Genomic DNA, 71470 nt, shown 5'->3' with positions numbered 1-71470 from the left:
GGTTAGGTTTAGGGTTAGTTTTAGGGTTAGAGTTATGTGCTATGGTTTGTGTTAGAGGTTAGTGTTAGGTTTACTGGTCACGGTTAGGGTTACGTTTAGGGGGTAGCATTAGGGTTAGGTTTAGGGTTAAGGGATAGGATTAGGGTTAAGTGTTGGGCTTAGGGTTAGGGTTTAGTGTTAGGTTTATCATTAAAGATTGGGGTTAGGTTCAGGGTTAAATGCTTGGTTTCGGGTAATGGTTAGGGTCAGGGTTAAGGTTCACGGACAGGGTTATTGTTAAGGGTTACGGGTAGCTTTAGGGTTCAGGGTTAGTGTTAGCATTAGGGCTTAAGGTTAGGATTAAGCGGTAGGTTAGATTTAGGGTTAGATCTAGGCGTTAGGGTAAGGGCTAGCGTTAGGGTTAAGAGATAGGGTTAGGTTTAATGCTTAGGATTAGGGATAGGGAATGGGGTTAATGTAAGTGTTAGGGGTTAGGTTTAAGGATCCAAGGTTAGGGTTATTTTTAGCTGTAGTGTTAGGGTTAGGGATAAGGGATCCCATTAGCATTAAGGGTCTTCCTTACTGTAGGGTTAAGGGTTAGGCTTAGAGTTAAAGGTTAAGGTTAGGGTCAGTGTTAAGATTTAGGGTGAGGGTTAACGGTTAGGGTAAAGGTTAAGCGTTAGGGTTAGGGATTAGTGATTAGGGTTTTTGGTTAGTGTTCGGGTTAGCGGTTAGGAGTTAGTGTTTTATGAAGGGGTATGGTTAGAATTATGATTGGGGTTAGAGTTAGGGTGAGGTATAGGGGTTAGGTTTAGGGGTTAGTTTTAGGGTAAAAGGATAGGATTAGGGTTACGGGTTGGGCTTATGTTTAGCGTTAAAGTTTACTGCTAGGGTTAGGGATAGGGTTCAGGGTTAGCTTTAGGGGTTCTGGTTAGGGTTAGGTTTTAGGTTAGTGTCAGGGTTAGGTCTAGTCGTGAGGGTAAGGTTTAGGGTTAGCTTTAAGAGCTAGGGTTAGGTTTAATGGTTAGGATTAGGATTAGGGTTAAGGGTTAGGGTAAGGCTTAGGGGTTAGGGTGAAGGGTTAGGGTCAAGGGTTAGGGTTTTTGTTAGACATAGTGTTGGGGTTAGAAATAAGAGTTACTGTCAGTGTTAGGGTTGTAGGTAGGGTTACGGTTAGGGTTAGCGGTTTAGAATTAGGGCTAGGGATTACGTGTCACAGTGATGACTAGGAGATAGGGTTAGAATTATGGGATAGGGGTTGTTCTCAGGAAATGGGTTATGCATTAACGTTAGGATAAGAGGTTAAAGTTGGTCGCACGGTGAGGTTTACGTGTTAAGGGGAGAAATAGGAACAGGGTTGGGTGTTATGTTCAGGGTTAGGGTTATCTGTTAAAGGTATTGTTTATGCTTAGCGCACGGGCCCTGTCTGCATTAGGCGGGCGGGGGGAGTTTAGGGGGCTGGGATTGTACCCGGGAACCCACTCTATCATACTCTGGGTATGGGCCCGTGGGTTTCATGCAGGACACAGTGGTAGAGCCTCCTTTCACGCATGGCATGGGAGGATTGCAGGCTTTCTAAACTCTAAGGAAGCAAGAAGTCTGAGAATTAGATTTAGGGTTAGGATTCTGGTTAGGGTTAAGGATGAAGTTTAGTGTTAGGGTGAGGGCTTAGGGTTAGGGATTAGGGTTAGGGTTAAAGGTTACTCTTAGGTTTAACGGTTACACTTTGGTTTAGGGTTGAGGTTTACGGTTAGGGTTAAGATGAGGGGTTAGGGTTTGGTACAGGGTTAGGGTTAAGAGTTAGGTTTAGGGTTGAAGATTAGGATTAGGGTTAGGATTAAAGGTTAGCGTGAGAGTTAACGCTTAGGGTTAAGGTTAAGAGTTAGGGTTTAGGGTTAGGGTTAGGGTTAGGGTTAGTTTTAGGGTTAGAGTTATGTGCTATGGTTTGTGTTAGAGGTTAGGGTTAGGTTTACTGGTCACGGTTAGGGTTACGTTTAGGGGGTAGCATTAGGGTTAGGATTAGGGTTAAGGGATAGGATTCGTGTTAAGTGTTGGGCTTAGGGTTAGGGTTTAGTGTTAGGTTTATCATTAAGGATTGGGGTTAGGGTCAGGTTTAAATGCTTGGGTGCGGGTAATGGTTAGGGTCAGGGTTAAGGTTCACGGATAGGGTTAGTGTTAAGGGTTACGGGTAGGATTGGGGTTCAAGGTTAGTGTTAGCATTAGGGCTTAAGGTTAGGATTAAGCGGTAGGTTAGATTTAGGATTAGATCTAGGCGTTAGGGTAAGGGCTAGCATTAGGGTTAAGAGATAGGGTTAGGTTTAATGCTTAGGATTAGGGTTAGGGTTTGGGGTTAAAGTAAGTGTTAGGGGTTAGGTTTAAGGATCCAAGGTTAGGGTTATTTTTAGCTGTAGTGTTAGGGTTAGGGATAAGGGATCCCATTAGCATTAAGGGTCTTCCTTACTGTAGGGTTAAGGGTTAGGCTTAGAGTTAAAGGTTAAGGTTAGGGTCAGTGTTAAGATTTAGGGTGAGGGTTAACGGTTAGGGTAAAGGTTAAGCGTTAGGGTTAGGGATTAGTGATTAGGGTTTTTGGTTAGTGTTAGGGTTAGCGGTTAGGAGTTAGTGTTTTATGAAGGGGTATGGTTAGAATTAGGATTGGGGTTAGAGTTAGGGTGAGGTATAGGGGTTAGGTTTAGGGGTTAGTTTTAGGGTAAAAGGATAGGATTAGGGTTACGGGTTGGGCTTAGGTTTAGGGTTAAAGTTTACTGCTAGGGTTAGGGATAGGTTTCAGGGTTAGCTTTAGGGGTTCTGGTAAGGGTTAGGTGTTACGTTAGTTTCAGGGTTAGGTCTAGTCGTGAGGGTAAGGTTTAGGGTTAGCTTTAAGAGCTAGGGTTAGGTTTAATGGTTAGGATTAGGATTAGGGTTAAGGGTTAGGTAAGGCTTAGGGGTTAGGGTGAAGGGTTAGGGTCAAGGGTTAGGGTTTTTGTGAGGCATAGCGTTGGGGTTAGAAGTAAGGGTTACTGTCAGTGTTAGGGTTGTAGGTAGGGTTCCGGTTAGGGTTAGCGGTTTAGAATTAGGGTTAGGGATTAGGTGTCACAGTGATGACTAGTAGATAGGGTTAGAATTATGGGATGGGGTTGTTCTCAGGAAATGGGTTATGCATTAACGTTAGGATAAGAGGTTAAAGTTAGGCGCACGGTGAGGTTTACGTGTTAAGGGGAGAAATAGGAACAGGGTTGGGTGTTATGTTCAGGGTTAGGGTTATCTGTTAAAGGTATTGTTTATGCTTAGCGCATGGGCCCTGTCTGCATTAGGCGGGCGGGGGGAGTTTAGGGGGCTGGGATTGTACCCGGGAACCCACTCTATCATACTCTGGGTATGGGCCCGTGGGTTTCATGCAGGACACAGTGGTAGAGCCTCCTTTCATGCATGGCATGGGAGGATTGCAGGCTTTCTAAACTCTAAGAAAGCAAGAAGGCTGAGAATTAGATTTAGGGTTAGGATTATGGTTAGGGTTAAGGATGAAGTTTAGTGTTAGGGTGAGGGCTTAGGGTTAGGGATTAGGGTTAGGGTTAAAGGTTACTCTTAGGTTTAACGGCTACACTTTGGTTTAGGGTTTAGGTTTACTGTTAGGGTTAAGATGAGGGGTTAGGGTTTGGTACAGGGTTAGGGTTAAGTGTTAGGTTTAGGGTTGAAGATTAGGATTAGGGTTAGGATTAAAGGTTAGCGTGAGAATTAACGCTTAGGGTTAAGGTTAAGAGTTAGGGTTTAGGGTTAGGTTTAGGGTTAGGGTTAGTTTTAGGGTTAGAGTTATGTGCTATGGTTTGTGTTAGAGGTTAGGGTTAGGTTTACTGGTCACGGTTAGGGTTAGGTTTAGGGGTTAGCATTAGGGTTAGAGTTAGGGTTAAGGGATAGGATTAGGGATAAGTGTTGGGCTTAGGGTTAGGGTTTAGTGTTAGGGTTAGCATTAAGGATTAGGGTTAGGGTCAGGGTTAAATGCTTGGGTGAGCGTAATGGTTAGGTTCAGGGTTAAAGTTCACGTACGGGGTTATTGTTAAGGGTTACGGGTAGCTTTAGGGTTCAGGGTTAGTGTTAGCATTAGTGCTTAAGGATAGGATTAAGCGGTAGGTTAGATTTAGGGTTAGATCTAGCCGTTAGGGTAAGGGCTAGCGTTAGGGTTAAGAGATAGGGTTAGGTTTAATGCTTAGGATTAGGGTTAGGGAATGGGGTTAAAGTAAGTGTTAGGGGTTAGGTTTAAGGATCCAAGGTTAGGGTTATTTTTAGCTGTAGTGTTAGGGTTAGGGATAAGGGATCCCATTAGCATTAAGGGTCTTCCTTACTGTAGGGTTAAGGGTTAGGCTTAGAGTTAAAGGTTAAGGTTAGGATCAGTGTTAAGATTTAGGGTGAGAGTTAACGGTTAGGGTAAAGGATAAGCGTTAGGTTTAGGGATTAGTGATTAGGGTTTTTCGTTATTGTTAGGGTTAGCGGTTAGGAGTTAGTGTTTTATGAAGGGGTATGGTTAGAATTAGGATTGGGGTTAGAGTTAGGGTGAGGTATAGGGGTTAGGTTTAGGGGTTAGATTTAGGGTAAAAGGATAGGATTAGGGTTACGGGTTGGGCTTATGTTTAGGGTTAAAGTTTACTGCTGGGGTTAGGGATAGGGCTCAGGGTTAGCTTTAGGGGTTCTTGTTAGGGTTAGGTGTTAGGTTAGTGTCAGGGTTAGGTCTAGTCGTGAGGGTAAGGTTTAGGGTTAGCTTTAAGAGCTAGGGTTACGTTTAATGGTTAGGATTAGGATTAGGGTTAAGGGTTAGGGTAAGGCTTAGGGGTTAGGGTGAAGGGTTAGGGTCAAGGGTTAGGGTTTTTGTTAGGCATAGTGTTGGGGTTAGAAATAAGGGTTACTGTCAGTGTTAGGGTTGTAGGTAGGGTTACGGTTAGGGTTAGCGGTTTAGAATTAGGGTTAGGGATTACGTGTCACAGTGATGACTACGAGATAGGGTTAGAATTAAGGGATAGCGGTTGTTCTCAGGAAATGGGTTATGAATTAACGTTAGGATAAGAGGTTAAAGTTAGGCGCACGGTGAGCTTTACGTGTTAAGGGGAGAAATAGGAACAGGGTTGGGTGTTATGTTCAGGGTTAGGGTTATCTGTTAAAGGTATTGTTTATGCTTAGCGCACGGGCCCTGTCTGCATTAGGCGGGCGGGGGGAGTTTAGGGGGCTGGGATTGTACCCAGGAACCCACTCTATCATACTCTGGGTATGGGCCCGTGGGTTTCATGCAGGACACAGTGGTAGAGCCTCCTTTCTCGCATGGCATGGGAGGATTGCAGGCTTTCTAAACTCTAAGGAAGCAAGAAGTCTGAGAATTAGATTTAGGGTTAGGATTCTGGTTAGGGTTAAGGATGAAGTTTAGTCTTAGGGTGAGGGCTTAGGGTTAGGGATTAGGGTTAGGGTTAAAGGTTACTCTTAGGTTTAACGGTTACACTTTGGTTTAGGGTTGAGGTTTAGGGTTAGGGTTAAGATGAGGGGTTAGGGTTTGGTACAGGGTTAGGGTTAAGAGTTAGGTTTAGGGTTGAAGATTAGGATTAGGGTTAGGATTAAAGGTTAGCGTGAGAGTTAACGCTTAGGGTTAAGGTTAAGAGTTAGGGTTTAGGGTTAGGGTTAGGGTTAGGGTTAGTTTTAGCGTTAGAGTTATGTGCTATGGTTTGTGTTAGAGGTTAGGGTTAGGTTTACTGGTCACGGTTAGGGTTACGTTTAGGGGGTAGCATTAGGGTTAGGGTTAGGTTTAAGGGATAGGATTAGAGATAAGTGTTGGGCTTAGGGTTAGGGTTTAGTGTTAGGGTTAGCATTAAGGATTAGGGTTAGGGTCAGGGTTAAATGTTTGGGTGCGGTTAATGGTTAGGTTCAGGGTTTAGGTTCACGGATAGGGTTAGTGTTAAGGGTTACGGGTAGGTTTAGGGTTCAGGGTTAGTGTTAACATTAGGGCTTAAGGTTAGGATTAGGCGGTAGGTTAGATTTAGGGTTAGATCTAGGCGTTAGGGTAAGGGCTAGCGTTAGGGTTAAGAGATAGGTTTAGGTTTAATGCTTAGGATTAGGGTTAGGGTTTGGGGTTAAAGTAAGTGTTAGGGGTTAGGTTTAAGGATCCAAAGTTAGGGTTATTTTTAGCTGTAGTGTTAGGGTTAGGGATAAGGGTACCCATTAGCATTAAGGGTCTTCCTTACTGTAGGGTTAAGGGTTAGGCTTAGAGTTAAAGTTTAAGGTTAGGGTCAGTGTTAAGATTTAGGGTGAGGGTTAATGGTTAGGGTAAAGGTTAAGCGTTAGGGTTAGGGATTAGTGATTAAGGATTTGGTTAGTGTTAGGGTTAGCGGTTAGGAGTTAGCGTTTTATGAATGGGTATGTTTAGAATTAGGATTGGGGTTAGAGTTAGGGTGAGGTATAGGGGTTAGGTTTAGGGGTTAGATTTAGGGTAAAAGGATAGGAGTAGGGTTACGGGTTGGGCTTAGGTTTAGGGTTAAAGTTTACTGCTAGGGTTAGGGATAGGGTTCAGGGTTAGCTTTAGGGGTTCTGGTTAGGGTTAGGTGTTAGGTTAGTGTCAGGGTTAGGTCTAGTCTTGAGGGTAAAGTTTAGGGTTAGCTTTAAGAGCTAGGGTTAGGTTTAATGTTTAGGATTAGGATTAGGGTTAAGGGTTAGGGTAAGGCTTAGGGGTTAGGGTGAAGTGTTAGGGTCAAGGGTTAGGGTTTTTGTGAGGCATAGCGTTGCGGTTAGAAGTAAGGGTTACTGTCAGTGTTAGGGTTGTAGGTAGGGTTGCGGTTACGGTTAGCGGTTTAGAATTAGGGTTAGGGATTAGGTGTCACAGTGATGACTAGGAGATAGGGTTAGAATTATGGGATGGGGGTTGTTCTCAGGAAATGGTTTATGCATTAACGTTAGGATAAGAGGTTAAAGTTAGGCGCACGGTGAGGTTTACGTGTTAAGGGGAGAAATAGGAACAGGGTTGGGTGTTATGTTCAGGGTTAGGATTATCTGTTAAAGGTATTGTTTATGCTTAGCGCACGGGCCCTGTCTGCATTAGGCGGGCGGGGGGAGTTTAGGGGGCTGGGATTGTACCCGGGAACCCACTCTATCATACTCTGGGTATGGGCCCGTGGGTTTCATGCAGGACACAGTGGTAGAGCCTCCTTTCACGCATGGCATGGGAGGATTGTAGGCTTTCTAAACTCTAAAAAAACAAGAAGTCTGAGAATTAGATTTAGGGTTAGGATTTTGGTTAGGGTTAAGGATGAAGCTTAGAGTTAGGGTGAGGGCTTAGGGTTAGGGATTAGGGTTAGAGTTAAAGGTTACTCTTAGGTTTAACGGTTACACTTTGGTTTAGGGTTGAGGTTTACGATTAGGGTTAAGATGAGGGTTTAGGGTTTGGTACAGACTTAGGGTTAAGTGTTAGGTTTAGGGTTGAAGATTAGGATTAGGGTTAGGATTAAAGGTTAGCGTGAGAGTTAACGCTTAGGGTTAAGGTTAAGAGTTAGGGTTTAGGGTTAGGGTTAGGGTTAGGGTTAGTTTTAGGGTTAGAGTTATGTGCTATGGTTTGTGTTAGAGGTTAGGGTTAGGTTTACTGGACACGGTTAGGGTTACGTTTAGGGGGTAGCATTAGGGTTAGGTTTAGGGTTAAGGGATAGGATTAGGGTTAATTGTTGGCCTTAGGGTTAGGGTTTAGTGTTAAGGTTATCATTAGGGATTAGGATTAGGGTCAGGTTTAAATGCTTGGGTGCGGGTAATGGTTAGGGTCAGGGTTTAGGTTCACGGATAGGGTTAGTGTTAAGGGTTACGGGTAGGTTTAGGGTTCAGAGTTAGTGTTAGCATTAGGGCTTAAGGTTAGGATTAGGCGGTAGGTTAGATTTAGGGTTAGATCTAGGCGTTAGGGTAAGGGCTAGCGTTAGGGTTAAGAGATAGTGTTAGGTTTAATGCTTAGGATTAGGGTTAGGGTTTGGGGTTAAAGTAAGTGTTAGGGGTTAGGTTTAAGGATCCAAGGTTAGGGTTATTTTTAGCTGTAGTGTTAGGGTTAGGGATAAGGGATCCCATTAGCATTAAGGGTCTTCCTTCCTGTAGGGTTAAGGGTTAGGCTTAGAGTTAAAGGTTAAGGTTAGGGTCAGTGTTAAGATTTAGGGTGAGGGTTAACGGTTAGGGTAAAGGTTAAGCGTTAGGGTTAGGGATTAGTGATTAGGGTTTTGGTTAGTGTTAGGGTTAGCGGTTAGGTGTTAGTGTTTTAAGAAGGGGTATGGTTAGAATTAGGATTGGGGTTAGAGTTAGGGTGAGGTATAGGGGTTAGGTTTAGGGGTTAGTTTTAGGGTAAAAGGATAGGATTAGGGTTACGGGTTGGGCTTAGGTTTAGGGTTAAAGTTTACTGCTAGGGTTAGGGATAGGGTTCAGGGTAACTTTAGGGGTTCTGGTTAGGGTTAGGTGTTAGGTTAGTGTCAGGGTTAGGTCTAGTCGTGAGGGTAAGGTTTAGGGTTAGCTTTAAGAGCTAGGGTTAGGTTTAATGGTTAGGATTAGGATTAGGGTTAAGGGTTAGGGTAAGGCTTAGGGGTTAGGGTGAAGGGTTAGGGTCAAGGGTTAGGGTTTTTGTTAGACATAGTGTTGGGGTTAGAAATAAGAGTTACTGTCAGTGTTAGGGTTGTAGGTAGGGTTACGGTTAGGGTTAGCGGTTTAGAATTAGGGCTAGGGATTACGTGTCACAGTGATGACTAGGAGATAGGGTTAGAATTATGGGATAGGGGTTGTTCTCAGGAAATGGGTTATGCATTAACGTTAGGATAAGAGGTTAAAGTTGGTCGCACGGTGAGGTTTACGTGTTAAGGGGAGAAATAGGAACAGGGTTGGGTGTTATGTTCAGGGTTAGGGTTATCTGTTAAAGGTATTGTTTATGCTTAGCGCACGGGCCCTGTCTGCATTAGGCGGGCGGGGGGAGTTTAGGGGGCTGGGATTGTACCCGGGAACCCACTCTATCATACTCTGGGTATGGGCCCGTGGGTTTCATGCAGGACACAGTGGTAGAGCCTCCTTTCACGCATGGCATGGGAGGATTGCAGGCTTTCTAAACTCTAAGGAAGCAAGAAGTCTGAGAATTAGATTTAGGGTTAGGATTCTGGTTAGGGTTAAGGATGAAGTTTAGTGTTAGGGTGAGGGCTTAGGGTTAGGGATTAGGGTTAGGGTTAAAGGTTACTCTTAGGTTTAACGGTTACACTTTGGTTTAGGGTTGAGGTTTACGGTTAGGGTTAAGATGAGGGGTTAGGGTTTGGTACAGGGTTAGGGTTAAGAGTTAGGTTTAGGGTTGAAGATTAGGATTAGGGTTAGGATTAAAGGTTAGCGTGAGAGTTAACGCTTAGGGTTAAGGTTAAGAGTTAGGGTTTAGGGTTAGGGTTAGGGTTAGGGTTAGTTTTAGGGTTAGAGTTATGTGCTATGGTTTGTGTTAGAGGTTAGGGTTAGGTTTACTGGTCACGGTTAGGGTTACGTTTAGGGGGTAGCATTAGGGTTAGGATTAGGGTTAAGGGATAGGATTCGTGTTAAGTGTTGGGCTTAGGGTTAGGGTTTAGTGTTAGGTTTATCATTAAGGATTGGGGTTAGGGTCAGGTTTAAATGCTTGGGTGCGGGTAATGGTTAGGGTCAGGGTTAAGGTTCACGGATAGGGTTAGTGTTAAGGGTTACGGGTAGGATTGGGGTTCAAGGTTAGTGTTAGCATTAGGGCTTAAGGTTAGGATTAAGCGGTAGGTTAGATTTAGGATTAGATCTAGGCGTTAGGGTAAGGGCTAGCATTAGGGTTAAGAGATAGGGTTAGGTTTAATGCTTAGGATTAGGGTTAGGGTTTGGGGTTAAAGTAAGTGTTAGGGGTTAGGTTTAAGGATCCAAGGTTAGGGTTATTTTTAGCTGTAGTGTTAGGGTTAGGGATAAGGGATCCCATTAGCATTAAGGGTCTTCCTTACTGTAGGGTTAAGGGTTAGGCTTAGAGTTAAAGGTTAAGGTTAGGGTCAGTGTTAAGATTTAGGGTGAGGGTTAACGGTTAGGGTAAAGGTTAAGCGTTAGGGTTAGGGATTAGTGATTAGGGTTTTTGGTTAGTGTTAGGGTTAGCGGTTAGGAGTTAGTGTTTTATGAAGGGGTATGGTTAGAATTAGGATTGGGGTTAGAGTTAGGGTGAGGTATAGGGGTTAGGTTTAGGGGTTAGTTTTAGGGTAAAAGGATAGGATTAGGGTTACGGGTTGGGCTTAGGTTTAGGGTTAAAGTTTACTGCTAGGGTTAGGGATAGGTTTCAGGGTTAGCTTTAGGGGTTCTGGTAAGGGTTAGGTGTTACGTTAGTTTCAGGGTTAGGTCTAGTCGTGAGGGTAAGGTTTAGGGTTAGCTTTAAGAGCTAGGGTTAGGTTTAATGGTTAGGATTAGGATTAGGGTTAAGGGTTAGGTAAGGCTTAGGGGTTAGGGTGAAGGGTTAGGGTCAAGGGTTAGGGTTTTTGTGAGGCATAGCGTTGGGGTTAGAAGTAAGGGTTACTGTCAGTGTTAGGGTTGTAGGTAGGGTTCCGGTTAGGGTTAGCGGTTTAGAATTAGGGTTAGGGATTAGGTGTCACAGTGATGACTAGTAGATAGGGTTAGAATTATGGGATGGGGTTGTTCTCAGGAAATGGGTTATGCATTAACGTTAGGATAAGAGGTTAAAGTTAGGCGCACGGTGAGGTTTACGTGTTAAGGGGAGAAATAGGAACAGGGTTGGGTGTTATGTTCAGGGTTAGGGTTATCTGTTAAAGGTATTGTTTATGCTTAGCGCATGGGCCCTGTCTGCATTAGGCGGGCGGGGGGAGTTTAGGGGGCTGGGATTGTACCCGGGAACCCACTCTATCATACTCTGGGTATGGGCCCGTGGGTTTCATGCAGGACACAGTGGTAGAGCCTCCTTTCATGCATGGCATGGGAGGATTGCAGGCTTTCTAAACTCTAAGAAAGCAAGAAGGCTGAGAATTAGATTTAGGGTTAGGATTATGGTTAGGGTTAAGGATGAAGTTTAGTGTTAGGGTGAGGGCTTAGGGTTAGGGATTAGGGTTAGGGTTAAAGGTTACTCTTAGGTTTAACGGCTACACTTTGGTTTAGGGTTTAGGTTTACTGTTAGGGTTAAGATGAGGGGTTAGGGTTTGGTACAGGGTTAGGGTTAAGTGTTAGGTTTAGGGTTGAAGATTAGGATTAGGGTTAGGATTAAAGGTTAGCGTGAGAATTAACGCTTAGGGTTAAGGTTAAGAGTTAGGGTTTAGGGTTAGGTTTAGGGTTAGGGTTAGTTTTAGGGTTAGAGTTATGTGCTATGGTTTGTGTTAGAGGTTAGGGTTAGGTTTACTGGTCACGGTTAGGGTTAGGTTTAGGGGTTAGCATTAGGGTTAGAGTTAGGGTTAAGGGATAGGATTAGGGATAAGTGTTGGGCTTAGGGTTAGGGTTTAGTGTTAGGGTTAGCATTAAGGATTAGGGTTAGGGTCAGGGTTAAATGCTTGGGTGAGCGTAATGGTTAGGTTCAGGGTTAAAGTTCACGTACGGGGTTATTGTTAAGGGTTACGGGTAGCTTTAGGGTTCAGGGTTAGTGTTAGCATTAGTGCTTAAGGATAGGATTAAGCGGTAGGTTAGATTTAGGGTTAGATCTAGCCGTTAGGGTAAGGGCTAGCGTTAGGGTTAAGAGATAGGGTTAGGTTTAATGCTTAGGATTAGGGTTAGGGAATGGGGTTAAAGTAAGTGTTAGGGGTTAGGTTTAAGGATCCAAGGTTAGGGTTATTTTTAGCTGTAGTGTTAGGGTTAGGGATAAGGGATCCCATTAGCATTAAGGGTCTTCCTTACTGTAGGGTTAAGGGTTAGGCTTAGAGTTAAAGGTTAAGGTTAGGATCAGTGTTAAGATTTAGGGTGAGAGTTAACGGTTAGGGTAAAGGATAAGCGTTAGGTTTAGGGATTAGTGATTAGGGTTTTTCGTTATTGTTAGGGTTAGCGGTTAGGAGTTAGTGTTTTATGAAGGGGTATGGTTAGAATTAGGATTGGGGTTAGAGTTAGGGTGAGGTATAGGGGTTAGGTTTAGGGGTTAGATTTAGGGTAAAAGGATAGGATTAGGGTTACGGGTTGGGCTTATGTTTAGGGTTAAAGTTTACTGCTGGGGTTAGGGATAGGGCTCAGGGTTAGCTTTAGGGGTTCTTGTTAGGGTTAGGTGTTAGGTTAGTGTCAGGGTTAGGTCTAGTCGTGAGGGTAAGGTTTAGGGTTAGCTTTAAGAGCTAGGGTTACGTTTAATGGTTAGGATTAGGATTAGGGTTAAGGGTTAGGGTAAGGCTTAGGGGTTAGGGTGAAGGGTTAGGGTCAAGGGTTAGGGTTTTTGTTAGGCATAGTGTTGGGGTTAGAAATAAGGGTTACTGTCAGTGTTAGGGTTGTAGGTAGGGTTACGGTTAGGGTTAGCGGTTTAGAATTAGGGTTAGGGATTACGTGTCACAGTGATGACTACGAGATAGGGTTAGAATTAAGGGATAGCGGTTGTTCTCAGGAAATGGGTTATGAATTAACGTTAGGATAAGAGGTTAAAGTTAGGCGCACGGTGAGCTTTACGTGTTAAGGGGAGAAATAGGAACAGGGTTGGGTGTTATGTTCAGGGTTAGGGTTATCTGTTAAAGGTATTGTTTATGCTTAGCGCACGGGCCCTGTCTGCATTAGGCGGGCGGGGGGAGTTTAGGGGGCTGGGATTGTACCCAGGAACCCACTCTATCATACTCTGGGTATGGGCCCGTGGGTTTCATGCAGGACACAGTGGTAGAGCCTCCTTTCTCGCATGGCATGGGAGGATTGCAGGCTTTCTAAACTCTAAGGAAGCAAGAAGTCTGAGAATTAGATTTAGGGTTAGGATTCTGGTTAGGGTTAAGGATGAAGTTTAGTCTTAGGGTGAGGGCTTAGGGTTAGGGATTAGGGTTAGGGTTAAAGGTTACTCTTAGGTTTAACGGTTACACTTTGGTTTAGGGTTGAGGTTTAGGGTTAGGGTTAAGATGAGGGGTTAGGGTTTGGTACAGGGTTAGGGTTAAGAGTTAGGTTTAGGGTTGAAGATTAGGATTAGGGTTAGGATTAAAGGTTAGCGTGAGAGTTAACGCTTAGGGTTAAGGTTAAGAGTTAGGGTTTAGGGTTAGGGTTAGGGTTAGGGTTAGTTTTAGCGTTAGAGTTATGTGCTATGGTTTGTGTTAGAGGTTAGGGTTAGGTTTACTGGTCACGGTTAGGGTTACGTTTAGGGGGTAGCATTAGGGTTAGGGTTAGGTTTAAGGGATAGGATTAGAGATAAGTGTTGGGCTTAGGGTTAGGGTTTAGTGTTAGGGTTAGCATTAAGGATTAGGGTTAGGGTCAGGGTTAAATGTTTGGGTGCGGTTAATGGTTAGGTTCAGGGTTTAGGTTCACGGATAGGGTTAGTGTTAAGGGTTACGGGTAGGTTTAGGGTTCAGGGTTAGTGTTAACATTAGGGCTTAAGGTTAGGATTAGGCGGTAGGTTAGATTTAGGGTTAGATCTAGGCGTTAGGGTAAGGGCTAGCGTTAGGGTTAAGAGATAGGTTTAGGTTTAATGCTTAGGATTAGGGTTAGGGTTTGGGGTTAAAGTAAGTGTTAGGGGTTAGGTTTAAGGATCCAAAGTTAGGGTTATTTTTAGCTGTAGTGTTAGGGTTAGGGATAAGGGTACCCATTAGCATTAAGGGTCTTCCTTACTGTAGGGTTAAGGGTTAGGCTTAGAGTTAAAGTTTAAGGTTAGGGTCAGTGTTAAGATTTAGGGTGAGGGTTAATGGTTAGGGTAAAGGTTAAGCGTTAGGGTTAGGGATTAGTGATTAAGGATTTGGTTAGTGTTAGGGTTAGCGGTTAGGAGTTAGCGTTTTATGAATGGGTATGTTTAGAATTAGGATTGGGGTTAGAGTTAGGGTGAGGTATAGGGGTTAGGTTTAGGGGTTAGATTTAGGGTAAAAGGATAGGAGTAGGGTTACGGGTTGGGCTTAGGTTTAGGGTTAAAGTTTACTGCTAGGGTTAGGGATAGGGTTCAGGGTTAGCTTTAGGGGTTCTGGTTAGGGTTAGGTGTTAGGTTAGTGTCAGGGTTAGGTCTAGTCTTGAGGGTAAAGTTTAGGGTTAGCTTTAAGAGCTAGGGTTAGGTTTAATGTTTAGGATTAGGATTAGGGTTAAGGGTTAGGGTAAGGCTTAGGGGTTAGGGTGAAGTGTTAGGGTCAAGGGTTAGGGTTTTTGTGAGGCATAGCGTTGCGGTTAGAAGTAAGGGTTACTGTCAGTGTTAGGGTTGTAGGTAGGGTTGCGGTTACGGTTAGCGGTTTAGAATTAGGGTTAGGGATTAGGTGTCACAGTGATGACTAGGAGATAGGGTTAGAATTATGGGATGGGGGTTGTTCTCAGGAAATGGTTTATGCATTAACGTTAGGATAAGAGGTTAAAGTTAGGCGCACGGTGAGGTTTACGTGTTAAGGGGAGAAATAGGAACAGGGTTGGGTGTTATGTTCAGGGTTAGGATTATCTGTTAAAGGTATTGTTTATGCTTAGCGCACGGGCCCTGTCTGCATTAGGCGGGCGGGGGGAGTTTAGGGGGCTGGGATTGTACCCGGGAACCCACTCTATCATACTCTGGGTATGGGCCCGTGGGTTTCATGCAGGACACAGTGGTAGAGCCTCCTTTCACGCATGGCATGGGAGGATTGTAGGCTTTCTAAACTCTAAAAAAACAAGAAGTCTGAGAATTAGATTTAGGGTTAGGATTTTGGTTAGGGTTAAGGATGAAGCTTAGAGTTAGGGTGAGGGCTTAGGGTTAGGGATTAGGGTTAGAGTTAAAGGTTACTCTTAGGTTTAACGGTTACACTTTGGTTTAGGGTTGAGGTTTACGATTAGGGTTAAGATGAGGGTTTAGGGTTTGGTACAGACTTAGGGTTAAGTGTTAGGTTTAGGGTTGAAGATTAGGATTAGGGTTAGGATTAAAGGTTAGCGTGAGAGTTAACGCTTAGGGTTAAGGTTAAGAGTTAGGGTTTAGGGTTAGGGTTAGGGTTAGGGTTAGTTTTAGGGTTAGAGTTATGTGCTATGGTTTGTGTTAGAGGTTAGGGTTAGGTTTACTGGACACGGTTAGGGTTACGTTTAGGGGGTAGCATTAGGGTTAGGTTTAGGGTTAAGGGATAGGATTAGGGTTAATTGTTGGCCTTAGGGTTAGGGTTTAGTGTTAAGGTTATCATTAGGGATTAGGATTAGGGTCAGGTTTAAATGCTTGGGTGCGGGTAATGGTTAGGGTCAGGGTTTAGGTTCACGGATAGGGTTAGTGTTAAGGGTTACGGGTAGGTTTAGGGTTCAGAGTTAGTGTTAGCATTAGGGCTTAAGGTTAGGATTAGGCGGTAGGTTAGATTTAGGGTTAGATCTAGGCGTTAGGGTAAGGGCTAGCGTTAGGGTTAAGAGATAGTGTTAGGTTTAATGCTTAGGATTAGGGTTAGGGTTTGGGGTTAAAGTAAGTGTTAGGGGTTAGGTTTAAGGATCCAAGGTTAGGGTTATTTTTAGCTGTAGTGTTAGGGTTAGGGATAAGGGATCCCATTAGCATTAAGGGTCTTCCTTCCTGTAGGGTTAAGGGTTAGGCTTAGAGTTAAAGGTTAAGGTTAGGGTCAGTGTTAAGATTTAGGGTGAGGGTTAACGGTTAGGGTAAAGGTTAAGCGTTAGGGTTAGGGATTAGTGATTAGGGTTTTGGTTAGTGTTAGGGTTAGCGGTTAGGTGTTAGTGTTTTAAGAAGGGGTATGGTTAGAATTAGGATTGGGGTTAGAGTTAGGGTGAGGTATAGGGGTTAGGTTTAGGGGTTAGTTTTAGGGTAAAAGGATAGGATTAGGGTTACGGGTTGGGCTTAGGTTTAGGGTTAAAGTTTACTGCTAGGGTTAGGGATAGGGTTCAGGGTAACTTTAGGGGTTCTGGTTAGGGTTAGGTGTTAGGTTAGTGTCAGGGTTAGGTCTAGTCGTGAGGGTAAGGTTTAGGGTTAGCTTTAAGAGCTAGGGTTAGGTTTAATGGTTAGGATTAGGATTAGGGTTAAGGGTTAGGGTAAGGCTTAGGGGTTAGGGTGAAGGGTTAGGGTGAAGGGTTAGGGTTTTTGTGAGGCATAGCGTTGGGGTTAGAAGTAAGGGTTCCTGTCAGTGTTAGGGTTGTAGGTAGGGTTACGGTTAGGGTTAGCGGTTTAGAATTAGGGTTAGGGATTAGGTGTCACAGTGATGACTAGGAGATAGAGTTAGAATTATGGGATAGGGGTTGTTCTCAGGAAATGGGTTATGCATTAACGTTAGGATAAGAGGTTCAAGTTAGGCGCACGGTGAGGTTTACGTGTTAAGGGGAGAAATAGGAACAGGGTTGGGTGTTATGTTCAGGGTTAGGGTTATCTGTTAAAGGTATTGTTTATGCTTAGCGCATGGGCCCTGTCTGCATTAGGTGGACGGGGGGAGTTTAGGGGGCTGGGATTGTATCCGGGAACCCACTCTATCATACTCTGGGTATGGGCCCGTGGCTTTCATGCAGGACACAGTGGTAGAGCCTCCTTTCTGGCATGGCATGGGAGGATTGCAGGCTTTCAAAACTCTAATATAACAAGAAGTCTGAGAATTAGATTTAGGGTTAGGATTATGGTTAGGGTTAAGGATGAAGTTTAGAGTTAGGGTGAGGGCTTAGGGTTAGGGATTAGGGTTAGAGTTAAAGGTTACTCTTAGGTTTAACGGTTATACTTTGGTTTAGGGTTGAGGTTTACGATTAGGGTTAAGATGAGGGTTTAGGGTTTGGTACAGGGTTAGGGTTAAGTGTTAGGTTTAGGGTTGAAGATTAGGATTAGGGTTAGGATTAAAGGTTAGCGTGAGAGTTAACGCTTAGGGTTAAGGTTAAGAGTTAGGGTTTAGGGTTAGGGTTAGGGTTAGGGTTAGTTTTAGGGTTAGAGTTATGTGCTATGGTTTGTGTTAGAGGTTAGGGTTAGGTTTACTGGTCACGGTTAGGGTTACGTTTAGGGGGTAGCATTAGGGTTAGGGTTAGGGTTAAGGGATAGGATTAGGGATAAGTGTTGGGCTTAGGGTTAGGGTTTAGTGTTAGGGTTAGCATTAAGGATTAGGGTTAGGGTCAGGGTTAAATGCTTGGGTGCGGGTAATGGTTAGGGTCAGGGTTAAGGTTCACGGATAGGGTTAGTGTTAAGGGTTACGGGTAGGTTTAGGGTTCAGGGTTAGTGTTAGCATTAGGGCTTAAGGTTAGGATTAGGCTGTAGGTTAGATTTAGGGTTAGATCTAGGCGTTAGGGTAAGGGCTAGCGTTAGGGTTAAGAGATAGGGTTAGGTTTAATGCTTAGGATTAGGGTTAGGGTTTGGGGTTAAAGTAAGTGTTAGGGGTTAGGTTTAAGGATCCAAGGTTAGGGTTAATTTTAGCTGTAGTGTTAGGGTTAGGGATAAGGGATCCCATTAGCATTTAGGGTCTTCCTTACTGTAGGGTTAAAGGTTAGGCTTAGAGTTAAAGGTTAAGGTTAGGGTCAGTGTTAAGATTTAGGGTGAGGGTTAACGGTTAGGGTAAAGGTTAAGCGTTAGGGTTAGGGATTAGTGATTAGGGTTTTTGGTTAGTGTTAGGGTTAGCGGTTAGGAGTTAGTGTTTTATGAAGGGGTATGGTTAGAATTAGGATTGGGGTTAGAGTTAGGGTGAGGTATAGGGGTTAGGTTTAGGGGTTAGTTTTAGGGTAAAAGGATAGGATTAGGGTTACGGGTTGGGCTTAGGTTTAGGGTTAAAGTTTACTGCTAGGGTTAGGGATAGGATTCAGGATTAGCTTTAGGGGTTCTGGTTAGGGTTAGGTGATAGTTTAGTGTCAGGGTTAGGTCTAGTCGTGAGGGTAAGGTTTAGGGTTAGCTTTAAGAGCTAGGGTAAGGTTTAATGGTTAGGATTAGGATTAGGGTTAAGGGTTAGGGTAAGGCTTAGGGGTTAGGGTGAAGGGTTAGGGCCAAGGGTTAGGGTTTTTGTTAGGTATAGCGTTGGGGTTAGAAGGAAGGGTTACTGTCAGTGTTAGGGTTGTAGGTAGGGTTACGGTTAGGGTTAGCGGTTTAGAATTAGGGTTAGGGATTAGGTGTCACAGTGATGACTAGGAGATAGGGTTAGAATTATGGGATAGGGGTTGTTCTCAGGAAATGGATTATGCATTAACGTTAGGATAAGAGGTTAAAGTTAGGCGCACGGTGAGGTTTACGTGTTAAGGGGAGAAATAGGAACAGGGTTGGGTGTTATGTTCAGGGTTAGGGTTATCTGTTAAAGGTATTGTTTATGCTTAGCACACGGGCCCTGTCTGCATTAGGCGGGCGGGGGGAGTTTAGGGGGCTGGGATTGTACCCGGGAAACCACTCTATCATACTCTGGGTATTGGCCCGTGGGTTTCATGCAGGACACAGTGGTAGAGCCTCCTTTCACGCATGGTATGGGAGGATTGCAGGCTTTCTAAACTCTAAGAAAGCAAGAAGTCTGAGAATTAGATTTAGGGTTAGGATTCTGGTTAGGGTTAAGGATGAAGTTTAGTGTTAGGGTGAGGGCTTAGGGTTAGGGATTAGGGTTAGGGTTAAAGGTTACTCTTAGGTTTAACGGTTACACTTTGGTTTAGGGTTGAGGTTTACGGTTAGGGTTAAGATGAGTGGTTAGGGTGTGGTACAGGGTTAGGGTTAAGTGTTAGGTTTAGGGTTGAAGATTAGGATTAGGGTTAGGATTAAAGGTTAGCGTGAGAATTAACGCTTAGGGTTAAGGTTAAGAGTTAGGGTTTAGGGTTAGGGTTAGGGTTAGTTTTAGGGTTAGAGTTAAGTGCTATGGTTTGTGTTAGAGGTTAGGGTTAGGTTTACTGGTCACGGTTAGGGTTACGTTTAGGGGGTAGCATTAGTTTTAGGGTTAGGGTTAAGGGATAGGGTTAGGGGTAAGTGTTGGGCTTAGGGTTAGGATTTAGTGTTAAGGTTAGCATTAAGGATTAGGGTTAGGGTCAGGGTTAAATGCTTGGGTGCGGGTAATGGTTAGGGTCAGGGTTTAGGTTCACGGATAGGGTTAGTGTTAAGGGTTACAGGTAGGTTTAGGGTTCAGGGTTAGTGTTAGCATTAGGGCTTAAGGTTAGGATTAGGCGGTAGGTTAGATTTAGGGTTAGATCTAGGCGTTAGGGTAAGGGCTAGCGTTAGGGTTAAGAGATAGGGTTAGGTTTAATGCTTAGGATTAGGGTTAGGGTTTGGGGTTAAAGTAAGTGTTAGGGGTTAGGTTTAAGGATCAAAGGTTAGGGTTATTTTTAGCTGTAGTGTTAGGGTTAGGGAAAAGGGATCCCATTAGCATTAAGGGTCTTCCTTACTGTAGGGTTAAGGGTTAGGCTTAGAGTTAAAGATTAAGGTTAGGGTCAGTTTTAAGAGTTAGGGTGAGGGTTAACAGTTAGGGTAAAGGTTAAGCGTTAGGGTTAGGGATTAGCGATTAGGATTTTTGGTTAGTGTTAGGGTTAGAGGTTAGGAGTTCGTGTTTTATGAAGGGGTATGGTTAGAATTAGGATTGGGGTTAGAGTTAGGGTTAGGTATAGGGGTTAGTTTTAGGGTAAAAGGATAGGATTAGGGTTATGGGTTGGGCTTAGGTTTAGGGTTAAAGTTTACTGCTAGGGTTAAGGATAGGGTTCAGGGTTAGCTTTAGGGGTTCTGGTTAGGGTTAGGTGTTAGGTTAGTGTCAGGGTTAGGTCTAGTCGTGAGGGTAAGGTTTAGGGTTAGCTTTAAGAGCTAGGGTTAGGTTTAATGGTTAGGATTAGGATTAGGGTTAAGAGTTAGGGTAAGGCTTAGGGGTTTGGGTGAAGGGTTAGGGTTTTTGTTAGGCATAGCGTTGTGGTTAGAAGTAAGGGTTACTGTCAGTGTTAGGGTTGTAGGTAGGGTTCCGGGTAGGGTTAGCGGTTTAGAATTAGGGTTAGGGATTAGGTGTCACAGTGATGACTAGGAGATAGGGTTAGAATTATGGGATAGGGGTTGTTCTCAGGGAATGGGTTATGCATTAATGTTAGGATAAGAGGTTAAAGTTAGGCTCACGGTGAGGTTTACGTGTTAAGGGGAGAAATAGGAACAGGGTTGGGTGTTATGTTCAGGGTTAGGGTTATCTGTTAGAGGTATTGTTTATGCTTAGCGCACGGGCCCTGTCTGCATTGGGCGGGCGGGGGGAGTTTAGGGGGCTGGGATTGTACCCGGGAACCCACTCTATCATACTCTGGGTATGGGCCTGTGGGTTTCATGCAGGACACAGTGGTAGAGCCTCCTTTCACGCATGGCATGGGAGGATTGCAGGCTTTCTAAACTCTAAGAAAGCAAGAAGTCTGAGAATTAGATTTAGGGTTAGGATTCTGGTTAGGGTTAAGGATGAAGTTTAGTGTTAGGGTGAGGGCTTAAGGTTAGGGATTAGGGTTAGGGTTAAAGGTTACTCTTAGGTTTAACGGTTACAGTTCGGTTTAGGGTTGAGGTTTACGGTTAGGGTTAAGATGAGGGGTTAGGGTTTGGTAGACGTTTAGGGTTAAGTGTTAGGTTTAGGGTTGAAGATTAGGATTAGGGTTAGGATTAAATGTTAGCGTGAGAGTTAACGCTTAGGGTTAAGGTTAAGAGTTAGGGTTTACGGTTAGGCTTAGGGTTAGATTTAGGGTTAGAGTTATGTGCTATGGTTTGTGTTAGGGGTGAGGGTTAGGTTTACTGTTCACGGTTAGGGTTGGGTTTAGGGGTTAGCATTAGGGTTAGGGATTAGGTTTAGGGTAAGGGTCTAGAGTTAATGTTGGGCTTTAGGCTCGGGGCTTAGGTTCAGGGTCAGGGGTTAGCGTTGGTGGTAGGGCTTAGCATTAGCGGTCAGTTTAAGGGCACAGGACCTGGTTAATCTACGGTGAGAGGGGTGCGGTCGGAGTCACCACGAAAGCACAACATCATTCCCTGGGCCTTCGGACAGGACCTCCATGCAGGACTCAGGCGGAGCCTCATCTCACACATGGCATGGCTGTATTGTAGGCTTGCTTCACTCTGGGAATGGAAGTAGTGTGAGAATTAGGGTTGGGGTTGGGGTTAGGGTTTTTCGTGTTAGGGGTTAGGTTTCGAGTCAGGGTTAGGTGCTAGGGATTAGTGGTTAGGGTTAGAGTTAGTGTTAGGGGTAAGGTGTTAAGTCTGGGTTAGGGGGCCAGGGTAAGGTTTAGGGTTGGAGTTAGCGTTAGTGTTAGCGGTTAGGGTTAAGGGATAGGGTTAGGATTCAGGGTGAGGGTTAGAGGGTTAACAGTTGGGGTTAGGCTTAGGGGTTAGGGATAGTGTTAGAGTTAAGGGTTAGGAGCTTGGTTCAGGTTTAAGGTTAGCATTAGGGGTTGGGGTTAGTGTTAACTGTAGGTCAGTGTTGGGGTTAGATCTCTAGGCATTAGGGTAAAGGTTAGGGTTAGGGTTAAGAGTTAGGGTTCTGTTTAATGGTTAGGATTGGGAATAGGTTAAGGGTTAGGGTTAAGGTTAGGGGTTATGACGAAGGATCAACGGTTAGGGTTACTTTTAGGCGTAGGGTTAGGGTAAGGGGTTAGGGTTAGTGTTAGTGTTGTTGGTCGGGTTAAGGTTAGGGTTGGCGCTTCAGAATTAGGGATTAGGTGTTACGGTTATAGCTAGGAGGTAGGGTTATAATGACGGTATAGGGCTTGTTCTCAGGGTGTCATGCATTAACGTTAAGATATGGGGTTAAAGTTAGGGTTATGGTGAGGTTTACCTGTTAAGGTGAGCAGTAGGATGAGGGTTAGGTGTTATGTTGTGGGTTAGGCTTATGGGTGAGGGGTAGGGTTTATGCTTAGGGCACGGGCCCTGTATGCCCTAGGAGGCAAAGTTAGGTGCCTGTGATGGTCGCTGGGAACCCACTCTACGGCACGCAGTGTATGGGCCTCTGGGTTTCATGCAGGACACTGTGGCAGAGCCTCCTTTCACACATGGCGTGGGAGGATTGCAGGCTTTCTAAACTCTAAGAAAGCAAGAAGTCTGAGAATTAGATTTAGGGTTAGGGTTATGGTTAGGGTTAAGGATGAAGTTTAGTGTTAGGGTGAGGGCTTAGGCTTAGGGATTACGGTTAGGGTTAAAGGTTACTCTTAGATTTAACGGTTACACTTTGGTTTAGGGTTGAGGTTTAAGGTTTGGGTTAAGATGAGGGGTTAGGGTTTGGTACAGGTTTAGGGTTAAGTGTTAGGTTTAGGGTTGAAGATTAGGATTAGGGTTAGGATTAAAGGTTAGCGTGAGAGTTAACGCTTAGGGTTAAGGTTAAGAGTTAGCGTTTAGGGTTAGGGTTAGGGTTAGGGTTAGTTTTAGGGTTAGAGTTATGTGCTATGGTTTGTGTTAGAGGTTAGGGTTAGGTTTACTGTTCACGGTTAGGGTTACGTTTAGGGGTTAGCATTAGGGTTAGGGTTAGGTTTAGGGTTAAGGGATAGGATTAGGGTTAAGTGTTGGGCTTAGGGTTAGGGTTTAGTGTTAGTGTTATCATTAAGTTTTAGGGTTAGGGTCAGGGTTAAATGCTTGGGTGCGGGTAATGGTTAGGGTCGGGGTTAAAGTTCACGGATAGGGTTAGTGTTAAGGGTTACGGGTAGGTTTAGGGTTCAGGGTTAGCGTTAGCATTAGGGCTTAAGGTTAGGATTAGCGGGAGGTTAGATTTAGGGTTAGAACTAGACGTTAGGGTAAGGGCTAGGGTTAGGGTTAAGAGATAGGGTTAGGTTTAATGCTTAGGATTAGGGTTAGGGTTTGGGGTTAAAGTAAGTGTTAGGGGTTAGGTTTAAGGATCAAAGGTTAGGGTTATTTTTAGCTGTAGTGTTAGGGTTAGGGAAAAGGGATCCCATTAGCATTAAGGGTCTTCCTTACTGTAGGGTTAAGGGTTAGGCTTAGAGTTAAAGGTTAAGGTTAGGGTCAGTGTTAAGAATTAGGGTGAAGGTTAACGGTTAGGGTAAAGGTTAAGCGTTAGGGTTAGGGATTAGCGATTAGGATTTTTGGTTAATGTTAGGGCTAGAGGTTAGGAGTTCGTGTTTTATGAAGGGGTATGGTTAGAATTAGGATTGGGGTTAGAGTTAGGGTTAGGTATAGGGGTTAGTTTTAGGGTAAAAGGATAGGATTAGGGTTATGGGTTGGGCTTAGGTTTAGGGTTAAAGTTTACTGCTAGGGTTAGGGATAGGGTTCAGGGTTAGCTTTAGGGGTTCTGGTTAGGGTTAGGTGTTAGGTTAGTGTCAGGGTTAGGTCTAGTCGTGAGGGTAAGGTTTAGGGTTAGCTTTAAGAGCTAGGGTTAGGTTTAATGGTTAGGATTAGGATTAGGGTTAAGGGTTAGCGTAAGGCTTAGGGCTTTGGGTGAAGGGTTAGGGTTTTTGTTAGGCATAGCGTTGTGGTTAGAAGTAAGGGTTACTGTCAGTGTTAGGGTTGTAGGTAGGGTTCCGGTTAGGGTTAGCGGTTTAGAATTAGGGTTAGGGATTAGGTGTTCCAGTGATGACTAGGAGATAGGGTTAGAATTATGGGATAGGGGTTGTTCTCAGGAAATGGGTTATGCATTAACGTTAGGATAAGAGGTTAAAGTTAGGCGCACGGTGAGGTTTACGTGTTAAGGGGAGAAATAGGAACAGGGTTGGGTGTTATGTTCAGGGTTAGGATTATCTGTTAGAGGTATTGTTTATGCTTAGCGCACGGGCCCTGTCTGCATTGGGCGGGTGGGGGGAGTTTAGGGGGCTGGGATTGTACCCGGGAACCCACTCTATCATACTCTGGGTATGGGCCCGTGGGTTTCATGCAGGACACAGTGGTAGAGCCTCCTTTCACGCATGGCATGGGAGGATTGCAGGCTTTCTAAACTCTAAGAAAGCAAGAAGTCTGAGAATTAGATTTAGGGTTAGGATTCTGGTTAGGGTTAAGGATGAAGTTTAGTGTTAGGGTGAGGGCTTAAGGTTAGGGATTAGGGTTAGGGTTAAAGGTTACTCTTAGGTTTAACGGTTACAGTTCGGTTTAGGGTTGAGGTTTATGGTTAGGGTTAAGATGAGGGGTTAGGGTTTGGTAGACGTTTAGGGTTAAGTGTTAGGTTTAGGGTTGAAGATTAGGATTAGGGTTAGGATTAAAGGTTAGCGTGAGAGTTAACGCTTAGGGTTAAGGTTAAGAGTTAGGGTTTACGGTTACGCTTAGGGTTAGATTTAGGGTTAGAGTTATGTGCTATGGTTTGTGTTAGGGGTTAGGGTTAGGTTTACTGTTCACGGTTAGGGTTGGGTTTAGGGGTTAGCATTAGGGTTAGGGATTAGGTTTAGGGTAAGGGTCTAGAATTAATGTTGGGCTTTAGGCTCGGGGCTTACGTTCAGGGTCAGGGGTTAGCATTGGTGATAGGGCTTAGCTTTAGCGGTCAGTTTAAGGGCACAGGACCTGGTTAATCTACGGTGAGAGGGGTGCGGTCGGAGTCACCACGAAAGCACAACATCATTCCCTGGGCCTTGGGAGAGGACCTCCATGCAGGACTCAGGCGGAGCCTCATCTCACACATGGCATGGCTGTATTGTAGGCTTGCTTCACTCTGGGAATGGAAGTAGTGTGAGAATTAGGGTTGGGGTTGGGGTTAGGGTTTTTCGTGTTAGGGGTTAGGTTTCGAGTCAGGGTTAGGTGCTAGGGATTAGTGGTTAGGGTTAGAGTTAGTGTTAGGGGTAAGGTGTTAAGTCTGGGTTAGGGGGCCAGGGTAAGGTTTAGGGTTGGAGTTAGCGTTAGTGTTAGCGGTTAGGGTTAAGGGATAGGGTTAGGATTCAGGGTGAGGGTTAGAGGGTTAACAGTTGGGGTTAGGCTTAGGGGTTAGGGATAGTGTTAGGGTTAAGGGTTAGGAGCTTGGTTCAGGTTTAAGGTTAGCATTAGGGGTTGGGGTTAGTGTTAACTGTAGGTCAGTGTTGGGGTTAGATCTCTAGGCATTAGGGTAAAGGTTAGGGTTAGGGTTAAGAGTTAGGGTTCTGTTTAATGGTTAGGATTGGGAATAGGTTAAGGGTTAGGGTTAAGGTTAGGGGTTATGACGAAGGATCAACGGTTAGGGTTACTTTTAGGCGTAGGGTTAGGGTAAGGGGTTAGGGTTAGTGTTAGTGTTGTTGGTCGGGTTAAGGTTAGGGTTGGCGCTTCAGAATTAGGGATTAGGTGTTACGGTTATAGCTAGGAGGTAGGGTTATAATGACGGTATAGGGCTTGTTCTCAGGGTGTCATGCATTAACGTTAAGATATGGGGTTAAAGTTAGGGTTATGGTGAGGTTTACCTGTTAAGGTGAGCAGTAGGGTCAGGGTTAGGTGTTAGATTGTGGGTTAGGCTTATGGGTGAGGGGTAGGGTTTATGCTTAGGGCAAGGGCCCTGTATGCCCTAGGAGGCAAAGTTAGGTGTCTGTGATGGTCGCTGGGAACCCACTCTACGGCACGCAGTGTATGGGCCTCTGGGTTTCATGCAGGACACTGTGGCAGAGCCTCCTTTCACACATGGCGTGGGAGGATTGCAGGCTTTCTAAACTCTAAGAAAGCAAGAAGTCTGAGAATTAGATTTAGGGTTAGGGTTATGGTTAGGGTTAAGGATGAAGTTTAGTGTTAGGGTGAGGGCTTAGGCTTAGGGATTACGGTTAGGGTTAAAGGTTACTCTTAGATTTAACGGTTACACTTTGGTTTAGGGTTGAGGTTTAAGGTTAGGGTTAAGATGAGGGGTTAGGGTTTGGTAGACGTTTAGGGTTAAGTGTTAGGTTTAGGGTTGAAGATTAGGATTAGGGTTAGGATTAAAGGTTAGCGTGAGAGTTAACGCTTAGGGTTAAGGTTAAGTGTTAGGGTTTAGGTTTAGGGTTAGGGTTAGAGTTAGTTTTAGGGTTAGAGTTATGTGCTATGGTTTGTGTTAGAGGTTAGGGTTAGGTTTACTGGTCACGGTTAGGGTTACTTTTAGGGGTTAGCATTAGGGTTAGGGTTAGGGTTAGGGTTAAGGGATAGGATTAAGGTTAAGTGTTGGGCTTAGGGTTAGGGTTTAGTGTTAGTGTTATCATTAAGGATTAGGGTTAGGGTCAGGGTTAAATGCTTGGGTGCGGGTAATGGTTAGGGTCAGGGTTAAGGTTTACGGATAGGGTTAGTGTTAAGGGTTACGGGTAGGTTTAGGGTTCAGGGTTAGCGTTAGCATTAGGACTTAAGGTTAGGATTAGGTGGGAGGTTAGATTTAGGGTTAGAACTAGGCGTTAGGGTAAGGGCTAGGGTTAGGGTTAAGAGATAGGGTTAGGTTTAATGCTTAGGATTAGGGTTAGGGTTTGGGGTTAAAGTAAGTGTTAGGGGTTAGGTTTAAGGATCAAAGGTTAGGGTTATTTTTAGCTGTAGTGTTAGGGTTAGGGATAAGGGATCCCATTAGCATTAAGGGTCTTCCTTACTGTAGGGTTAAGGGTTAGGCTTAGAGTTAAAGGTTAAGGTTAGGTTCAGTGTTAAGAATTAGGGTGAGGGTTAACGGTTAGGGTAAAGGTTAAGCGTTAGGGTTAGGGATTAGCGATTAGGGTTTTTGGTTAGTGTTAGGGTTAGAGGTTAGGAGTTCGTGTTTTATGAAGGGGTATGGTTAGAATTAGGATTGGGGTTAGAGTTAGGGTTAGGTATAGGGGTTATGTTTAGGGGTTAGTTTTAGGGTAAAAGGATAGGATTAGGGTTATGGGTTGGGCTTAGGTTTAGGGTTAAAGTTTACTGCTAGGGTTAGGGATAGGGTTCAGGGTTAGCTTTAGGGGTTCTGGTTAGGGTTAGGTGTTAGGTTAGTGTCAGGGTTAGGTCTAGTCGTGAGGGTAAGGTTTAGGGTTAGCTTTAAGAGCTAGGGTTAGGTTTAATGGTTAGGATTAGGATTAGGGTTAAGGGTTAGCGTAAGGCTTAGGGGTTTGGGTGAAGGGTTAGGGTTTTTGTTAGGCATAGCGTTGGTGTTAGAAGTAAGGGTTACTGTCAGTGTTAGGGTTGTAGGTAGGGTTCCAGTTAGGGTTAGCGGTTTAGAATTAGGGTTAGGGATTAGGTGTTCCAGTGATGACTAGGAGATAGGGTTAGAATTATGGGATAGGGCTTGTTCTCAGGGAATGGGTTATGCATTAACGTTAGGATAAGAGGCTAAAGTTAGGCTGACGGTGAGGTTTACGTGTTAAGGGGAGAAATAGGAACAGGGTTTGGTGTTATGTTCAGGGTTAGGGTTATCTGTTAAAGGTATTGTTTATGCTTAGCGCACGGGCTGTGTCTGCATTGGGCGGGCGGGGGGATTTTAGGGGGCTGGGATTGTACCCGGGAACCCACTCTATCATACTCTGGGTATGGGCCCGTGGGTTTCATGCAGGACACAGTGGTAGAGCCTCATTTCACGCATGGCATGGGAGGATTGCAGGCTTTCTAAACTCTAAGAAAACAAGAAGTCTGAGAATTAGATTTAGGGTTAGGATTCTGGTTAGGGTTAAGGATGAAGTTTAGTGTTAGGGTGAGGGCTTAAGGTTAGGGATTAGGGTTAGGGTTAAAGGTTACTCTTAGGTTTAACGGTTACAGTTCGGTTTAGGGTTGAGGTTTACGGTTAGGGTTAAGATGAGGGGTTAGGGTTTGGTAGACGTTTAGGGTTAAGTGTTAGGTTTGGGTTGAAGATTAGGATTAGGGTTAGGATTAAAGGTTAGCGTGAGATTTAACGCTTAGGGTTAAGGTTAAGAGTTAGGTTTTACGGTTAGGCTTAGGGTTAGATTTAGGGTTAGAGTTATGTGCTATGGTTTGTGTTAGGGGTTAGGGTTAGGTTTACTGTTCACGGTTAGGGTTGGGTTTAGGGGTTAGCATTAGGGTTAGGGATTAGGTTTAGGGTAAGGGTCTAGAGTTAATGTTGGGCTTTAGGCTCGGGTCTTAGGTTCAGGGTCAAGGGTTAGCGTTGGAGGTAGGGCTTAGCTTTAGCGGTCAGTTTAAGGGCACAGGACCTGGTTAATCTACGGTGAGAGGGGTGCGGTCGGAGTCACCATGAAAGCACAACATCATTCCCTGGGCCTTCGGACAGGACCTCCATGCAGGACTCAGGCGGAGCCTCATCTCACACATGGCATGGCTGTATTGTAGGCTTGCTTCACTCTGGGAATGGAAGTAGTGTGAGAATTAGGGTTGGGGTTGGGGTTAGGGTTTTTCGTGTTAGGGGTTAGGTTTCGAGTCAGGGTTAGGTGCTAGGGATTAGTGGTTAGGGTTAGAGTTAGTGTTAGGGGTAAGGTGTTAAGTCTGGGTTAGGGGGCCAGGGTAAGGTTTAGGGTTGGAGTTAGCGTTAGTGTTAGGGGTTAGGGTTAAGGGATAGGGTTAGGATTCAGGGTGAGGGTTAGAGGGTTAACAGTTGGGGTTAGGCTTAGGGGTTAGGGATAGTGTTAGGGTTAAGGGTTAGGAGCTTGGTTCAGGTTTAAGGTTAGCATTAGGGGTTGAGGTTAGTGTTAACTGTAGGTCAGTGTTGGGGTTAGATCTCTAGGCATTAGGTTAAAGGTTAGGGTTAGGGTTAAGAGTTAGGGTTCTGTTTAATGGTTAGGATTGGGAATAGGGTTAAGGGTTAGGGTTAAGGTTAGGGGTTATGACGAAGGATCAACGGTTAGGGTTACTTTTAGGCGTAGGGTTAGGGTAAGGGGTTAGGGTTAATGTTAGGGTTAGGGTTAGGGTTAGGGTTAAGGATGAAGTTTAGTGTTAGGGTGAGGGCTTAGGGTTAGGGATTAGGGTTAGGGTTAAAGGTTACTCTTAGATTTAACGGTTACACTTTGGTTTAGGGTTGAGGTTTAAGGTTAGGGTTAAGATGAGGGGTTAGGGTTTGGTACAGGGTTAGGTTTAAGTGTTAGGTTTAGGGTTGAAGATTAGGATTAGGGTTAGGATTAAAGGTTAGCGTTAGAGTTAACGCTTAGGGTTAAGGTTAAGGGTTAGGGTTTAGGGTTAGGGTTAGGGTTAGTTTTAGGGTTAGAGTTATGTGCTATGGTTTGTGTTAGAGGTTAGGGTTAGGTTTACTGGTCACGGTTAGGGTTACGTTTAGGGGTTAGCATTAGGGTTAGGGTTAGAGTTAGGTTTAAGGGATAGGATTAGGGTTAAGTGATGGGCTTAGGGTTAGGGTTTAGTGTTAGGGTTAGCATTAAGGATTAGGGTTAGGGTCAGGGTTAAATGCTTGGGTGCGGGTAATGGTTAGGGTCAGGGTTATGGTTCACGGATAGGGTTAGTGTTAAGGGTTACGGGTAGGTTTAGGGTTCAGGGTTAGTGTTAGCATTAGGGCTTAAGGTTAGGATTAGGCGGTAGGTTAGATTTAGGGATAGATCTAGGCGTTAGGGTAAGGGCTAGCGTTAGGGTTAAGAGATAGGGTTAGGTTTATTCCTTAGGAGTAGGGTTAGGGTTTGGGGTTAAAGTAAGTGTTAGGGGTTAGGTTTAAGGATCAAAGGTTAGGGTTATTTTTAGCTGTAGTGTTAGGGTTAGGGATAAGGGATCCCATTAGCATTAAGGGTCTTCCTTACTGTAGGGTTAAGGGTTAGGCTTAGAGTTAAAGGTTAAGGTTAGGGTCAGTGTTAAGATTTAGGGTGAGGGTTAACGGTCATGGAAAAGGTTAAGCGTTAGGGTTAGGGATTAGTGATTAAGGTTTTTGGTTAGTGTTAGTGTTAGCGGTTAAGAGTTAGTGTTTTATGAAGGGGTATGTTTAGAATTAGGATTGGGGTTAGAGTTAGGGTGAGGTATAGGGGTTAGGTTTAGGGGTTAGTTTTAGGGTAAAAGGATAGGATTAGGGTTACGGGTAGGGCTTAGGTTTCGGGTTAAAGTTTACTGCTAGGATTAGGGATAGGGTTCAAGGTTAGCTTTAGGGGTTCTGGTTAGGGTTAGGTGTTATGTTAGTGTCAGGGTTAGGTCTAGTTGTGAGGGTAAGGTTTAGGGTGAGCTTTAAGACCTAGGATTAGGTTTAATGGTTAGGATTAGGATTAGGGTTAAGGGTTAGGGTAAGGCTTAGGGGTTAGGGTGAAGGGTTAGGGTCAAGGGTTAGGGTTTTTGTTAGGCATAGCGTTGGGGTTAGAAATAAGGTTTACTGTCAGAGTTAGGGTTGTAGGTAGGGTTCCGGTTAGGGTTAGCGGTTTAGAATTAGGGTTAGGGATTAGATGTTCCAGTGATGACAAGGAGATAGGGTTAGAATTATGGGATAGGGGTTGTTCTCAGGGAATGGGTTATGCATTAACGTTAGGATAAGAGGTTAAAGTTAGGCGCACGGTGAGGTTTACGTGGTAAGGGGAGAAATAGGAACAGGGTTGGGTGTTATCTTCAGGGTTAGGGTTATCTGTTAAAGGTATTGTTTATGCTTAGCGCACGGGCCCTGTCTTCATTAGGCGGGCGGGGGGAGTTTAGGGGGCAGGGATTGTACCCGGGAACCCACTCTATCATACTCTGGGTATGGGCCCGTGGGTTTCATGCAGGACACAGTGGTAGAGCCTCCTTTCACGCATGGCATGGGAGGATTGCAGGCTTTCTAAACTCTAAGAAAGCAAGAAGTCTGAGAATTAGATTTAGGGTTAGGATTATGGTTAGGGTTAAGGATGAAGTTTAGTGTTAGGGTGAGGGCTTAGGGTTAGGGTTAAAGGTTACTCTTATGTTTAACGGTTACACTTTGGTTTAGGGTTGAGGTTTACGGTTAGGGTTAAGATGAGGGGTTAGGGTTTGGTACAGGGTTAGGGTTAAGTGTTAGGTTTAGGGTTGAAGATTAGGATTAGGGTTAGGATTAAAGGTTAGCGTGAGAGTTAACGCTTAGTGTTAGGGTTAAGAGTTAGGGTTTAGGGTTAGGGTTAGGGTTAGGGTTAGTTTTAGGGTTAGAGTTATGTGCTATGGTTTGTGTTAGAGGTTAGGGTTAGGTTTACTGGTCACGGTTAGTGTTACGTTTAGGGGGTAGCATTAGGGTTAGGGTTAGGGTTAAGGGATAGGATTAGGGTTAAGTGTTGGGCTTAGGGTTAGGGTTTAGTGTTAGGTTTATCATTAAGGATTAGGGTTAGAATCAGGGTTAAATGCTTGGGTGCGGGTAACGGTTAGGGTCAGGGTTAAGGTTCACGGATAGGGTTAGTGTTAAGGGTTACGGGTAGGTTTAGGGTTCAGGGTTAGTGTTAGCATTAGGGCTTAAGGTTAGGATTAGGCGGTAGGTTAGATTTAGGGTTAGATCTAGGCGTTAGGGTAAGGGTAAGCGTTAGGGTTAAGAGATAGGGTTAGGTTTAATGCTTAGGATTAGGGTTAGGTTTAGGGGTTAAAGTAAGTGTTAGGGGTTAGGTTTAAGGATCAAAGGTTAGGGTTATTTTTAGCTGTAGTGTTAGGGTTAGGGATAAGGAATCCCATTAGCATTAAGGGTCTTCCTTACTGTAGGGTTAAGGGTTAGGCTTAGAGTTAAAGGTTAAGGTTAGGGTCAGTGTTAAGATTTAGGGTGAGGGTTAATGGTTAGGGTAAAGGTTAAGCGTTCGGGTTAGGGATTAGTGATTAGGGTTTTTGGTTATTGTTAGGGGTAGCGGTTAGGAGTTCGTGTTTTATGAAGGGGTATGGTTAGAATTAGGATTGGGGTTAGAGTTAGGGTGAGGTATACGGGTTAGGTTTAGGGGATAGTTTTAGGGTAAAAGGATAGGATTAGGGTTGCGGGTTGGGCTTAGGTTTAGGGTTAAAATTTACTGCTTGGGTTAGGGATAGGGTTCAGGGTTAGCTTTAGGGGTTCTGGTTAGGGTTATGCGTTAGGTTAGTGTCAGGGTTAGGTCTAGTCGTGAGGGTAAGGTTTAGGGTTAGCTTTAAGAGCTAGGGTTAGGTTTAATGGTTAGGATTAGGATTAGGGTTAAGGGTTAGGGTAAGGCTTAGGGGTTAGGATGAAGGCTTAGGGTCAAGGGTTAGGGTTTTTGTTAGGCATAGCGTTGGGGTTAGAAGTAAGGTTTACTGTCAGTGTTAGGGTTGTAGGTAGGGTTACGGTTAGGGTTAGCGGTTTAGAATTAGGGTTAGGGATTAGGTGTTACAGTGATGACTAGGAGATAGGGTTAGAATTATGGGATAGGGGTTGTTCTCAGGAAATGGGTTATGCATTAACGTTAGGATAAGAGGTTAAAGTTAGGCGCACGGTGAGGTTTACGTGGTAAGGGGAGAAATAGGAACAGGGTTGGGTGTTATGTTCAGGGTTAGGGTTATCTGTTAAAGGTATTGTTTATGCTTAGCGCACGGGCCCTGTCTGCATTAGGCGGGCGGGGGGAGTTTAGGGGGCTGGGATTGTACCCGCGAACCCACTCTATCATACTCTGGGTATGGGCCCGTGGGTTTCATGCAGGACACAGTGGTAGAGCCTCCTCTCACGCATGGCATGGAGGATTGCAGGCTTTCTAAACTCTAGGAAAGCAAGAAGTCTGAGAATTAGATTTAGGTTTAGGATTCTGGTTAGGGTTAAGGATGAAGTTTAGTGTTAGGGTGAGGGCTTAGGGTTAGTGATTAGGGTTATGGTTAAAGGTTACTCTTAGGTTTAACGGCTACACTTTGGTTTAGGGTTGAGGTTTACGGTTAGGGTTAAGATGAGGGGTTAGGGTTTGGTACAGGGTTAGGGTTAAGTGTTAGGTTTAGGGTTGAAGATTAGGATTAGGGTTAGGATTAAAGGTTAGCGTGAGAGTTAACGCTTAGGGTTAAGGTTAAGAGTTAGGGTTGAGGGTTAGGGTTAGGGTTAGGGTTAGTTTTAGGGTTAGAGTTATGTGTTATGGTTTGTGTTACAGGTTAGGGTTAGGTTTACTGTTCACGGTTAGGGTTACGTTTAGGGGTTAGCATTAGGGTTAGGGTTAGAGTTAGGGTTAAGGGATAGGAATAGGGTTAAGTGATGGGCTTAGGGTTAGGGTTTAGTGTTAGGGTTAGCATTAAGGATTAGGGTTAGGGTCAGGGTTAAATGCTTGGGTGTGGGTAATGGTTAGGGTCAGGGTTATGGTTCACGGATAGGGTTAGTGTTAAGGGTTACGGGTAGGTTTAGGGTTCAGGGTTAGTGTTAGCATTAGGGCTTAAGGTTAGGATTAGGCGGTAGGTTAGATTTAGGGATAGATCTAGGCGTTAGGGTAAGGGCTAGCGTTAGGGTTAAGAGATAGGGTTAGGTTTATTCCTTAGGAGTAGGGTTAGGGTTTGGGGTTAAAGTAAGTGTTAGGGGTTAGGTTTAAGGATCAAAGGTTAGGGTTATTTTTAGCTGTAGTGTTAGGGTTAGGGATAAGGGATCCCATTAGCATTAAGGGTCTTCCTTACTGTAGGGTTAAGGGTTAGGCTTAGAGTTAAAGTTTAAGGTTAGGGTCAGTGTTAAGATTTAGGGTGAGGGTTAACGGTCATGGAAAAGGTTAAGCGTTAGGGTTAGGGATTAGTGATTAAGGTTTTTGGTTAGTGTTAGTGTTAGCGGTTAAGAGTTAGTGTTTTATGAAGGGGTATGTTTAGAATTAGGATTGGGGTTAGAGTTAGGGTGAGGTATAGGGGTTAGGTTTAGGGGTTAGTTTTAGGGTAAAAGGATAGGATTAGGGTTACGGGTAGGGCTTAGGTTTCGGGTTAAAGTTTACTGCTAGGATTAGGGATAGGGTTCAAGGTTAGCTTTAGGGGTTCTGGTTAGGGTTAGGTGTTATGTTAGTGTCAGGGTTAGGTCTAGTTGTGAGGGTAAGGTTTAGGGTGAGCTTTAAGACCTAGGATTAGGTTTAATGGTTAGGATTAGGATTAGGGTTAAGGGTTAGGGTAAGGCTTAGGGGTTAGGGTGAAGGGTTAGGGTCAAGGGTTAGGGTTTTTGTTAGGCATAGCGTTGGGGTTAGAAATAAGGTTTACTGTCAGAGTTAGGGTTGTAGGTAGGGTTCCGGTTAGGGTTAGCGGTTTAGAATTAGGGTTAGGGATTAGATGTTCCAGTGATGACAAGGAGATAGGGTTAGAATTATGGGATAGGGGTTGTTCTCAGGGAATGGGTTATGCATTAACGTTAGGATAAGAGGTTAAAGTTAGGCGCACGGTGAGGTTTACGTGTTAAGGGGAGAAATAGGAACAGGGTTGGGTGTTATCTTCAGGGTTAGGGTTATCTGTTAAAGGTATTGTTTATGCTTAGCGCACGGGCCCTGTCTTCATTAGGCGGGCGGGGGGAGTTTAGGGGGCAGGGATTGTACCCGGGAACCCACTCTATCATACTCTGGGTATGGGCCCGTGGGTTTCATGCAGGACACAGTGGTAGAGCCTCCTTTCACGCATGGCATGGGAGGATTGCAGGCTTTCTAAACTCTAAGAAAGCAAGAAGTCTGAGAATTAGATTTAGGGTTAGGATTCTGGTTAGGGTTAAGGATGAAGTTTAGTGTTAGGGTGAGGGCTTAGGGTTAGGGATTAGGGTTATGGTTAAAGGTTACTCTTAGGTTTAACGGCTACACTTTGGTTTAGGGTTGAGGTTTACGGTTAGGGTTAAGATGAGGGGTTAGGGTTTGGTACAGGGTTAGGGTTAAGTGTTAGGTTTAGGGTTGAAGATTAGGATTAGGGTTAGGATTAAAGGTTAGCGTGAGAGTTAACGCTTAGGGTTAAGGTTAAGAGTTAGGGTTGAGGGTTAGGGTTAGGGTTAGGGTTAGTTTTAGGGTTAGAGTTATGTGTTATGGTTTGTGTTACAGGTTAGGGTTAGGTTTACTGGTCACGGTTAGGGTTACGTTTAGGGAGTAGCATTAGGGTTAGGGTTAGGGTTAAGGGATAGGATTAGGGTTAAGTGTTGGGATTAGGGTTAGGGTTTAGTGTTAGGGTGAGCATTAAGAATTAGGGTTAGGGTCAGGTTTAAATGCTTGGGTGCGGGTAATGATTAGGGTCAGGGTTAAGGTTCACGGATAGGGTTAGCGTTAAGGTTTACGGGTAGGTTTAGGGTTCAGGGTTAGTGTTAGCATTAGGGCTTAAGGTTAGGATTAGGCGGTAGGTTAGATTTAGGGTTAGATCTAGGCGTTAGGGTAAGGGCTAGCGTTAGGGTTAAGAGATAGGGTTAGGTTTATTCCTTAGGAGTAGGGTTAGGGTTTGGGGTTAAAGTAAGTGTTAGGGGTTAGGTTTAAGGATCCAAGGTTAGGGTTATTTTTAGCTGTAGTGTTAGGGTTAGGGATAAGGGATCCCATTAGCATTAAGGGTCTGCCATACTGTAGGGTTAATATTTAGGCTTAGAGTTAAAGGTTAAGGTTAGGGTGAGTGTTAAGATTTAGGGTGAGGGTTAACGGTTAGGGTAAAGGTTAAGCGTTAGGGTTAGGGATTAGTGATTAGGGTTTTTGGTTAGTGTTAGGGTTAGCGGTTAGGAGTTAGTGTTTTGTGAAGGGGTATGGTTAGAACTAGGATTGGGGTTAGAGTTAGGGTGAGGTATAGGTGTTAGGTTTAGGGGTTAGGTTTAGGGTAAAAGGATAGGATTAGGGTTACGGGTTGGGCTTAAGTTTAGGGTTAAAATTTACTGCTAGGGTTAGGGATAGGGTTCAGGGTTAGCTTTAGGGGTTCTGGTTAGGATTAGGTGTCAGGTTAGTGTCAGGGTTAGGTCTAGTCGTGAGGGTAAGGTTTAGGGTTAGCGTTAAGAGCTAGGGTTAGGTTTAATGGTTAGGATTAGGATTAGGGTTAAGGGTTAGGGTAAGGCTTAGGGGTTAGGGTGAAGGGTTAGGGTCAAGGGTTAGGGTTTTTGTTAGGCATAGCGTTGGGGTTAGAAGTAAGGTTTACTGTCAGTGTTAGGGTTGTAGGTAGGGTTACGGTTAGGGTTAGCGGTTTAGAATTAGGGTTAGGGATTAGGTGTCACAGTGATGACTAGGAGATAGGGTTAGAATTATGGGATAGGGGTTGTTCTCAGGAAATGGGTTATGCATTAACGTTAGGATAAGAGGTTAAAGTTAGGCGCACGGTGAGGTTTACGTGTTAAGGGGAGAAATAGGAACAGGGTTGGGTGTTATCTTCAGGGTTAGGGTTATCTGTTAAAGGTATTGTTTATGCTTAGCGCACGGGCCCTGTCTGCATCGGACGGGCGGGGGGAGTTTCTGGGGCTGGGATTGTACCCGGGAACCCACTCTATCATACTCTGGGTATGGGCCCGTGGGTTTCATGCAGGACGCAGTGGTAGAGCCTCCTTTCACGCATGGCATGGGAGGATTGCAGGCTTTCTAAACTCTAAGAAAGCAAGAAGTCTGAGAATTAGATTTAGGGTTAGGATTCTGGTTAGGGTTAAGGATAAAGTCTAGTGTTAGTGTGAGGGCTTAGGGTTAGGGATTAGGGTTAGGGTTAAAGGTTACTCTTAGGTTTAACGGATACACTTTGGTTTAGGGTTGAGGTTTACGGTTAGGGTTAAGATGAGGGGTTAGGGTTTGGTACAGGGTTAGGGTTAAGTGTTAGGTTTAGGGTTGAAGATTAGGATTAGGGTTAGGATTAAAGGTTAGCGTGAGAGTTAACGCTTAGTGTTAAGGTTAAGAGTTAGGGTTTAGGGTTAGGTTTAGGGTTAGTTTTAGGGTTAGAGTTATGTGCTAGGGTTTGTGTTAGAGGTTAGGGTTAGGTTTACTGGTCACGGTTCGGGTTACGTTTAGGGGTTAGCATTACGTTTAGGGTTAGGGTTAAGGGATAGGATTAGGGTTAAGTGTTGGGCTTAGGGTTAGGGTTTAGTGTTAGTGTTATCATTAAGGATTAGGGTTAGGGTCAGGGTTAAATGCTTGGGTGCGGGTAATGGTTAGGGTCAGGCTTAAGGTTCACGGATAGGGTTAGTATTAAGGGTTACGGGTAGGTTTAGGTTTCAGGGTTAGTGTTAGCATTAGGTCTTAAGTTTAGGATTAGGCGGTAGGTTAGATTTAGGGATAGATCTAGGCGTTAGGGTAAGGGCTAGCGTTAGGGTTAAGAGATAGGGTTAGGTTTAATGCTTAGGATTAAGGTTAGGGTTTGGGGTTAAAGTAAGTGTTAGGGGTTAGGTTTAAGGATCAAAGGTTAGGGTTATTTTTAGCTGTAGTGTTAGGGTTAGGGATAAGGTATCCCATTAGCATTAAGGGTCTTCCTTACTGTAGGGTTAAGGGTTAGGCTTAGAGTTAAAGCTTAAGGTTAGGGTCAGTGTTAAGATTTAGGGTGAGGGTTTACGGTCAGGGTAAAGGTTAAGCGTTAGGGTTAGGGATTAGTGATTAGGGTTTTTGGTTAGTGTTAGGGTTAGCGGTTAGGAATTCGTGTTTTATGAAGGGGTATGGTTAGAATTAGGATTGGGGTTAGAGTTAGGGTGAGGTATAGGTGTTAGGTTTAGGGGTTAGTTTTAGGGTAAAAGGATAGGATTAGGGTTACGGGTTGGGCTTAAGTTTAGGGTTAAAATTTACTGCTAGGGTTAGGGATAGGGTTCAGGGTTAGCTTTAGGGGTTCTGGTTAGGATTAGGTGTCAGGTTATTGTCAGGGTTAGGTCTAGTCGTGAGGGTAAGGTTTAGGGTTAGCGTTAAGAGCTAGGGTTAGGTTTAATGGTTAGGATTAGGATTAGGGTTAAGGGTTAGGGTAAGGCTTAGGGGTTAGGGTGAAGGGTTAGGGTCAAGGGTTAGGGTTTTTGTTAGGCATAGCGTTGGGGTTAGAAGTAAGGGTTACTGTCAGTGTTAGGGTTGTAGGTAGGGTTACGGTTAGGGTTAGCGGTTTAGAATTAGGGTTAGGGATTAGGTGTCACAGTGATGACTAGGAGATAGGGTTAGAATTATGGGATAGGGGTTGTTCTCAGGAAATGGGTTATGCATTAACGTTAGGATAAGAGGTTAAAGTTAGGCGCACGGTGAGGTTTACGTGTTAAGGGGAGAAATAGGAACAGGGTTGGGTGTTATGTTCAGGGTTAGGGTTATCTGTTAAAGGTATTGTTTATGCTTAGCGCACGGGCCCTGTCTGCATTAGGCGGGCGGGGGGAGTTTAGGGGGCTGGGATTGTACCCGGGAACCCACTCTATCATACTCTGGGTATGGGCCCGTGGGTTTCATGCAGGACACAGTGGTAGAGCCTCCTTTCACACATGGCATGGGAGGATTGCAGGCTTTCTAAACTCTAAGAAAGCAAGAAGTCTGAGAATTAGATTTAGGGTTAGGATTATGGTTAGGGTTAAGGATGAAGTTTAGTGTTAGGGTGAGGCATTAGGGTTAGGGTTAAAGGTTACTCTTAGGTTTAACGGCTACACTTTGGTTTAGGGTTGAGGTTTACGGTTAGGGTTAAGATGAGGGGTTAGGGTTTGGTACAGGGTTAGGGTTAAGTGTTAGGTTTAGGGTTGAAGATTAGGATTAGGGTTAGGATTAAAGGTTAGCGTGAGAGTTAACGCTTAGGGTTAAGGTTAAGAGTTAGGGTTTAGGGTTAGGGTTAGGGTTAGTTTTAGGGTTAGAGTTATGTGCTATGGTTTGTGTTAGAGGTTAGGGTTAGGTTTACTGGTCACGGTTAGGGTTACGTTTAGGGGATAGCATTAGGGTTAGGGTTAGGGTTAGGGTTAAGGGATAGGATTAGGGTTAACTGTTGGACTTAGGGTTAGGGTTTAGTGTTAGGGTTAGCATTAAGGATTAGGGTTAGGGTCAGGGTTAAATGCTTGGGTGCAGGTAATGGTTAGGGTCAGGGTTAAGGTTCACGGATAGGGTTAGTGTTAAGGGTTACGGGTAGATTTAGGGTTCAGGGTTAGTGTTAGCATTAGGGCTTAAGGTTAGGATTAGGCGGTAGGTTAGATTTAGGGTTAGATCTAGGCGTTAGGGTAAGGGCTAGCGTTAGGGTTAAGAGATAGGGTTAGGTTGAATGCTTAGGATTAGGGTTAGGGTTTGGGGTTAAAGTAAGTGTTAGGGGTTAGGTTTAAGGATCCAAAGTTAGGGTTATTTTTAGCTGTAGTGTTAGGGTTAGGGATAAGGGATCCCATTAGCATTAAGGGTTTTCCTTACTGTAGGCTTAAGGGTTAGGCTTAGAGTTAAAGGTTAAGGTTAGGGTCAGTGTTAAGATTTAGGGTGAGGGTTAACGGTTAGGGTAAAGGATAAGCGTTAGGGTTAGGGATTAGTGATTACGGTTTTTGGTTAGTGTTAGGGTTAGCGGTTAGGAGTTAGTGTTTTATGAAGGGGTATGGTTAGAATTAGGATTGGGGTTAGAGTTAGGGTGAGGTATAGGGGTTAGGTTTAGGGGTTAGTTTTAGGGTAAAAGGATAGGATTAGGGTTACGGGTTGGGCTTAGGTTTAGGGTTAAAGTTTACTGCTGGGGTTAGGGATAGGGTTCAGGGTTATCTTTAGGGGTTCTGGTTAGGGTTAAACGCTGAACACCTGCAAATAATTTTCAACGTAGTGGTTAATTGAAAAGCTCTGCGATATACTTCTTGGAACAAGCCAGTTACCTGTTCCCACGCAAAGTGGAGTATATAGAACCATGGTGGATTTCCAGCTGATGAAGTAAAGGATTATTAAAGGAACGGGATGACCATGGGGATCATCGTCAATTCTCTGAAACAGAATCCGCCCTTTTCACCTGCCAAACACATGCCCACTTCTCCTCTCTGGGGATAATAAAAACTAACCAGCGAACTGACAGAGGGCCTGACCCCCCCATCCACTTCGACCACACACAAAAAAAAACCGTACCCTCCAGCTACTAATTATAATGCTAACTTGCAAAATTTCCCTGCATTTTAAAACAATGGAAAAATGGTGGTGGGATGATACTTAGAAGAATGGCTTCTTGTCAGTCTCCACTAACAAAAATAGGCAACACCAAGTCAGCTACTCCTCAGCATAGTTATGTCCGTCGCAGCCTTCTTGGGTTTCAGGAGGCACATACAAAGGTTAGCAAAATTATGGTGAAACGCTGAACACCTGCAAATAATTTTCAACGTACTGGCTAATTTGAAAACTCTCCAGCATACTTCTTGGAACAAGCCAGGTACCTGTGCTCACGCATAGAGGAGTATATAGAAACATGGTGGAATCCCAGCTGATGAAGCAAAGGATTCTTAAAGGAATAAGATGACCATGCGGATCCTGTTTAATTCTCTGAAACAGAATCCGCACTTTTCACCTGCCAAACACACGCCCACTACTCTTCTCTGGGGATAATAAAAACAAACCAGCGATCTGACAGAGGGCCTGAACACCCATCCTGACCGACCCCACCAAAAAAAAAAAAGTACCCTCAGCTACTAATTATAATGCCAATTTGCAAAATTTCCCTGCATTTTTAAACAATGGAGAAATGATGGTGGGATGATACTTAGAAGAATGGCTTCTTGTCAGGCTCCACTAAAAAAATAGGCAACACGAATTCAGCTACGCCTCAGCATACTTATATCCGTGGCAGTCATATTGGGTTTCAGGAGACACATACAAACGTTATAAGAATTATGGTGAAACGCTGAAAACCTGCAATAGATTTTCAACGTAGTGGTTAATTGAAAAGCTCTGCGGCATACTTCTTGGAACAAGCCAGTTACCTGTTCCCACGCAAAGAGGAGTATATAGAACCATGGTGGATTTCCAGCTGATGAAGTAAAGGATTATTAAAGGAACGGGATGACCATGGGGATCATCGTTAATTCTCTGAAAGAGAATCCGCCCTTTTCACCTGCCAAACACATGCCCTCTTCTCCTCTCTGGGGATGATAAAAACTAACCAGCGAACTGACAGAGGGCCTTACCCCCCCCCCATCCACATCGACCACACACAAAAAAAAAACCGTACCCTCAAGCTACTAATTATAATGCTAACTTCCAAAATTTCCCTGCATTTTAAAACAATGGAAAAATGGTGGTGGGATCATACTTAGAAGAATGGCTTCTTGTCTGTCTCCACTAACAAAAATAGGCAACACCAAGTCAGCTACTCCTCAGCATAGTTATGCCAGTCGCAGCATTCTTGGGTTTCAGGAGGCACATACAAACTTTATCAAAATTACGGTGAAACGCTGAAAACCTGCAAATAATTTTCAACGTACTGGTTAATTTGAAAACTCTCCAGCATACTTCTTGGAACAAGCCAGGTACCTGTGCCCACGCATAGAGGAGTATATAGAAACATGGTGGAATCCCAGCTGATGAAGCAAAGGATGCTTAAAGGAATGAGATGACCATGCGGATCCTGTTTAATTCTCTGAAACAGAATCCGCACTTTTCACCTGCCAAACACATGCCCACTACTCTTCTCTGGGGATAATAAAAACAAACCAGCGATCTGACAGAGGGCCTGAACACCCATCCTGACCGACCCCACAAAACAAAAAAGTACCCTCCAGCTACTAATTATAATGCCAATTTGCAAAATTTCCCTGCATTTTTAAACAATGGAGAAATGATGGTGGGATGATACTTAGAAGAATGGCTTCTTGTCAGTCTCCACTGACAAAAATAGGCAACACCAAGTCAGCTACGCCTCAGCATAGTTATGTCCGTAGCAGCCATATTTGGTTTCAGTAGGCACATACACACGTTATCACAATTATGGTGAAACGCTGAAAACCTGCAAAGGATTTTCAACATACTGGTTAACTGAAAAGCTCTGAGGCATACTTCTTGGAACTAGCCAGTTTCCTGTGCCCACGCATAGAGAAGTATATAGAACCATGGTGGATTCCCAGCTCATGAAGCAAAGGATTCTTAAAGGAACGGGATTACCATGCGAATCCTGTTTAATTCTCTGAAACAGATCCGCAGTTTTCACCTGCCATACTAATACCCACTTCTACTCTCTGGGGATAATAAAAACAAACCAGCGAACTGACAGAAGGCCTGACCAACACATGCACACCGACCTCACAGGAAAAAAAAAAAAAAAAAAACACCGTAGCCTCCAGCTACTTATTATAATGCTAACTTGCAAAACGTTCCTGCATTTTTAAACAATGGAAAAATCATGTTGAGATGATACTTAGAAGAATGGATTCTTGTCAGTCTCCACTAATAAAAATAGGCAAAACCAATTCAGCTACGCCTCAGCATAGTTCTGTCCGTCGCAGCCTTCTTGGGTTTCAGGAGGCACAAACAGACGTTATCACAATTATGGTGAAACGCTGAAGACCTGCAAATAATTTTCAACGTACTGGTTAATTGAAAAGCTCTGCGGCATACTTCTTGGAACAAGCCAGTTACCTGTTCCCACGCAAAGAGGAGTATATAGAACCATGGTGGATTTCCAGCTGATGAAATAAAGGATTATTAAAGGAACGGGATGACCATAGGGATCATTGTAAATTCTCTGAAACAGAATCCGCCCTTTTCACCTGCCAAACACAAGCCCACTTCTCCTCTCTGGGGATAATAAAAACTAACCAGCGAACTGACAGAGGGCCTGAACCCCACCATCCACATCGACTACACAAAAAAATAAAACCGTACCCTCCAGCTACTAATTATAATGCTAACTTGCAAAATTTCCCTGCATTTTAAAACAATGGAAAAATGGTGGTGGGATGATACTTAGAAGAATGGCTTCTTGTCAGTCTCCACTAACAAAAATAGGCAACACCAAGTCAGCTACGCCTCAGCATAGTTATGTCCGTCGCAGCCTTCTTGGGTTTCAGGAGGCACAAACAAACGTTATCACAATTATGGTGAAACGCTGAACACCTGCAAATAATTTTCAACGTAGTGGTTAATTGAAAAGCTCTGCGGCATACTTCTTGGAACAAGCCAGTTACCTGTTCCCACGCAAAGAGGAGAATATAGAACCATGGTGGATTTCCAGCTGATGAAGTAAAGGATTATTAACGGAAAGGGATGACCATGGTGATCATCGTTAATTCTCTGAAACAGAATCCGCCCTTTTCACCTGCCAAACACATGCCCACTTCTCTCTGGGGATAATAAAAACTAACCAGCGAACTGACAGAGGGCCTGACCCCTCCCCATCCACATCGACTACAAAAAAAAAAAAAAAAACCGTACCCTCCAGCTACTAATTATAATGCTAACTTGCAAAATTTCCCTGCATTTTAAAACAATGGAAAAATGGTGGTGAGATCATACTTAGAAGAATGGCTTCTTGTCTGTCTCCACTAACAAAAATAGGCAACACCAAGTCAGCTACTCCTCAGCATAGTTATGCCAGTCGCAGCCTTCTTGGGTTTCAGGAGGCACAAACAGACGTTATCACAATTATGGTGAAACGCTGAACACCTGCAAATAATTTTCAACGTAGTGGTTAATTGAAAAGCTCTGCGGCATACTTCTTGCAACAAGCCACTTACCTGTTCCCACGCAAAGAGGAGTATATAGAACCATGGTGGATTTCCAGCTGATGAAGTAAAGGATTATTAAAGGAACGGGATTACCAGGGGGATCATCCTTAATTCTCTGAAAGAGAATCCGCCCTTTTCACCTGCCAAACACATGCCCACTTCTCCTCTCTGGGGATAATAAAAACTAACCAGCGAACTGACAGAGGGCCTGACCCCCACCATCCACATCGACCACACACAAAAAAAAAAACCGTACCCTCCAGCTACTAATTATAATGCTAACTTCCAAAATTTCCCTGCATTTTAAAACAATGGAAAAATGGTGGTGGGATCATACTTAGAAGAAAGGCTTCTTGTCTGTCTCCACTAACAAAAATAGGCAACACCATGTCAGCTACTCCTCAGCATAGTTATGTCCGTCACAGCCTTCTTGGGTTTCAGGAGGGACATACAAACGTTATCAAAATTATGGTGAAATGCTGAACACCTGCAAATAATTTTCAACGTACTGGTTAATTTGAAAACTCTCCAGCATACTTCTTGGAACAAGCCAGGTACCTGTGCCCACGCATAGAGGAGTATATAGAAACATGGTGGAATCCCAGCTGATGAAGCAAAGGATTCTTAAAGGAATGAGATGACCATGTGGATCCTGTTTAATTCTCTGAAACAGAATCCGCCCTCTTCACCTGCCAAACACATGCCCACTACTCTTCTCTGGGGATAATAAAAACAAACCAGCGATCTGACAGAGGGCCTGAACACCCATCCTGACCGACCCCACAAAACAAAAAAGGACCCTCCAGCTACTAATTATAATGCCAATTTGCAAAATTTCCCTGCATTTTTAAACAATGGAGAAATGATGGTGGGATGATACTTAGAAGAATGGCTTCTTGTCAGTCTCCACTGACAAAAATAGGCAACACCAAGTCAGCTACGCCTCAGCATAGTTATGTACGTAGCAGCCATATTTGGTTTCAGTAGGCACATACACACGTTATCACAATTATGGTGAAACGCTGAAAACCTGCAAAGGATTTTCAACATACTGGTTAATTGAAAAGCTCTGAGGCATACTTCTTGGAACAAGCCAGTTTCCTGTGCCCACGCATAGAGAAGTATATAGAACCATGGTGGATTCCCAGCTCATGAAGCAAAGGATTCTTAAAGGAACGGGATTACCATGCGGATCCTGTTTAATTCTCTGAAACAGATCCGCAGTTTTCACCTGCCATACTAATACCCACTTCTCCTCTCTGGGGATAATAAAAACAAACCAGCGAACTGACAGAGGGCCTGACCAACACATCCACACCGACCCCACAGGAAAAAAAAAAAAAAAAACACCGTAGCCTCCAGCTACTAATTATCATGCTAACTTGCAAAACTTTCCTGCATTTTTAAACAATGGAAAAATGATGGTGAGATGATACTTAGAAGAATGGATTCTTGTCAGTCTCCACTAACAAAAATAGGCAAAACCAAGTCAGCTACGCCTCAGCATAGCTATGTCCCTCGCAGCCTTCTTGGGTTTCAGGAGGCACAAACAAACGTTATCACAATTATGGTGAGACGCTGAACACCTGCAAATAATTTTCAACGTACTGGTTAATTGAAAAGCTCTGCGGCATACTTGTTGGAACAAACCAGTTACCTGTTCCCACGCAAAGAGGAGTATATAGAACGATGGTGGATTTCCAGCTGATGAAGTAAAGGATTATTAAAGGAACGGGATGACCATACGGATCATCGTTAATTCTCTGAAACAGAATCCGCCTTTTTCACCTGCCAAACACATGCCCACTTCTCCTCTCTGGGGATAATAAAAACTAACCAGCGAACTGACAGAGGGCCTGACGCCCACCATCCACATCGATCACACAAAAAAAAAAAAACCGTACCCTCCAGATACTAATTATAATGCTAACTTGCAAAATTTCCCTGCATTTTAAAACAATGGAAAAATGGAGGTGGGATCATACTTAGAAGAATGGCTTCTTGTCAGTCTCCACTAACAAAAATAGGCAACACCAAGTCAGCTACTCCTCAGCATAGTTATGTCCGTCGCAGCCTTCTTGGGTTTCAGGAGGCACAAACAGACGTTATCACAATTATGGTGAAATGCTCAACACCTGCAAATAATTTTCAACGTAGTGGTTAATTGAAAAGCTCTGCGGCATACTTCTTGGAACTAGGCAGTTACCTGTTCCCACGCAAAAAGGAGTATATAGAACCATGGTGGATTTCCAGCTGATGAAGTAAAGGATTATTAAAGGAACGGGATGAGCATGGGGATCATCGTTAATTCTCTGAAACAGAATCCGCCCTTTTCACCTGCCAAACACATGCCCACTTCTCCTCTCTGGGGATAATAAAAACTAACCAGCGAACTGACAGAGGGCCTGAACCCCACCATCCACATCGACTACACAAAAAAATAAAACCGTACCCTCCAGCTACTAATTATAACGCTAACTTGCAAAATTTCCCTGCATTTTAAAACAATGGAAAAATGGTGGTGGGATCATACTTAGAAGAATGGCTTCTTGTCAGTCTCCACTAACAAAAATAGGCAACACCAAGTCAGCTACTCCTCAGCATAGTTATGTCCGTCGCAGCCTTCTTGGGTTTCAGGAGGCACAAACAAACGTTATCACAATTATGGTGAAACGCTGAACACCTGCAAATAATTTTCAACGTAGTGGTTAATTGAAAAGCTCTGCGGCATACTTTTTGGAACAAGCCAGTTACCTGTTCCCACGCAAAGAGGAGAATATAGAACCATGGTGGATTTCCAGCTGATGAAGTAAAGGATTATTAACGGAACGGGATGACCATGGTGATCATCGTTAATTCTCTGAAACAGAATCCGCCCTTTTCACCTGCCAAACACATGCCCACTTCTCTCTGGGGATAATAAAAACTAACCAGCGAACTGACAGAGGGCCTGACCCCCCAATCCACGTCGACCACACACACACAAAAAAAAAACCGTACCCTCCAGCTACTAATTATAATGCTAACTTGCAAAATTTCCCTGCATTTTAAAACAATGGAAAAATGGTGGTGGGATAATACTTAGAAGAATGCCTTCTTGTCAGTCTCCACTAACAAAAATAGGCAACACCAAGTCAGCTACTCCTCAGCATAGTTATGTCCGTCGCAACCTTCTTGGGTTTCAGGAGGCACAAACACACGTTATCACAATTATGGTGAAACGCTGAACACCTGCAAATAATTTTCAACGTAGTGGTTAATTGAAAAGCTCTGCGGCATACTTCTTGGAACAAGCCAGTTACCTGTTCCCACGCAAAGAGGAGTATTTAGAACCATGGTGGATTTCCAGCTGATGAAGTAAAGGATTATTAAACGAACGGGATGACCATGGGGATCATCGTTAATTCTCTGAAACAGAATCCGCCCTTTTCACCTGCCAAACACATGCCCACTTCTCCTCTCTGGGGATAATAAAAACTAACCAGCGAACTGACAGAGGGCCTGACCCCCCCCTTTCCACATCGACCACACACACAAAAAAAAAACCGTACCCTCCAGCTACTAAGTATAATGCTAACTTGCAAAATTTCCCTGCATTTTAAAACAATGGAAAAATGGTGGTGGGATCAGACTTAGAAGAATGGCTTCTTGTCTGTCTCCACTAACAAAAATAGGCAACACCAAGTCAGCTACTCCTCAGCATAGTTATGTCCGTCACAGCCTTCTTGGGTTTCAGGAGGGACATACAAACGTTATCAAAATTATGGTGAAATGCTGAACACCTGCAAATAATTTTCAACGTACTGGTTAATTTGAAAACTCTCCAGCATAATTCTTGGAACAAGCCAGGTACCTGTGCCCACGCATAGAGGAGTATATAGAAACATGGGGGAATCCCAGCTGATGAAGCAAAGGATTCTTAAAGGAATGAGATGACCATGCGGATCCTATTTAATTCTCTGAAACAGAATCCGCCCTTTTCACCTGCCAAACACATGCCCACTACTCTTCTCTGGGGATAATAAAAACAAACCAGCGATCTGACAGAGGGCCTGAACACCCATCCTGACCGACCCCACAAAACAAAAAAATACCCTCCAGCTACTAATTATAATGCCAATTTGCAAAATTTCCCTGCATTTTTAAACAATGGAGAAATGATGGTGGGATGATACTTAGAAGAATGGCTTCTTGTCAGTCTCCACTGACAAAAATAGGCAACACCAAGTCAGCTACGCCTCAGCATAGTTATGTCCATAGCAGCCATATTTGGTTTCAGTAGGCACATACACACGTTATCACAATTATGGTGAAACGCTGAAAACCTGCAAAGGATTTTCAACATACTGGTTAATTGAAAAGCTCTGAGGCAAACATCTTGGAACAAGCCAGTTTCCTGTTCCCACGCATAGAGAAGTATATAGAATCATGGTGGATTCCCAGCTCATAAAGCAAAGGATTCTTAAAGGAACGGGATTACCATGCGGATCCTGTTTAATTCTCTGAAACAGATCCGCAGTTTTCACCTGCCATACTAATACCCACTTCTCCTCTCTGGGGATAATAAAAACAAACCAGCGAACTGACAGAGGGCCTGACCAACACATCCACACCGACCCCACAGGAAAAAAAAAAAAAAAACACCGTAGCCTCCAGCCACTAATTATAATGCTAATTGGCAAATCTTTCCTGCATTTTAAAACAATGGAAAAATGGTGGTGAGATCATACTTAGAAGAATGGCTTCTTGTCTGTCTCCACTAACAAAAATAGGCAACACCAAGTCAGCTACTCCTCAGCATAGTTATGCCAGTCGCAGCCTTCTTGGGTTTCAGGAGGCACAAACAGACGTTATCAAAATTATGGTGAAACGCTGAACACCTGCAAATAATTTTCAACGTAGTGGTTAATTGAAAAGCTCTGCGGCATACTTCTTGGAACAAGCCAGTTACCTGTTCCCACGCACAGAGGAGTATATAGAACCATGGTGGATTTCCAGCTGATGAAGTAAAGGATTATTAAAGGAACGGGATGACCAGGGGGATCATCCTTAATTCTCTGAAAGAGAATCCGCCCTTTTCACCTGCCAAACACATGCCCACTTCTCCTCTCTGGGGATAATAAAAACTAACCAGCGAACTGACAGAGGGCCTGACCCCCCGCCATCCACATCGACCACACACAAAAAAAAAAAAAACCGTACCCTCCAGCTACTAATTATAATGCTAACTTGCAAAATTTCCCTGCATTTTAAAACAATGGAAAAATGGTGGTGGGATCATACTTAGAAGAATGGCTTCTTGTCTGTCTCCACTAACAAAAATAGGCAACACCAAGTCAGCTACTCCTCAGCATAGTTATGTCCGTCACAGCCTTCTTGGGTTTCAGGAGGGACATACAAACGTTATCAAAATTATGGTGAAACGCTGAACACCTGCAAATAATTTTCAACATACTGGTTAATTTGAAAATTCTCCAGCATACTTCTTGGAACAAGCCAGGTACCTGTGCCCACGCATAGAGGAGTATATAGAATCATGGTGGAATCCCAGCTGATGAAGCAAAGGATTCTTAAAGGAATGAGATGACCATGCGGATCCTATTTAATTCTCTGAAACAGAATCCGCACTTTTCACCTGCCAAACACATGCCCACTACTCTTCTCTGGGGATAATAAAAACAAACCAGCGATCTGACAGAGGGCCTGAACACCCATCCTGACCGACCCCACAAAACAAAAAAGTACCCTCCAGGTACTAATTATAATGCCAATTTGCAAAATTTCCCTGCATTTTTAAACAATGGAGAAATGATGGTGGGATGATACTTAGAAGAATGGCTTCTTGTCAGTCTCCACTGACAAAAATAGGCAACACCAAGTCAGCTACGCCTCAGCATAGTTATGTCCGTAGCAGCCATATTTGGTGTCAGTAGGCACATACACACGTTATGACAATTATGGTGAAACACTGAAAACCTGCAAAGGATTGTCAACATACTGGTTAATTGAAAAGCTCTGAGGCATACTTCTAGGAACTAGCCAGTTTCCTCTGCCCACGCATAGACAAGTATATAGAACCATGGTGGATTCCCAGCTCATGAAGCAAAGTATTCTTAAAGGAACGGGATTACCATACGGATCCTGTTTAATTCTCTGAAACAGATCCGCAGTTATCACCTTGCATACTATTACCCAATTCTCCTCTCTGGAGATAATAAAAACCAACCGGGGAACTGACAGAGGGCCTGACCAACACATCCACACCGACCCCACAGGAAAAAAAAAAAACACTGTAGCCTCCAGCTACTAATTATAATGCTAACTTGCAAAATTTCCCTGCATTTTAAAACAATGGAAAAATGGTGGTGGGATGATACTTAGAAGAATGGCTTCTTCTCAGTCTCCACTAACAAAAATAGGCAACACCAAGTCAGCTACTCCTCAGCATAGTTATGTCCGTCGCAGCCTTCTTGGGTTTCAGGAGGCACAAACAAAGGTTCTCACAATTATGGTGAAACGCTGAACACCTGCAAATAATTTTCAACGTAGTGGTTAATTGAAAAGCTCTGCGGCATACTTCTTGGAACAAGGCAGTTACCTGTTCCCACGCAAAGAGGAGTATATAGAACCATGGTGGATTTCCAGCTCATGAAGTAAAGCATTATTAAAGGAACGGGATGACCATGGGGATCATCGTTAATTCTCTGAAACAGAATCCGCCCTTTTCACCTGCCAAACACATGCCCACTTCTCCTCTCTGGGGATAATAAAAACTAACCATCGAACTGACAGAGGGCCTGACCCCCACCATCCTCATCGACCACACACAAAAAAAAAAACCGTACCCTCCAGCTACTAATTATAATGCTAACTTGCAAAATTTCCCTGCATTTTAAAACAATGGAAAAATGGTGGTGGGATGATACTTAGAAGAATGGCTTCTTGTCAGTCTCCACTAACAAAAATAGGCAACACCAAGTCAGCTACTCCTCAGCATAGTTATGTCCGTCGCAGCCTTCTTGGGTTTCAGGAGGCACAAACAAAGGTTCTCACAATTATGGTGAAACGGTGAACACCTGCAAATAATTTTCAACGTAGTGGTTAATTGAAAAGCTCTGCGGCATACTTCTTGGAACAAGGCAGTTATCTGTTCCCACGCTAAGAGGAGTATATAGAACCATGGTGGATTTCCAGCTGATGAAGTAAAGGATTATTAAAGGAACGGGAATACCATGGGGATCATCGTTAATTCTCTGAAACAGAATCCGCCCTTTTCACCTGCCAAACACATGCCCACTTCTCCTCTCTGGGGATAATAAAAACTAACCAGCGAACTGACAGAGGGCCTGACCCCCCCCCATCCACATCGACCACACACAAAAAAAAAAAACCGTACCCTCCAGCTACTAAGTATAATGCTAACTTGCAAAATTTCCCTGCATTTTAAAACAATGGAAAAATGGTGGTGGGATCATACTTAGAAGAATGGCTTCTTGTCTGTCTCCACTAACAAAAATAGGCAACACCAAGTCAGCTACTCCTCAGCATAGTTATGTCCGTCGCAGCCTTCTTGGGTTTGAGGAGGGACATACAAACGTTATCAAAATTCTGGTGAAACGCTGAAAACCTGCAAATAATTTTCAACGTACTGGTTAATTTGAAAACTCTCCAGTATAATTCTTGGAACAGGCTAGGTACCTGTGCCCACGCATAGAGGAGTATATAGAAACATGGTGGAATCCCAGGTGATGAAGCAAAGGATTCTTAAAGGAATGAGATGACCATGCGGATCCTGTTTAATTCTCTGAAACAGAATCCGCACTTTTCACCTTCCAAACACATGCCCACTACTCTTCTCTGGGGATTATAAAAACAAACCAGCGATCTGACAGAGGGCCTGAACACCCATCCTGACCGACCCCACAAAACAAAAAAGTACCCTCCAGCTACTAATTATAATGCCAATTTGCAAAATTTCCCTGCATTTTTAAACAATGGAGAAATGATGGTGGGATGATACTTAGAAGAATGGCTTCTTGTCAGTCTCCACGGACAAAAATAGGCAACACCAAGTCAGCTACGCCTCAGCATAGTTATGTCCGTAGCAGCCATATTTGGTTTCAGTAGGCACATACACACGTTATCACAATTATGGTGAAACGCTGAAAACCTGCAAAGGATTGTCAACATACTGGTTAATTGAAAAGCTCTGAGGCATACTTCTTGGAACTAGCCAGTTTCCTGTGCCCACGCATAGACAAGTATATAGAACCATGGTGGATTCCCAGCTCATGAAGCAAAGGATTCTTAAAGGAACGGGATTACCATGCGGATCCTGTTTAATTCTCTGAAACAGAATCCGCCCTTATCACCTGCAAAACACATGCCCACCTCTCCTCTCTGGGGATAATAAAAACTAACCAGCGAACTGACAGAGGGCCTGACCAACACATCCACACCGACCCCACAGGAAAAAAAAAAAAAAACACCGTAGCCTCCACCTACTAATTATAATGCTAACTTGCAAAATTTCCCTGCATTTTAAAACAATGGAAAAATGGTGGTGGGATGATACTTAGAAGAATGGCTTCTTCTCAGTCTCCACTAACAAAAATAGGCAACACCAAGTCAGCTACGCCTCAGCATAGTTATGTCCGTCGCAGCCTTCTTGGGTTTCAGGAGGCACAAACAAACGTTATCACAATTATGGTGAAACGCTGAACACCTGCAAATAATTTTCAACGTAGTGGTTAATTGAAAAGCTCTGCGGCATACTTCTTGGAACAAGGCAGTTACCTGTTCCCACGCAAAGAGGAGTATATAGAACCATGGTGGATTTCCAGCTGATGAAGTAAAGGATTATTAAAGGAACGGGATGACCATGGGGATCATCGTTAATTCTCTGAAACAGAATCCGCCCTTTTCACCTGCCAAACACATGCCCACTTCTCCTCTCTGGGGATAATAAAAACTAACCAGTGAACTGACAGAGGGCCTGACCCCCACCATCCACATCGACCACACAAAAAAAAAAAACCGTACCCTCCAGCTACTAATTATAATGCTAACTTGCAAAATTTAACTGCATTTTAAAACAATGGAAAAATGGTGGTGGGATGATACTTAGAAGAATGGCTTCTTGTCAGTCTCCACTAACAAAAATAGGCAACACCAAGTAGGCTACTCCTCAGCATAGTTATGTCCGTCGCAGCCTTCTTGGGTTTCAGGAGGCACAAACACACGTTATCACAATTATGGTGAAACGCTGAACACCTGCAAATAATTTTCAACGTACTGGTTAATTGAAAAGCTCTGCGGCATACTTCTTGGAACAAGCCAGTTACCTGTTCCCACGCAAAGAGGAGTATATAGAACCATGGTGGATTTCCAGCTGATGAAGTAAAGGATTATTAAAGGAACGGGATGACCATGGGGATCATCGTTAATTCTCTGAAACAGAATCCGCCCTTTTCACCTGCCAAACACATGCCCACTTCTCCTCTCTGGGGATAATAAAAACTAACCAGTGAACTGACAGAGGGCCTGACCCCCACCATCCACATCGACCACACACAAAAAAAAATCCGAACCCTCCAGCTACTAATTATAATGCTAACTTGCAAAATTTCCCTGCATTTTAAAACAATGGAAAAATGGTGGTAGGATGATACTTTGAAGAATGGCTTCTTGTCAGTCTCCACTAACAAAAATAGGCCACACCAAGTCAGCTACGCCTCAGCATAGTTATGTCCGTCGCAGCCTTCTTTGGTTTCAGGAGGCACAAACACACGTTATCACAATTATGGTGAAACGCTGAACACCTGCAAATAATTTTCAACGTAGTGGTTAATTGAAAAGCTCTGCGGCATACTTCTTGGAACAAGGCAGTTACCTGTTCCCACGCAAAGAGGAGTATACAGAACCATGGTGGATTTCCAGCTGATGAAGTAAAGGATTATTAAAGGAACGGGATGACCATGGGGATCATCGTTAATTCTCTGAAACAGAATCCGCCCTTTTCACCTGCCAAACACATGCCCACTTCTCCTCTCTGGGGATAATAAAAACTAACCAGCGAACTGACAGAGGGCCTGACCCCCCCCATCCACATCGACCACACACACAAAAAAAAAACCGTACCCTCCAGCTACTAATTATAATGCTAACTTGCAAAATTTCCCTGCATTTTAAAACAATGGAAAAATGGTGGTGGTATCATACTTAGAAGAATGGCTTCTTGTCTGTCTCCACTAACAAAAATAGGCAACACCAAGTCAGCTACTCCTCAGCATAGTTATGTCCGTCGCAGCCTTCTTGGGTTTCAGGAGGCACAAACACACGTTATCACCATTATGGTGAAACGCTGAACACCTGCAAATAATTTTCAACGTAGTGGTTAATTGAAAAGCTCTGCGGCATACTTCTTGGAACAAGCCAGTTACCTGTTCCACGCAAAGAGGAGTATATAGAACCATGGTGCAATCCCAGCTGATGAAGCAAAGGATTCTTAAAGGAATGAGATGACCATGCGGATCCTGTTTAATTCTCTGAAACAGAATCCACCCTTTTCACCTGTCAAACACATGCCCACTACTCTTCTCTGGGGATAATAAAAACAAACCAGCGATCTGACAGAGGGCCTGAACACCCATCCTGACCGACCCCACAAAACAAAAAAGTACCCTCCAGCTACTAATTATAATGCCAATTTGCAAAATTTCCCTGCATTTTTAAACAATGGAGAAATGATGGTGGGATGATACTTAGAAGAATGGCTTCTTGTCAGTCTCCACTAACAAAAATAGGCCACACCAAGTCAGCTACGCCTCAGCATAGTTATGTCCGTAGCAGCCATATTTGGTTTCAGTAGGCACATACACACGTTATCACAATTATGGTGAAACGCTGAAAACCTGCAAAGGATTGTCAACATACTGGTTAATTGAAAAGCTCTGAGGCATACTTCTTGGAACTAGCCAATTCCTGTGCCCACGCATAGACAAGTATATAGAACCATGGTGGATTCCCAGCTCATGAAGCAAAGGATTCTTAAAGGAACGGGATTACCATGCGGATCCTGTTTAATTCTCTGAAACAGAATCCGCCCTTTTCACCTGCCAAACACATGCCCACCTCTCCTCTCTGGGGATAATAAAAACTAACCAGCGAACTGACAGAGGGCCTGACCAACACATCCACACCGACCCCACAGGAAAAAAAAAAAACAACACCGTAGCCTCCACCTACTAATTATAATGCTAACTTGCAAAATTTCCCTGCATTTTAAAACAATGGAAAAATGGTGGTGGGATGATACTTAGAAGAATGGCTTCTTCTCAGTCTCCACTAACAAAAATAGGCAACACCAAGTCAGCTACGCCTCAGCATAGTTATGTCCGTCGCAGCCTTCTTGGGTTTCAGGAGGCACAAACAAACGTTATCACAATTATGGTGAAACGCTGAACACCTGCAAATAATTTTCAACGTAGTGGTTAATTGAAAAGCTCTGCGGCATACTTCTTGGAACAAGCCAGTTACCTGTTCCCACGCAAAGAGGAGTATATAGAACCATGGTGGATTTCCAGCTGATGAAGTAAAGGATTATTAAAGGAACGGGATGACCATGGGGATCATCGTTAATTCTCTGAAACAGAATCCGCCCTTTTCACCTGCCAAACACATGCCCACTTCTCCTCTCTGGGGATAATAAAAACTAACCAGTGAACTGACAGAGGGCCTGACCCCCACCATCCACATCGACCACACAAAAAAAAAAAACCGTACCCTCCAGCTACTAATTATAATGCTAACTTGCAAAATTTAACTGCATTTTAAAACAATGGAAAAATGGTGGTGGGATGATACTTAGAAGAATGGCTTCTTGTCAGTCTCCACTAACAAAAATAGGCAACACCAAGTAGGCTACTCCTCAGCATAGTTATGTCCGTCGCAGCCTTCTTGGGTTTCAGGAGGCACAAACACACGTTATCACAATTATGGTGAAACGCTGAACACCTGCAAATAATTTTCAACGTACTGGTTAATTGAAAAGCTCTGCGGCATACTTCTTGGAACAAGCCAGTTACCTGTTCCCACGCAAAGAGGAGTATATAGAACCATGGTGGATTTCCAGCTGATGAAGTAAAGGATTATTAAAGGAACGGGATGACCATGGGGATCATCGTTAATTCTCTGAAACAGAATCCGCCCTTTTCACCTGCCAAACACATGCCCACTTCTCCTCTCTGGGGATAATAAAAACTAACCAGTGAACTGACAGAGGGCCTGACCCCCACCATCCACATCGACCACACACAAAAAAAAATCCGAACCCTCCAGCTACTAATTATAATGCTAACTTGCAAAATTTCCCTGCATTTTAAAACAATGGAAAAATGGTGGTAGGATGATACTTTGAAGAATGGCTTCTTGTCAGTCTCCACTAACAAAAATAGGCCACACCAAGTCAGCTACGCCTCAGCATAGTTATGTCCGTCGCAGCCTTCTTTGGTTTCAGGAGGCACAAACACACGTTATCACAATTATGGTGAAACGCTGAACACCTGCAAATAATTTTCAACGTAGTGGTTAATTGAAAAGCTCTGCGGCATACTTCTTGGAACAAGGCAGTTACCTGTTCCCACGCAAAGAGGAGTATACAGAACCATGGTGGATTTCCAGCTGATGAAGTAAAGGATTATTAAAGGAACGGGATGACCATGGGGATCATCGTTAATTCTCTGAAACAGAATCCGCCCTTTTCACCTGCCAAACACATGCCCACTTCTCCTCTCTGGGGATAATAAAAACTAACCAGCGAACTGACAGAGGGCCTGACCCCCCCCATCCACATCGACCACACACACAAAAAAAAAACCGTACCCTCCAGCTACTAATTATAATGCTAACTTGCAAAATTTCCCTGCATTTTAAAACAATGGAAAAATGGTGGTGGTATCATACTTAGAAGAATGGCTTCTTGTCTGTCTCCACTAACAAAAATAGGCAACACCAAGTCAGCTACTCCTCAGCATAGTTATGTCCGTCGCAGCCTTCTTGGGTTTCAGGAGGCACAAACACACGTTATCACCATTATGGTGAAACGCTGAACACCTGCAAATAATTTTCAACGTAGTGGTTAATTGAAAAGCTCTGCGGCATACTTCTTGGAACAAGCCAGTTACCTGTTCCACGCAAAGAGGAGTATATAGAACCATGGTGCAATCCCAGCTGATGAAGCAAAGGATTCTTAAAGGAATGAGATGACCATGCGGATCCTGTTTAATTCTCTGAAACAGAATCCACCCTTTTCACCTGTCAAACACATGCCCACTACTCTTCTCTGGGGATAATAAAAACAAACCAGCGATCTGACAGAGGGCCTGAACACCCATCCTGACCGACCCCACAAAACAAAAAAGTACCCTCCAGCTACTAATTATAATGCCAATTTGCAAAATTTCCCTGCATTTTTAAACAATGGAGAAATGATGGTGGGATGATACTTAGAAGAATGGCTTCTTGTCAGTCTCCACTAACAAAAATAGGCCACACCAAGTCAGCTACGCCTCAGCATAGTTATGTCCGTAGCAGCCATATTTGGTTTCAGTAGGCACATACACACGTTATCACAATTATGGTGAAACGCTGAAAACCTGCAAAGGATTGTCAACATACTGGTTAATTGAAAAGCTCTGAGGCATACTTTTTGGAACTAGCCAATTCCTGTGCCCACGCATAGACAAGTATATAGAACCATGGTGGATTCCCAGCTCATGAAGCAAAGGATTCTTAAAGGAACGGGATTACCATGCGGATCCTGTTTAATTCTCTGAAACAGAATCCGCCCTTTTCACCTGCCAAACACATGCCCACCTCTCCTCTCTGGGGATAATAAAAACTAACCAGCGAACTGACAGAGGGCCTGACCAACACATCCACACCGACCCCACAGGAAAAAAAAAAAACAACACCGTAGCCTCCACCTACTAATTATAATGCTAACTTGCAAAATTTCCCTGCATTTTAAAACAATGGAAAAATGGTGGTGGGATGATACTTAGAAGAATGGCTTCTTCTCAGTCTCCACTAACAAAAATAGGCAACACCAAGTCAGCTACGCCTCAGCATAGTTATGTCCGTCGCAGCCTTCTTGGGTTTCAGGAGGCACAAACAAACCTTATCACAATTATGGTGAAACGCTGAACACCTGCAAATAATTTTCAACGTACTGGTTAATTGAAAAGCTCTGCGGCATACTTCTTGGAACAAGCCAGTTACCTGTTCCCACGCAAAGAGGAGTATATAGAACCATGGTGGATTTCCAGCTGATGAAGTAAAGGATTATTAAAGGAACGGGATGACCATGGGGATCATCGTTAATTCTCTGAAACAGAATCCGCCCTTTTCACCTGCCAAACACATGCCCACTTCTCCTCTCTGGGGATAATAAAAACTAACCAGTGAACTGACAGAGGGCCTGACCCCCACCATCCACATCGACCACACAAAAAAAAAAAACCGTACCCTCCAGCTACTAATTATAATGCTAACTTGCAAAATTTAACTGCATTTTAAAACAATGGAAAAATGGTGGTGGGATGATACTTAGAAGAATGGCTTCTTGTCAGTCTCCACTAACAAAAATAGGCAACACCAAGTAGGCTACTCCTCAGCATAGTTATGTCCGTCGCAGCCTTCTTGGGTTTCAGGAGGCACAAACACACGTTATCACAATTATGGTGAAACGCTGAACACCTGCAAATAATTTTCAACGTACTGGTTAATTGAAAAGCTCTGCGGCATACTTCTTGGAACAAGCCAGTTACCTGTTCCCACGCAAAGAGGAGTATATAGAACCATGGTGGATTTCCAGCTGATGAAGTAAAGGATTATTAAAGGAACGGGATGACCATGGGGATCATCGTTAATTCTCTGAAACAGAATCCGCCCTTTTCACCTGCCAAACACATGCCCACTTCTCCTCTCTGGGGATAATAAAAACTAACCAGTGAACTGACAGAGGGCCTGACCCCCACCATCCACATCGACCACACACAAAAAAAAATCCGAACCCTCCAGCTACTAATTATAATGCTAACTTGCAAAATTTCCCTGCATTTTAAAACAATGGAAAAATGGTGGTAGGATGATACTTTGAAGAATGGCTTCTTGTCAGTCTCCACTAACAAAAATAGGCCACACCAAGTCAGCTACGCCTCAGCATAGTTATGTCCGTCGCAGCCTTCTTTGGTTTCAGGAGGCACAAACACACGTTATCACAATTATGGTGAAACGCTGAACACCTGCAAATAATTTTCAACGTAGTGGTTAATTGAAAAGCTCTGCGGCATACTTCTTGGAACAAGGCAGTTACCTGTTCCCACGCAAAGAGGAGTATACAGAACCATGGTGGATTTCCAGCTGATGAAGTAAAGGATTATTAAAGGAACGGGATGACCATGGGGATCATCGTTAATTCTCTGAAACAGAATCCGCCCTTTTCACCTGCCAAACACATGCCCACTTCTCCTCTCTGGGGATAATAAAAACTAACCAGCGAACTGACAGAGGGCCTGACCCCCCCCATCCACATCGACCACACACACAAAAAAAAAACCGTACCCTCCAGCTACTAATTATAATGCTAACTTGCAAAATTTCCCTGCATTTTAAAACAATGGAAAAATGGTGGTGGTATCATACTTAGAAGAATGGCTTCTTGTCTGTCTCCACTAACAAAAATAGGCAACACCAAGTCAGCTACTCCTCAGCATAGTTATGTCCGTCGCAGCCTTCTTGGGTTTCAGGAGGCACAAACACACGTTATCACCATTATGGTGAAACGCTGAACACCTGCAAATAATTTTCAACGTAGTGGTTAATTGAAAAGCTCTGCGGCATACTTCTTGGAACAAGCCAGTTACCTGTTCCACGCAAAGAGGAGTATATAGAACCATGGTGCAATCCCAGCTGATGAAGCAAAGGATTCTTAAAGGAATGAGATGACCATGCGGATCCTGTTTAATTCTCTGAAACAGAATCCACCCTTTTCACCTGTCAAACACATGCCCACTACTCTTCTCTGGGGATAATAAAAACAAACCAGCGATCTGACAGAGGGCCTGAACACCCATCCTGACCGACCCCACAAAACAAAAAAGTACCCTCCAGCTACTAATTATAATGCCAATTTGCAAAATTTCCCTGCATTTTTAAACAATGGAGAAATGATGGTGGGATGATACTTAGAAGAATGGCTTCTTGTCAGTCTCCACTAACAAAAATAGGCCACACCAAGTCAGCTACGCCTCAGCATAGTTATGTCCGTAGCAGCCATATTTGGTTTCAGTAGGCACATACACACGTTATCACAATTATGGTGAAACGCTGAAAACCTGCAAAGGATTGTCAACATACTGGTTAATTGAAAAGCTCTGAGGCATACTTCTTGGAACTAGCCAATTCCTGTGCCCACGCATAGACAAGTATATAGAACCATGGTGGATTCCCAGCTCATGAAGCAAAGGATTCTTAAAGGAACGGGATTACCATGCGGATCCTGTTTAATTCTCTGAAACAGAATCCGCCCTTTTCACCTGCCAAACACATGCCCACCTCTCCTCTCTGGGGATAATAAAAACTAACCAGCGAACTGACAGAGGGCCTGACCAACACATCCACACCGACCCCACAGGAAAAAAAAAAAACAACACCGTAGCCTCCACCTACTAATTATAATGCTAACTTGCAAAATTTCCCTGCATTTTAAAACAATGGAAAAATGGTGGTGGGATGATACTTAGAAGAATGGCTTCTTCTCAGTCTCCACTAACAAAAATAGGCAACACCAAGTCAGCTACGCCTCAGCATAGTTATGTCCGTCGCAGCCTTCTTGGGTTTCAGGAGGCACAAACAAACCTTATCACAATTATGGTGAAACGCTGAACACCTGCAAATAATTTTCAACGTACTGGTTAATTGAAAAGCTCTGCGGCATACTTCTTAGAACAAGCCAGTAACCTGTTCCCACGCAAAGAGGAGTATATAGAACCATGGTGGATTTCCAGCTGATGAAGTAAAGGATTATTAAAGGAACGGGATGACCATGGGGATGATCGTTAATTCTCTGAAACAGAATCCGCCCTTTTCACCTGCCAAACACATGCCCACTTCTCCTCTCTGGGGATAATAAAAACTAACCAGTGAACTGACAGAGGGCCTGACCCCCACCATGCACATCGACCACACACAAAAAAAAAACCGTACCCTCCAGCTACTAATTATAATGCTAACTTGCAAAATTTAACTGCATTTTAAAACAATGGAAAAATGGTGGTGGGATGATACTTAGAAGAATGGCTTCTTGTCAGTCTCCACTAACAAAAATAGGCAACACGAAGTCAGCTACTCCTCAGCATAGTTAGGTCCGTCGCAGCCTTCTTGGGTTTCAGGAGGCACAAACACACGTTATCACAATTATGGTGAAACGCTGAACACCTGCAAATAATTTTCAACGTACTGGTTAATTGAAAAGCTCTGCGGCATACTTCTTGGAACGAGGCAGTTACCTGTTCCCACGCAAAGAGGAGTATAGAGAACCATGGTGGATTTCCAGCTGATGAAGTAAAGGATTATTAAAGGAACGGGATGACCATGGGGATCATCGTTAATTCTCTGAAACAGAATCCGCCCTTTTCACCTGCCAAACACATGCCCACTTCTCCTCTCTGGGGATAATAAAAACTAACCAGCGAACTGACAGAGGGCCTGACCTCCCCCATCCACATCGACCACACACACAAAAAAAAAAACCGTACCCTCCAGCTACTAATTATAATGCTAACTTGCAAAATTTAACTGCATTTTAAAACAATGGAAAAATGGTGGTGGTATCATACTTAGAAGAATGGCTTCTTGTCTGTCTCCACTAACAAAAATAGGCAACAACAAGTCAGCTACTCCTCAGCATAGTTATGTCCGTCGCAGCCTTCTTGGGTTTCAGGAGGCACAAACACACGTTATCACCATTATGGTGAAACGCTGAACACCTGCAAATAATTTTCAACGTAGTGGTTAATTGAAAAGTTCTGCGGCATACTTCTTGGAACAAGCCAGTTACCTGTTCCACTCAAAGAGGAGTATATAGAACCATGGTGCAATCCCAGCTGAAGAAGCAAAGGATTCTTAAAGGAATAAGATGACCATGCGGATCCTGTTTAATTCTCTGAAACAGAATCCACCCTTTTCACCTGTCAAACACATGCCCACTACTCTTCTCTGGGGATAATAAAAACAAACCAGCGATCTGACAGAGGGACTGAACACCCATCCTGACCGACCCCACAAAACAAAAAAGTACCCTCCAGCTACTAATTATAATGCCAATTTGCAAAATTTCCCTGCATTTTTAAACAATGGAGAAATGATGGTGGGATGATACTTAGAAGAATGGCTTCTTGTCAGTCTCCACTGACAAAAATAGCCAACACCAAGTAAGCTACGCCTCAGCATAGTTATGTCCGTAGCAGCCATATTTGGTTTCAGTAGGCACATACACACGTTATCACAATTATGGTGAAACGCTGAAAACCTGCAAAGGATTTTCAACATACTGGTTAATTGAAAAGCTCTGCGGCATACTTCTTGGAACAAGACAGTTACCTGTTCCCACGCAAACAGGAGTATATAGAACCATGGTGGATTTCCAGCTGATGAAGTAAAGGATTATTAAAGGAACGGGATGACCATGGGGATCATCGTTAATTCTCTGAAACAGAATCCGCCCTTTTCACCTGCCAAACACATGCCCACTTCTCCTCTCTGGGGATAATAAAAACTAACCAGCGAACTGACAGAGGGCCTGACCCCCACCATCCACATCGACCACACACAAAAAAAAAAACCGTACCCTCCAGCTACTAATTATAATGCTAACTTGCAAAATTTCCCTGCATTTTAAAACAATGGAAAAATGGTGGTGGGATGATACTTAGAAGAATGGCTTCTTGTCAGTCTCCTCTAACAAAAATAGGCAACACCAAGTCAGCTACTCCTCAGCATAGTTATGTCCGTCGCAGCCTTCTTGGGTTTCAGGAGGCACAAACACACGTTATCACAATTATGGTGAAACGCTGAACACCTGCAAATAATTTTCAACGTAGTGGTTAATTGAAAAGCTCTGCGGAATACTTCTTGGAACAAGCCAGTAACCTGTTCCCACGCAAAGAGGAGTATATAGAACCATGGTGGATTTCCAGCTGATGAAGTAAAGGATTATTAAAGGAACGGGATGACCATGGGGATCATCGTTAATTCTCTGAAACAGAATCCGCCCTTTTCACCTGCCAAACACATGCCCACTTCTCCTCTCTGGGGATAATAAAAACTAACCAGCGAACTGACAGAGGGCCTAACCACCCCCCATCCACATCGACCACACACACAAAAAAAAACCGTACCCTCCAGCTACTAATTATAATGCTAACTTGCAAAATTTCCCTGCATTTTAAAACAATGGAAAAATGGTGGTGGGATGATACTTAGAAGAATGGCTTCTTGTCCGTCTCCACTAACAAAAATAGGCAACACCAAGTCAGCTACTCCTCAGCATAGTTATGTCCGTCGCAGCCTTCTTGGGTTTCAGGAGGCACAAACAAAGGTTCTCACAATTATGGTGAAACGCTGAACACCTGCAAATAATTTTCAACGTAGTGGTTAATTGAAAAACTCTGCGGCATACTTCTTGGAACAAGCCAGTTACCTGTTCCCACGTAAAGAGGAGTATAGAGAACCATGGTGGATTTCCAGCTGATGAAGTAAAGGATTATTAAAGGAATGGGATGACCATGGGGATCATCGTTAATTCTCTGAAACAGAATCCGCCCTTTTCACCTGCCAAACACATGCCCACTTCTCCTCTCTGGGGATAATAAAAACTAACCAGCGAACTGACAGAGGGCCTGACCCCCACCGTCCACATCGACCACACACACAAAAAAAAAAACGTATCCTCCAGCTACTAATTATAATGCTAACTTGCAAAATTTCCCTGCATTTTAAAACAATGGAAAAATGGTGGTGGGATGATACTTAGAAGAATGGCTTCTTGTCAGTCTCCACTAACAAAAATAGGCAACACCAAGTCAGCTACTCCTCAGCATAGTTAGGTCCGTCGCAGCCTTCTTAGGTTTCAGGAGGCACAAACAGAGGTTCTCACAATTATGGTGCAACGCTGAGCACCTGCAAATAATTTTCAAGGTAGTGGTTAATTGAAAAGCTCTGCGGCATACTTCTTGGAACAAGGCAGTTACCTATTCCCACGCAAAGAGGAGTATAGAGAACCATGGTGGATTTCCAGCTGATGAAGTAAAGGATTATTAAAGGAACGGAATGACCATGGGGATCATCGTTAATTCTCTGAAACAGAATCCGCCCTTTTCACCTGCGAAACACATGACCACTTCTCCTCTCTGGGGATAATAAAAACTAACCAGCGAACTGACAGAGGGCCTGACCCCCACCATCCACATCGAACACACACACAAAAAAAACCGTACCCTCCAGCTACTAATTATAATGCTAACTTGAAAAATTTCCCTGCATTTTAAAACAATGGAAAAATGGTGGTGGGATGATACTTAGAAGAATGGCTTCTTGTCAGTCTCCACTAACAAGAATAGGCAACACCAAGTCAGCTACTCCTCAGCATAGTTATGTCCGTCGCAGCCTTCTTGGGTTTCAGGAGGCACAAACAAAGGTTCTCACAATTATGGTGAAACGCTGAACACCTGCAAATAATTTTCAACGTAGTGGGTAATTGAAAAGCTCTGCGGCATACTTCTTGGAACAAGGCAGTTACCTGTTCCCACGCAAAGAGGAGTATAGAGAACCATGGTGGATTTCCAGCTGATAAAGTAAAGGATTATTAAAGGAACGGGATGACCATGGGGATCATCGTTAATTCTCTGAAACAGAATCCGCCCTTTTCACCTGCCAAACACATGCCCACTTCTCCTCTCTGGGGATAATAAAAACTAACCAGCGAACTGACAGAGGGCCTGACCCCCACGATCCACATCGACCACACACAAAAAAAAAACCGTACCCTCCAGCTACGAATTATAATGCTAACTTGCAAAATTTCCCTGCATTTTAAAACAATGGAAAAATGGCGGTGGGATGATACTTAGAAGAATGGCTTCTTGTCAGTCTCCACTAACAAAAATAGGCAACACCAAGTCAGCTACTCCTCAGCATAGTTATGTCCGTCGCACCCTTCTTGGGTTTCAGGAGGGACATACAAACGTTATCAAAATTATGGTGAAACGCTGAACACCTGCAAATAATTTTCAATGTACTGGTTAATTTGAAAACTCTCCAGCATAATTCTTGGAACAAGCCAGGTACCTGTGCCCACGCATAGAGGAGTATATAGAAACATGGTGGAATCCCAGCTGATGAAGCAAAGGATTCTTAAAGGAATGAGATGACCATGCGGATCTTGTTTAATTCTCTGAAACAGAATCCGCACTTTTCACCTGCCAAACACATGCCCACTACACTTCTCTGGGGATAATAAAAACAAACCAGCGATCTGACAGAGGGCCTGAACTCCCATCCTGACCGACCCCACAAAACAAAAAAGTACCCTCCAGCTACTAATTATAATGCCAATTTGCAAAATTTCCCTGCATTTTTAAACAATGGAGAAATGATGGTGGGATGATACTTAGAAGAATGGCTTCTTGTCAGTCTCCACTGACAAAAATAGGCAACACCAAGTCAGCTACGCCTCAGCATAGTTATGTCCGTCGCAGCCTTCTTGGGTTTCAGGAGGCACAAACAAAGGTTCTCACAATTATGGTGAAACGCTGAACACCTGCAAATAATTTTCAACGTACTGGTTAATTGAAAAGCTCTGCGGCATACTTCTTGGAACAAGGCAGTTACCTGTTCCCACGCAAAGAGGAGTATAGAAAACCATGGTGGATTTCCAGCTGATGAAGTAAAGGATTATTAAAGGAACGGGATGACCATGGGGATCATCGTTAATTCTCTGAAACAGAATCCGCCTTTTTCACCTTCCAAACACATGCCCACTTCTCCTCTCTGGGGATAATAAAAACTAACCAGCGAACTGACAGAGGGCCTGACCCCCACCATCCACATCGACCACAGACAAAAAAAAAAAAACCGTACGCTCCAGCTACTAATTATAATGCTAACTTGCAAAATTTCCCTGCATTTTAAAACAATGGAAAAATGGTGGTGGGATGATACTTAGAAGAATGGCTTCTTGTCAGTCTCCACTAACAAAAATAGGCAACACCAAGTCAGCTACTCCTCAGCATAGTTATGTCCGTCGCAGCCTTCTTGGGTTTGAGGAGGCACAAACAAAGGTTCTCACAATTATGGTGAAACGCTGAACACCTGCAAATAATTTTCAACGTAGTGGTTAATTGAAAAACTCTGCGGCATACTTCTTGGAACAAGCCAGTTACCTGTTCCCACGTAAAGAGGAGTATAGAGAACCATGGTGGATTTCCAGCTGATGAAGTAAAGGATTATTAAAGGAATGGGATGACCATGGGGATCATCGTTAATTCTCTGAAACAGAATCCGCCCTTTTCACCTGCCAAACACATGCCCACTTCTCCTCTCTGGGGATAATAAAAACTAACCAGCGAACTGACAGAGGGCCTGACCCCCACCGTCCACATCGACCACACACAAAAAAAAAAAAACGTACCCTCCAGCTACTAATTATAATGCTAACTTGCAAAATTTCCCTGCATTTTAAAACAATGGAAAAATGGTGGTGGGATGATACTTAGAAGAATGGCTTCTTGTCAGTCTCCACTAACAAAAATAGGCAACACCAAGTCAGCTACTCCTCAGCATAGTTAGGTCCGTCGCAGCCTTCTTAGGTTTCAGGAGGCACAAACAGAGGTTCTCACAATTATGGTGCAACGCTGAGCACCTGCAAATAATTTTCAAGGTAGTGGTTAATTGAAAAGCTCTGCGGCATACTTCTTGGAACAAGGCAGTTACCTATTCCCACGCAAAGAGGAGTATAGAGAACCATGGTGGATTTCCAGCTGATGAAGTAAAGGATTATTAAAGGAACGGAATGACCATGGGGATCATCGTTAATTCTCTGAAACAGAATCCGCCCTTTTCACCTGCCAAACACATGCCCACTTCTCCTCTCTGGGGATAATAAAAACTAACCAGCGAACTGACAGAGGGCCTGACCCCCACGATCCACATCGACCACACACAAAAAAAAAACCGTACCCTCCAGCTACGAATTATAATGCTAACTTGCAAAATTTCCCTGCATTTTAAAACAATGGAAAAATGGCGGTGGGATGATACTTAGAAGAATGGCTTCTTGTCAGTCTCCACTAACAAAAATAGGCAACACCAAGTCAGCTACTCCTCAGCATAGTTATGTCCGTCGCAGCCTTCTTGGGTTTCAGGAGGGACATACAAACGTTATCAAAATTATGGTGAAACGCTGAACACCTGCAAATAATTTTCAATGTACTGGTTAATTTGAAAACTCTCCAGCATAATTCTTGGAACAAGCCAGGTACCTGTGCCCACGCATAGAGGAGTATATAGAAACATGGTGGAATCCCAGCTGATGAAGCAAAGGATTCTTAAAGGAAAGATGACCATGCGGATCTTGTTTAATTCTCTGAAACAGAATCCGCACTTTTCACCTGCCAAACACATGCCCACTACTCTTCTCTGGGGATAATAAAAACAAACCAGCGATCTGACAGAGGGCCTGAACTCCCATCCTGACCGACCCCACAAAACAAAAAAGTACCCTCCAGCTACTAATTATAATGCCAATTTGCAAAATTTCCCTGCATTTTTAAACAATGGAGAAATGATGGTGGGATGATACTTAGAAGAATGGCTTCTTGTCAGTCTCCACTGACAAAAATAGGCAACACCAAGTCAGCTACGCCTCAGCATAGTTATGTCCGTCGCAGCCTTCTTGGGTTTCAGGAGGCACAAACAAAGGTTCTCACAATTATGGTGAAACGCTGAACACCTGCAAATAATTTTCAACGTACTGGTTAATTGAAAAGCTCTGCGGCATACTTCTTGGAACAAGGCAGTTACCTGTTCCCACGCAAAGAGGAGTATAGAAAACCATGGTGGATTTCCAGCTGATGAAGTAAAGGATTATTAAAGGAACGGGATGACCATGGGGATCATCGTTAATTCTCTGAAACAGAATCCGCCTTTTTCACCTTCCAAACACATGCCCACTTCTCCTCTCTGGGGATAATAAAAACTAACCAGCGAACTGACAGAGGGCCTGACCCCCACCATCCACATCGACCACAGACAAAAAAAAAAAAAACCGTACGCTCCAGCTACTAATTATAATGCTAACTTGCAAAATTTCCCTGCATTTTAAAACAATGGAAAAATGGTGGTGGGATGATACTTAGAAGAATGGCTTCTTGTCAGTCTCCACTAACAAAAATAGGCAACACCAAGTCAGCTACTCCTCAGCATAGTTATGTCCGTCGCAGCCTTCTTGGGTTTGAGGAGGCACAAACAAAGGTTCTCACAATTATGGTGAAACGCTGAACACCTGCAAATAATTTTCAACGTAGTGGTTAATTGAAAAACTCTGCGGCATACTTCTTGGAACAAGCCAGTTACCTGTTCCCACGTAAAGAGGAGTATAGAGAACCATGGTGGATTTCCAGCTGATGAAGTAAAGGATTATTAAAGGAATGGGATGACCATGGGGATCATCGTTAATTCTCTGAAACAGAATCCGCCCTTTTCACCTGCCAAACACATGCCCACTTCTCCTCTCTGGGGATAATAAAAACTAACCAGCGAACTGACAGAGGGCCTGACCCCCACCGTCCACATCGACCACACACAAAAAAAAAAAAACGTACCCTCCAGCTACTAATTATAATGCTAACTTGCAAAATTTCCCTGCATTTTAAAACAATGGAAAAATGGTGGTGGGATGATACTTAGAAGAATGGCTTCTTGTCAGTCTCCACTAACAAAAATAGGCAACACCAAGTCAGCTACTCCTCAGCATAGTTAGGTCCGTCGCAGCCTTCTTAGGTTTCAGGAGGCACAAACAGAGGTTCTCACAATTATGGTGCAACGCTGAGCACCTGCAAATAATTTTCAAGGTAGTGGTTAATTGAAAAGCTCTGCGGCATACTTCTTGGAACAAGGCAGTTACCTATTCCCACGCAAAGAGGAGTATAGAGAACCATGGTGGATTTCCAGCTGATGAAGTAAAGGATTATTAAAGGAACGGAATGACCATGGGGATCATCGTTAATTCTCTGAAACAGAATCCGCCCTTTTCACCTGCCAAACACATGCCCACTTCTCCTCTCTGGGGATAATAAAAACTAACCAGCGAACTGACAGAGGGCCTGACCCCCACGATCCACATCGACCACACACAAAAAAAAAACCGTACCCTCCAGCTACGAATTATAATGCTAACTTGCAAAATTTCCCTGCATTTTAAAACAATGGAAAAATGGCGGTGGGATGATACTTAGAAGAATGGCTTCTTGTCAGTCTCCACTAACAAAAATAGGCAACACCAAGTCAGCTACTCCTCAGCATAGTTATGTCCGTCGCAGCCTTCTTGGGTTTCAGGAGGGACATACAAACGTTATCAAAATTATGGTGAAACGCTGAACACCTGCAAATAATTTTCAATGTACTGGTTAATTTGAAAACTCTCCAGCATAATTCTTGGAACAAGCCAGGTACCTGTGCCCACGCATAGAGGAGTATATAGAAACATGGTGGAATCCCAGCTGATGAAGCAAAGGATTCTTAAAGGAAAGATGACCATGCGGATCTTGTTTAATTCTCTGAAACAGAATCCGCACTTTTCACCTGCCAAACACATGCCCACTACTCTTCTCTGGGGATAATAAAAACAAACCAGCGATCTGACAGAGGGCCTGAACTCCCATCCTGACCGACCCCACAAAACAAAAAAGTACCCTCCAGCTACTAATTATAATGCCAATTTGCAAAATTTCCCTGCATTTTTAAACAATGGAGAAATGATGGTGGGATGATACTTAGAAGAATGGCTTCTTGTCAGTCTCCACTGACAAAAATAGGCAACACCAAGTCAGCTACGCCTGAGCATAGTTATGTCCGTCGCAGCCTTCTTGGGTTTCAGGAGGCACAAACAAAGGTTCTCACAATTATGGTGAAACGCTGAACACCTGCAAATAATTTTCAACGTACTGGTTAATTGAAAAGCTCTGCGGCATACTTCTTGGAACAAGGCAGTTACCTGTTCCCACGCAAAGAGGAGTATAGAAAACCATGGTGGATTTCCAGCTGATGAAGTAAAGGATTATTAAAGGAACGGGATGACCATGGGGATCATCGTTAATTCTCTGAAACAGAATCCGCCTTTTTCACCTTCCAAACACATGCCCACTTCTCCTCTCTGGGGATAATAAAAACTAACCAGCGAACTGACAGAGGGCCTGACCCCCACCATCCACATCGACCACACACACAAAAAAAAAAAAACCGTACCCTCCAGCTACTAATTATAATGCTAACTTGCAAAATTTCCCTGCATTTTAAAACAATGGAAAAATGGTGTTGGGATGATACTTAGAAGAATGGCTTCTTGTCAGTCTCCACTAACAAAAATAGGCAACACCAAGTCAGCTACTCCTCAGCATAGTTATGTCCGTCGCAGCCTTCTTGGGTTTCAGGAGGCACAAACAAAGGTTCTCACAATTATGGTGAAACGCTGAACACCTGCAAATAATTTTCAACGTAGTGGTTAATTGAAAAACTCTGCGGCATACTTCTTGGAACAAGCCAGTTACCTGTTCCCACGCAAAGAGGAGTATAGAGAACCATGGTGGATTTCCAGCTGATGAAGTAAAGGATTATTAAAGGAATGGGATGACCATGGGGATCATCGTTAATTCTCTGAAACAGAATCCGCCCTTTTCACCTGCCAAACACATGCCCACTTCTCCTCTCTGGGGATAATAAAAACTAACCAGCGAACTGACAGAGGGCCTGACCCCCACCATCCACATCGACCACACACAAAAAAAAAAAAAACGTACCCTCCAGCTACTAATTATAATGCTAACTTGCAAAATTTCCCTGCATTTTAAAACAATGGAAAAATGGTGGTGGGATGATACTTAGAAGAATGGCTTCTTGTCAGTCTCCACTAACAAAAATAGGCAACACCAAGTCAGCTACTCCTCAGCATAGTTAGGTCCGTCGCAGCCTTCTTAGGTTTCAGGAGGCACAAACAGAGGTTCTCACAATTATGGTGCAACGCTGAGCACCTGCAAATAATTTTCAAGGTAGTGGTTAATTGAAAAGCTCTGCGGCATACTTCTTGGAACAAGGCAGTTACCTGTTCCCACGCAAAGAGGAGTATAGAGAACCATGGTGGATTTCCAGCTGATGAAGTAAAGGATTATTAAAGGAACGGAATGACGATGGGGATCATCGTTAATTCTCTGAAACAGAATCCGCCCTTTTCACCTGCCAAACACATGCCCACTTCTCCTCTCTGGGGATAATAAAAACTAACCAGCGAACTGACAGAGGGCCTGACCCCCACCATCCACATCGACCACACACACAAAAAAAACCGTACCCTCCAGCTACTAATTATAATGCTAACTTGAAAAATTTCCCTGCATTTTAAAACAATGGAAAAATGGTGGTGGGATGATACTTAGAAGAATGGCTTCTTGTCAGTCTCCACTAACAAGAATAGGCAACACCAAGTCAGCTACTCCTCAGCATAGTTATGTCCGTCGCAGCCTTCTTGGGTTTCAGGAGGCACAAACAAAGGTTCTCACAATTATGGTGAAACGCTGAACACCTGCAAATAATTTTCAACGTAGTGGGTAATTGAAAAGCTCTGCGGCATACTTCTTGGAACAAGGCAGTTACCTGTTCCCACGCAAAGAGGAGTATAGAGAACCATGGTGGATTTCCAGCTGATGAAGTAAAGGATTATTAAAGGAACGGGATGACCATGGGGATCATCGTTAATTCTCTGAAACAGAATCCGCCCTTTTCACCTGCCAAACACATGCCCACTTCTCCTCTCTGGGGATAATAAAAACTAACCAGCGAACTGACAGAGGGCCTGACCCCCACGATCCACATCGACCGCACACAAAAAAAAAACCGTACCCTCCAGCTACGAATTATAATGCTAACTTGCAAAATTTCCCTGCATTTTAAAACAATGGAAAAATGGCGGTGGGATGATACTTAGAAGAATGGCTTCTTGTCAGTCTCCACTAACAAAAATAGGCAACACCAAGTCAGCTACTCCTCAGCATAGTTATGTC

Source organism: Eulemur rufifrons, chromosome 30 (assembly GCF_041146395.1).
Source record: "Eulemur rufifrons isolate Redbay chromosome 30, OSU_ERuf_1, whole genome shotgun sequence".
NCBI lineage: Eukaryota > Metazoa > Chordata > Mammalia > Primates > Lemuridae > Eulemur > Eulemur rufifrons.
This window is presented reverse-complemented; position numbering follows the sequence as displayed.